General features: G+C 38.2%; 7 protein-coding genes and 1 pseudogene across 8 annotated transcripts; 4 read left to right on the forward strand and 4 right to left on the reverse strand.

Annotated features, from left to right (window-relative positions):
- The first annotated feature begins 2,753 nt into the window (after positions 1–2,753).
- LOC149014945 (large ribosomal subunit protein uL6m-like) lies at positions 2,754–5,366 on the forward strand. Its single transcript, XM_089155752.1, has 2 exons — positions 2,754–2,915; positions 3,493–5,366. Exons 1-2 carry the CDS (start codon positions 2,790–2,792, stop codon positions 3,823–3,825), a joined length of 459 nt encoding a protein of 152 aa, XP_089011878.1. The 5' UTR covers positions 2,754–2,789; the 3' UTR covers positions 3,826–5,366.
- A 1,064-nt stretch (positions 5,367–6,430) lies between these two features.
- On the forward strand, positions 6,431–28,194 carry LOC149014946 (peptidase uncH-like). Its single transcript, XM_089155045.1, has 18 exons — positions 6,431–7,165; positions 7,486–7,673; positions 8,082–8,186; positions 8,284–8,355; positions 8,482–8,629; positions 9,795–9,877; positions 10,865–10,920; positions 17,628–17,764; positions 17,897–17,987; positions 18,234–18,299; positions 18,433–18,655; positions 23,514–23,615; positions 23,903–23,988; positions 24,497–24,619; positions 26,250–26,319; positions 26,409–26,500; positions 27,549–27,653; positions 27,733–28,194. The coding sequence occupies exons 1-18, from the start codon at positions 6,999–7,001 to the stop codon at positions 27,844–27,846; spliced, it is 2,028 nt and encodes a 675-aa protein (XP_089011171.1). The 5' UTR covers positions 6,431–6,998; the 3' UTR covers positions 27,847–28,194.
- Positions 28,195–30,557: 2,363 nt separating this feature from the next.
- Positions 30,558–42,638, forward strand: LOC149014947 (CDPK-related kinase). The gene is made up of 12 exons (XM_089154958.1): positions 30,558–30,965; positions 31,010–31,446; positions 34,085–34,215; positions 35,480–35,521; positions 35,671–35,779; positions 39,459–39,537; positions 39,636–39,932; positions 40,033–40,145; positions 41,570–41,677; positions 41,766–41,828; positions 41,948–42,115; positions 42,273–42,638. The coding sequence occupies exons 1-12, from the start codon at positions 30,872–30,874 to the stop codon at positions 42,411–42,413; spliced, it is 1,782 nt and encodes a 593-aa protein (XP_089011084.1). The 5' UTR covers positions 30,558–30,871; the 3' UTR covers positions 42,414–42,638.
- On the reverse strand, positions 36,077–39,445 carry LOC149014948 (multiple organellar RNA editing factor 2, chloroplastic-like; annotated as a pseudogene).
- A 620-nt stretch (positions 42,639–43,258) lies between the features above and the next one.
- On the forward strand, positions 43,259–48,827 carry LOC149014949 (uncharacterized). Its single transcript, XM_089156892.1, has 8 exons — positions 43,259–44,016; positions 44,145–44,323; positions 45,826–45,943; positions 46,322–46,383; positions 46,470–46,521; positions 46,638–46,743; positions 47,026–47,124; positions 47,404–48,827. Exons 1-8 carry the CDS (start codon positions 43,916–43,918, stop codon positions 48,373–48,375), a joined length of 1,689 nt encoding a protein of 562 aa, XP_089013018.1. The 5' UTR covers positions 43,259–43,915; the 3' UTR covers positions 48,376–48,827.
- Positions 48,828–50,467: 1,640 nt separating this feature from the next.
- Positions 50,468–52,566, reverse strand: LOC149014950 (NAD(P)-binding Rossmann-fold superfamily protein). Of its 2 annotated transcripts, none has more exons than XM_089155661.1 (5): positions 51,885–52,566; positions 51,471–51,730; positions 51,249–51,390; positions 51,060–51,171; positions 50,468–50,947 (listed from the first exon to the last, which is right to left on the reverse strand). In XM_089155661.1, the coding sequence occupies exons 1-5, from the start codon at positions 52,018–52,020 to the stop codon at positions 50,752–50,754; spliced, it is 846 nt and encodes a 281-aa protein (XP_089011787.1). In that variant the 5' UTR covers positions 52,021–52,566; the 3' UTR covers positions 50,468–50,751. The 2 variants fall into 2 exon arrangements, with proteins under 2 accessions (XP_089011787.1, XP_089011788.1); XM_089155662.1 differs by having other exon boundaries at positions 50,471–50,947; positions 51,249–51,342; positions 51,885–52,564.
- An 8,492-nt stretch (positions 52,567–61,058) lies between these two features.
- On the reverse strand, positions 61,059–62,976 carry LOC149014951 (uncharacterized). Its single transcript, XM_089156039.1, has 2 exons — positions 62,004–62,976; positions 61,059–61,799 (listed from the first exon to the last, which is right to left on the reverse strand). The coding sequence occupies exons 1-2, from the start codon at positions 62,642–62,644 to the stop codon at positions 61,475–61,477; spliced, it is 966 nt and encodes a 321-aa protein (XP_089012165.1). The 5' UTR covers positions 62,645–62,976; the 3' UTR covers positions 61,059–61,474.
- A 2,637-nt stretch (positions 62,977–65,613) lies between these two features.
- LOC149014952 (E3 ubiquitin-protein ligase RSL1-like) lies at positions 65,614–67,758 on the reverse strand. The gene is made up of 2 exons (XM_089156201.1): positions 66,929–67,758; positions 65,614–66,724 (listed from the first exon to the last, which is right to left on the reverse strand). Exons 1-2 carry the CDS (start codon positions 67,558–67,560, stop codon positions 66,400–66,402), a joined length of 957 nt encoding a protein of 318 aa, XP_089012327.1. The 5' UTR covers positions 67,561–67,758; the 3' UTR covers positions 65,614–66,399.
- Between the last annotated feature and the right edge of the window lie 1,837 nt (positions 67,759–69,595).

Consider the following 69,595-nt stretch of genomic DNA (forward strand, 5'->3'; position numbering starts at 1 on the left):
CTTTTTTTGGATCATGAGTCCGGATCACCTCTTTGTTGGAAAAACACTCTATGCCTCCGGCTTTTTCATTACATGTTTTTCTGTGAATCCACGCGAAATTCATTGTGGTCTCACTTCTAAATTATTTCTTCAATATCAGACGTGGGCCACAGAAAATGTATAGTTAAAAAGCGTCAGTCCTCGATGGGAGACTATTGGATGATATGCTAAAAAGCTCATCTCTCTCAGAATATGGAAGAAACTAAGATCCTAAAAGGATAAAAGAATCAAATATTTTGTTGTGATGTGGCTAACATCCAATATTGTGTGGAAAACCCCTATTGGTGATCGGATAAAGTGCAATGTGGATGCTTCTCTTAATAGAAAGAAGAACTATATGCAGGTGGGGGGGTGTTTTACGGGATCAAGAGGGGTGTTCAAGGGAGGTTTTGCAAGGAAGTTTCCTTTGTGTTCAGTCCTTGAAGCAAAATTAATAGCGATTATCGAAGGCCTTAGGTTGGCTTGGAGTTTGGGGTTTTGTCAGATTCAGGTCGAATCTAATTCTAAGAAAGCTGTTGCTCTCCTCGACCCTTGTAAGCATGCACAAGAGAGTATTATTCGCCTCATTGAGGAAATAAAAACCCTTTCAGGCGTTAATGGAAGGGTGAGGTTTGTTCATCTTGGTAGAGAAGCAAACAAAGCTGCTGATTGTATGTCTAGGGTGCAACTTTGTCCCTTAGACCCATGGGCTTTCTTCCCAGATCCTCCAGCTGGGTTAGAAGGAATTCTCATGGTGGATAGAGAGTCTTGTTTAAGTTAAGTTTTCTATTTGTTCCTTTGGATTGTTTAACCCCGTCTTTGTACCGAAAAAAAAAAAAAAAAAAAAAACAAATCAGCTCCTATGATTAGATTTCTTTACCTCTTCTTTTCTCTTAATTCTTGATATACAATGGTGTAATCAAAAGAGGTATTTAGAGCATTGAGTTTGCAGAAATGCATTCTATCTTCGATGGTAATTTTTGCACAGATTATGTATGTTGAATTAACTATTTTTCTATTTTTTTATTAGGTTTTCTCCTGAACCTTGGAGACCGTAGGCCATTTAACTGAACAACTTCGTCAACCGTGTGTGTCTTCATATTTCTTGTAATCACTGGATTCATCACCATTATTGTAACAATACTATCATAGGAGAGGGGCCCATGTAGTCATATCTTCCTCTACGCCAACATTTATATGTTTGATTACATTGAAAATAAGTTATTCATGGGAGAGTTGATGTTGATATTTGAGGATGGAAGGCCCCAGTGACATGAAAGAGACCTTTTACCAGTCATTATCCATTTCCCTTTTATGTTTTTCCTATATGAAATAATTTTATTGATGTGGCAAAACTGAAGCCTCCACAACATCAAGGGTTGTGTCAAGAGGATAGCGCAGCCCACGCAAGGGGGCGGCGGCCACCCATGCCGGTGGATCGGGCCGCAAAAAAAAAAAAAAAAGAGGGGAGCACGGTGGTTGAGTTCAATCTCGACCATGACTTTTGATCCTCACCATTTACAGCTCAGTGCTGCGCATTAATTGTGCAGCACTGAAACCAACCGCCAACATCGAAGAGCCAAGAAAAAAAAATAGGCCAAATAGTTAGGTTCGCAACTGACTGGACAATCCGAACTAGGTGGTCAGTGACAGTGTTCACCTGCGTAGAAACATAAGCCACACCACAGCTCTCAATCCGGGCATTTACATTCAAAATAATATGTAAATGGGCTGCATATCCTTTAGATGATTCTGAACCTTTGTTTTCAATGTATTGCAATCTTCTAAAAAAAAAAAAAAAAAAAAAAAAAGAGGACTTATAAATTTGTTGATATTTTGAGGTCCAAACCCACCTGATGATTTTTTTTTAGTATACATAGCTAAAGATTGATAAAAAATAATAAAAAAAAAAAATAAAAATCCATAGCTAATGACCCCAAACCTAAAGAAATTAGAGATGGAGATATTACATATGTCATTGTAAGAGTTGAAGTAAGCTTTTCAATCATCCCACCAACTTTCTATTGACAATTGTATTATAGTTATGTTTAGAAATACTAACTTATTTGCAGCGGATTATAACCAAGAAAGAAAGAGCAGAAAGAAATTAAAGCAAGACACCAAGGTGTACTTGGTTCGGTCCTAAGACCTACATCTAAAGATGAGTGTAGCACTCATTAAGTTTATGCAATCATCAAATAGCCAAATCAAGGTTACAGTTCTAAATCAAGATGTGAATACTCTATACATGAATCAAGAGAGAATATACAAGACTTGGGATGACCACACCTGTAATCAGCAATCCAACTAAGCTTTTCTCCTTCCTGCGCAAGCCAAGAACACCTTTCTACAATGCCTTCAATGCAAACAATAGTTGAAGCTATTAACCACCATTAGAGCATCAATCTTGAGGAAGAACCAGTACATAACCAAGGCACTACACTCTGAAACCGAGAGCGAGAACCAGAGAGAATCAAGAGCAAGAAGATGAGAGAGAGGAGAGAAAATCGTATGAGGAGCTTGTGATCTCACGATGCCCTAACCCCCAATCTCATGTATACAAATAGAATAACTGAAAAGACAACCTTGCTCCTTAAACTAATTAATAAGACAACCTAGTCCTAAAACAAAATAAAATGACAAGACTACCCTTGCATACATTTACAACAAGTTAGTTATAAGAAATCAAGTCTAAACCAATGTCACGAATCAAAATCAAAGCAAACGCAATCCAAACCAAACCAAACCAAACTGACCCGACCCATACATCTATGCACAAATTGGACCAGGAAAGAACAAATCTTCCCCAGAAGCTCGAACAAGGTCCAGACGCCTACGCCTCTTGCTCGAGGGCGTGTTATCTCCGCCGTGAACGGCCTTCTCCGGCTTCCGTTGAGGTAATTTTCCACCTTCTTTCTATCTCAGTATCTCAGGTCTCAGGAACGCCGAATGCGTTCAGGAAACCTAATATTATTGAACTTTTCCCCCTATTGATCGATCTCTGGTTTGCATTGAGCTTCTTTTTGTTTGATTGTTTTTGAACGATGCTGTTGTATACTTGGTTAATTCCTCATTGCAACCATCGGAAACTTCATAAAATCTGTCCTTTGATTTTAACTTTGGGCATAGTTAGGTATTGGGAAGCTTTGATTTTTTTGGAGATGGAAGGGCGTTGAGTCGTAGTGCTGACTCAAACCCTAAACCCTTATATTAAGTCTCAGTTGCTGCTCTTCTGATCTCTCTTTCATTATTTATTTCTTACCTGAAAACAAGTTCTTCCTCTATATTTGGATCAGAGGGTGAGGGGTTATTTCCCTATTATTGATGTCTTTCAAAAGCCCTAATTGTCAACGATAATCGATTATGCCTTGAACATTTCCTAGATTGAATGTGCACATCCTTGCTTCTAAAGTTGTATTCTGTGCAGCTTTGAACTTCTTGACCCATTATTGTTCTTGTGTTCTCTTTGAACAGTTTGAAAGTATTTGGAAGCTGTACATGGAGGCCAAATTCTTTCGCTTTCTTAAGATTGTGGGTGTGGGTTTCAAAGCAAGGGCTGAATCAGAGGGTCGTCTCCTGTATCTGAAATTGGGTTACAGCCATGAGGTTGAACTGGTGGTTCCACCAGCTGTTCGTGCATTCTGCTTTAAGCCAAACGTAGTTTGCTGTACTGGAATTGACAAGCAAAGAGTGCACCAGTTTGCTGCTGCTGTTCGCAGTTGTAAACCTCCTGAAGTCTACAAGGGCAAAGGTATAATGTATATTGACGAAGTTATAAAGAAAAAACAAGGAAAGAAATCCAAATGATCACACTACTGAAAACAGGATTGTTTTGGTTGTTGTCTTAAGTTTCCTGTTATCTCTGTTGCTGGAACTGGTTTTCCCTCCCAGCTTTAAAGAGTTTTGATTTATTTGAAAATTTTGCAACGAAGTTTGAGCATCTTTTGATCACAGAATTGCTTTTCTTTCTGAAGCTGGGGCATTTTTGTTTTTATTCATTCCTTTTTGTAGACTTAATTCCTAGCAGGAAACATATCAGCATTAAAATTGATCATTGCTTAGGAAAATCTGAAAACACCAATGCTTCTTGGATCTTTTAGGTCTCCACAGCAATTGGAAGGTGAAACATGAGTAGAGTGTGATGCTGCATTTTTTTTTACTTCAAACTCTAGTTCTGACTTGAGATGTGCAGGACAACAAAATTGCATACAATTCAGAAGCTCCAGGTGAAGGATAACTACCATCGGAATTATCCCTGCAGGCTTAGAAGTTATACTCCATAATCCCATAAACAAACTAGATGAATTAATCTAGCTGCAAATGATACTTATGGAATCGGTGGCTTGTTTACTAATAAAGAACCAAATGGATGAGTTAAGGATTCAGCACTCCAGACATTAAGGGTGTGCCTACAAGAATGCATTCTGTAATCTAGTTCTTCTTTTATCTCACTTAGAATTCATCTTTGACCAAGAATCAGTTCCAACAATGCCCCCCGAAACACAACTGGAAGTCTCTCAAAATCAACTTCTGACCAGAAATACCAAGAATTTCAACCAAGAACTTTTTTGCAAATGTTCATCTTCAGTTTTCCATTTGAACTTGCATAAACTAGAGACTGGGGCTCTTGACTCACTTTCAGGTACTACTGTTACAGAAACTAGTGATTGAACAGGAGAATTCAAGCCTCATGATTCATTGAAGGGATATTGGGATACCCATTTACACTATCACTTGGTAGACAAATTTTGTAAGTGAACTGTTCTTGTATCATTATTTCATACAGAGTGAACAAGAGAGACCTGATAGTTTCATCACTTCACCGGGGCCTCCTAAGGAAGATACTTAGCTCTGGTTTGCTCCTGTCATCCAAGTTTATCATGTGAAATGCTTCCGAATCTTTGGACCCAGCTACCCTCTCAAACAGGGCCCTCACGTAGGTGAGTTCTCCATCCATTGATTCTTTCTCAGATGGACAAGGAAGAACACCAGCTCTCATTGAAACCCCTTGCAAGAGTTCCATCACATAAAGCTCATCATCCGGAGGCTTGCTGCTTCTTATGGGTTTTAGTTTCAGTCTCAAAGGCAATCCTGACTAGACGTGAAGATATCACCTTGTGGAACATACTAGTGTGCATAGGCAGCTCTATCATGAAAATGGGCACACGCTTGTCGTTTTACTGTATGGTCAAACATACCCTTCAAATTTGAAGACAGAATCGCAGAATGTACATAAAGATTTATGTGGTTTGATAAGATCAACTACATTCATGGTGAGATCGTTTTCCATTATCAACAAAGAACAAACTAGCAATGGTTCCTCTTTGAACTACTATCTGCTTACAAAAAGAGTATTCCTGGGTACAAATATTTCTTTGGTAATTGAAGAGAGAGAAAAACAACGTAAAAGATTAAGACCTAAAGTATTTAAAAGTAATAAAAGGTGAGAGAATTACGAAAATGAAAGATTCATGTTGAAAGGTAGAATGCTTGACCATAGAGTCTGCTGAAAATTTTTCTCCGTGATGGATATGGCTAAATTGAATTTGTGAAAAAGATGGTTGTGGTCGCCGAATATCATGAATGATATGAGAAATCTTTCAAGGTGATTGAAAATCATTATTAAGGATGTTGATCAAAGTTAGATTGTTGTGTTGAAGTTGTAATATTCTGGATAGTGGCTCTCTAGTGTGTGGCTTTACGAATTGCTACGACTACAGCCACAGTGCCATAATAACATCTTAATGTCCACAACCGTCCCTAAAAGCAAATTGAAAGCGCTCCTCTAAATTCCTTGTAATACCCCCAAATCTAGATTTTTTTCCTTTGATGGAAGTACAAATGTCAACATTTATCTTTATCCTATATACAATGAAACTAACATAGATAATATATTAAATATCCATTAATCCCAAAATCTCTCCTGGACCACAATTCAGCTTGTGTTAATGTGCCTAATGGGACCTAGTTTGATTATGAGCATTAGGTTTGGTCAGGTTAAAAGATTTGATTCAGAGTTCTCCATCAGTTCAAAATTTTTGGCGTACTAGCCAACCTAACATTTGATGTCAAACTTGTACGGAACAACCTAGAGTGAGAGCCCTTCTGCAATCTCTTCCAGTCCAGTGATCCAAATGGTTGGTTGCATCATCTGCAATCTCTTCCAGTTCAGTGATCCAAGTGGTTGGTTGCATCATCTGCAATCTCTTCCAGTTCAGTATGAAATTACACATCTGATATTGATTCTTACTGTCTTACACTCTTGGCTTTGTACAAAGAGGAGCTTCTATCAGGTTTCTCCAAGGAGCCAACCACATCCCTTCTACGTAATTATGTATGCCTTGAAGATAGTGAATCACCTTAAACAACGATTCGTATGTAACTCTAGAATAGGGTCTTGGTCTACAACAAACTTCTCTCGTCCTTCTCTTCTCTCCCTCCTTTAATTGTCCCTTTCTACAACGAGTGATTTTGTTGGTTTGGAAGATATTCGATCTGAAACAGCTCTTGATTCAGTTCAACTGGGGTTCAATTGTACCATCCGGTGCAATTCCTAACAGCCAGCACCATCTTTGAGGCAGGAGAGAATCACGATTCGTGTAGCGATGGCTCCATGCCTCCGTACATATCTGACTTGTCAGCTACAGTGTTTGTATGACTAAACAAAATGTCTTTTCTCACCACTACGGACACGATTGTCGGCTTTCCATTCAACGACTTCATTCGAATATATCATCAACTTGTGAAGGGAATATTTTAAGAATTGAAGATTTTTTTCCCCCTGCTAAGATTAAGAAATTGAAGTAGGACTCAGGGTTTAGCTTTAGTTGGGATCTCTTTAGTTGTTGTTGTCTTACCCGTTTGACGTCGTCATCTTCGGCTTTGAAGCTAAACCCTGTACTCATTAGTCAGTACCAGCTTGATCGTTACTCTATCCTTTACACAGCAAGAGCTTGCATCAAAAGCACTGATCAAAGACGATGGCTGCAACAGCGTCAGCTGAGGTTAAAATTAACGCTCCTTATGGCTCTTGGAAGTCTCCCATTACAGCAGACATCGTCTCCAGAGCAAAGAAGTGCTTGGATGGCATGGCAGTTGATGGTCGTGGTCGCCTGGTTTGGGCTGAGACTCGTCCAACTGAAGCTGGGTATGCCTCTTTCTCCATTTTTTGTTGCAGATTGAAATCTTATACTGTAGAGTTATTAGCGTTAGTCCTCAACAACCCCATCTAGCCTGAGGATCTTTCAATTTTTTTTTTCGACCCTGGTTTCCATCTTAACAAGGGCGTTTTCTAAATCTTATATTTTCACCGTTGAAGGTTAACTGTTTCAAAGATGCCCAGCTTCCTTTAATGTGTATTTATTTGATTTAGTTTGAATCTGTCGTATAAAAGGTTTGCATTCTATTCTGTTTGGGTAATTTGTAAGTACTTTTCTGATGAATATGTTCTCCCCCTAATTCATCCAGACGGGTGGTTCTGGTCAAGGAACCAGACGACTCAGGAAATGAACCTGTGGATATCATCCCTAAAGAATTTGCGGTGCGGTCACTGGCCCAGGAATATGGAGGGGGGGCATTTGCAGTTTCTGGAAATATGCTTGTTTTTTCAAATTACAATGACCAGAGACTGTATAAGCAGTTCATGGGTTCTGAAGGTATGCTTCTTTTTTGACATTTCTGGGGCGGGCTATTTTATCATTGTGTTAATACAGGGAACAAGTACCGTAATTGCCTGTATTTTTCCAGTTCCATTATTTCCTTTGGTCTTCCAGTTTGCATGTAGCCATTCTTAATAACATGCCAGCTCCTGCTGTGGTTCCCTCTAAAAGAATCCATGGGGTTGGATTTGGTAGGCCAATCAAAAGGATTGAAGCTGAAGACTAGAACATTGATTGGGAGGACTAGATCCACGGGTTTCTGTCTGTTCCATATGGGGACCGAAAAAATAGAAATATTTTGATTTAAAGTTGTGAAATTTATTTTGGAACAATATTTGTAGTTGCAGTGAACTTTTTGCTTCTCTAATAGCAGTTGGATGATTAGATACTATTTGGTGTCAGCAGATTCCTTTCCTTTACCACTTACCCCAGATTATGGCGGACCTATTGTTCGTTATGCTGATGGAGTGTTTGACTTACGTTTTAATCGTTACATTTGTGTAAGAGAAGGTATTTTCTGATTTGTGATACTTACTGTATTTTAATTAATTTTGCTGCTGGATTATGCTCCTCAAGATGCTACTCTCTTTTTTAAAAATAATTTCAGATCATCATGAAAGTAGCTCAAACCCAACTACAACAATTGTATCAATTGATCTTAATGCTCAGCATATACAAGGTGGACATTTCCCTTCTTTGGGTGTAAACTTAGTTGGCTTATTTCCTGGACAATTTTTTGCTTGTCAGTATAATTTAAATAGGTTCATTCCATTAATTGGTTCTCCTCTTTTAAACACGCTTTCAGAACCAACGGTGTTAGTTAGTGGCAGTGACTTCTATGCCTTCCCACGCACGGACCAAAATGGGAAGCGGATTGCATGGATAGAATGGAGACACCCAAACATGCTTTGGGACAAGGCCCAGCTTTGGGTTGGTCACATTTCTGAAAATGGGTAAGTAGTGTGTGTTTCTTATGTTTGTGCCCTCATTCCTTCTTCTTCAAATTATCATCCTTCTAAAGAATGTATTTGGTAGTTTTCTTTTTTCTTCTTTTGATAGGTAGGCCCCAAAGAGACACACTTGTCAGTTACTCTTGAGAACAAATTTCCTTGGGTATCTGGCTCCAGTTCTATCCATAGTAAGATATTTTGAATACACAAGAGGAATTCTTTTGAGACAAAATCCACATCAGGTTGGAGAGTTTTTCCATCTTTAATAAATCTGTGGATTATAATATAATAGAAAAATTCCTTCTGCCTCTATGGAGATATAAGCCAGTGTATCCTCTTCAACTTCGCTTATGCAATATTTAGTGTTTGGAGGTGCAATAAGCATTAAAAGCTTAAGCAGGGTCCTGATTCTGGCTAGTAATGATAGTGTGTTTTGTCTGATAAACAAGTCCAGTGTTAAATTCTTCCCCTACCCCTGTATTTTGGGAGGGTGGATATGCTACAGTTTTGTTGGTGGGAATATTGGAGAATGTAGTGACATATGGAATCATATAACAGTTCAGCCCTCTTTGAGGATTGGTAGGATAGCAAGCTATCTGATACCAATTACAGAATTATTGGGAGTTACAACCCAGAAATAGAACAAGGGTCTAACTGCCAGCTGATCTGCAACTTCATTGGCTCCTTTGGCTGATGCTGAGCTTGAATATGCAGTTGGGATATCAACTGCCTTATGGGCCTTAACAACCGAGCATAGCACCTAGTTTCTCTGTCGTTTTCTTTTCTCTATTGAGTGCTGAATCTCCCTCTGCTATTTGTTTTTCCTATCCTATATTAGTATTTCCCCTAATATCTGTAGATTTTTTAATTCTCAACTATCTTATTTCACTTCCAGTTTAATCTTCTCATTCATCCTTTCCAGTTGCTATCTACTACTTAAAGTCGTGGCAGTGTTTGCCCATGTGCGTAGAAAATTTTCCCTTGATTATATCAAGGGTAGCAATTCTACGCTTTCGATGTACCTGTTGCGCCCATGTATATGAAAATTTTGGTATAGCAGCTAGGGCTTCTTGTTTATAGATTTATGTTATTTGTGTTCCTTCAAGTTCATCCTTCTCTGAGTTTTTTTCTTCTAGCAATTGTTGGATTCATGTGCATCCGTGTGCAGGGATATCTGCAAGCGCATCTCTGTTGCTGGCGGTGATCCTGCAATGATAGAATCTCCAACTGAGCCCAAATGGTCCTCCAATGGTACTTGTTCTTTCCCATCACTAATGGAAAGAATGCTTTTCTAGGTTTAAATGCAGCGGTGAATATTATATTGTTGTTGTAAGGGCCCTAAGACATTGAATGTGGCACTCGGTCTGTGCTGTGAGCAGCATTTGCTTCACGATGAGGTAAGCTAGGTCTAGATAACAAACACCAGCAAACCTATGAAAAGCCAGAGTACCAGAAACTTAGAATATGACAAAAAACTAAATAAGACCAAACTAGCAAACCATATATTTGACGGGGGCTTAAACTTATGTACAATGGAGGTTTTAATTCTTTCATTTTTTTTTTTGGGGTGGGGGTGGGGGTTATAATATGGTTGAATATCAAAGAAAGTTGCTGGTAAGATTAAGAGAAACAAGCAAGAACAGAAATTAGAGACTAAAGAGATCAAATCAGGAACTTGAAGAAAACAACTAGAACTACAAATGGCTAATTGGATGAACAACAAACTGGGGTGAATATTGATGCATAGAGCAACACTCTAAAAGTTGACAATCATCCACGGGTTAGGGATCCATGTTTCAATTTTTATTGTACAGTACTAGGATTTGTTTGGAACCAGGCTTTGAAGATATCCTGCAGAATGTTAAAGAAAGTAAAAACTTAAGTCACAGTTTGGTGTAGTGTTACTTTGTATTGGTTGAGCTATTGCTGTTTTAGGCATTAGAGGAGTGCTCAATCTAATGTGCAGATCCAAGCAACTGATGCAAAATAATTTAAATTGAAAGGTCATCAGTTCAACCCTCCTTGGGGCCCTTCAAAAAAAGAAGGATTACTATGTTTATTATGAAGACAGCCTAAAACCCCAAGGGCGTTGTTCAGTTGGCAAAAACCCACACCTTGAAAAGAAGAGCTCATAAGTTCAACTCTCCTTGGGGCCCAACTATAAAAAGAACCCAAAAGATGTTGAATTCTTTGAAGGATTGTTTATTTAATCCAACACTTTTTATTTATGTGATGCAGGGGAACTATTTTTCATCACAGATAGGAAAACTGGATTCTGGAATATCCATAAATGGGTAAATTCAAGCATCTCAATGTTAATCTTGCTGCCTCCACTAATTTCCATTGTCGTTAATATTATGTTTAAATGATTTTTATATTATTTGTCTAGTCATTTTGGCAATTAATACTTTAGTTGGATTCCTTATATTTATTCTCAACTACTTTTTGCCACATTTTTTTTTGGCTGGGAGGTGGGGCGCTTAAGCTGATCTGGACTCATATTTGACCATATTGGGATAGTGTGCAAACTGCTGAATGCACTCCTTTGCTAGCGGGAGTTGTGAACTTTAAACCCATGATATAACTTAAGGAATTACTATTCATTTTGTATTCATGTCGTAGGCTGTAGGAATTAATAGGAAATTGCTAATCCTGAATCTTATTGTTATTTTGACGTTGTGATAAGCCCCTGATATCTTGAGTCTACACTCGACAGGGAAAGCAAATCCCTAAATTCTTGGGAAGGAAACGATTGGCAGATTGGAAGAGTCCTATTGCATTCAGGTTACTTTTTAGGATTAGATTTGAAGAGTCATATTACATTCAGGTTAGAGTCATATTACATTCAGGTTACTTTTGAAGAGTCCTATTCGAATTGGGATGATTTTGTTAATTAATACTGTAGGAATGTAATTGCTATAAATAGGGGGAAGGAAGAGTAGAAGAGACATGTTTTGGGAGTTAATTGGGAAGTTGAGTGAGAGTTCTTGCTCTGGGGTAGCCGTAGGATTCACCTACTGCTAGTAGAGTATTTTGTTTGAGATTCTTTTGATTATATTGGAGATAGCTATTATCATGGTGTGACAATTTTTCCATTACTCTTCTGTTGATATCGGGTCGTATCAATTTGCAGCCAGAGCTAATTGATTCCAAGGGAATGGCAAAAAGCAGAATGGAGCAGTGGGTAGAAGATCTGGAAACGATTGTGAAGGAGATACAAGGGCAGGTAGGAAGCTTAGCACAACAGATAGAAAAGGGAGAAAAAGCCAACGATGAATTTCGTGAAGAATTGCGATTGATGTTTTCAAAAGGGAAGTTAGTTGATAATCTAACTGCAGAAGAAATTGAAATTAAAGGCACACCAGATCACGTCACTCAAATAGGAACAACAGAAAAATCGAGAGATTTTCTTCCCAGGCAAATTGAAATGCCGATTTTTTTGGGAGAAGACCCTATAGGAGTGAGCGATACTTCGATCTGTATAGATTGAGCGAAGGAGAAAAACTACGAACTGCAACACTGTGTTGTGAAGGAGCAGCATTGGGATGGATACGTTTCCGAGAACTTCAACAACCGTTGCTATCATGGAAAGGACTGAAAGAAGCAATGATTCAGAGGTTTAGTTCAACGCAGATGAAGACCCCCCAAGAGGCGTTGATCACCCATAGACAAACCGGAACGTTTGCAGCATATGAGATGGTTTTGAGATCCTCCCGGCGGCTGCCGTAGCCGTGGACCGACGAGTGGTTAAAAAGGAGTCTTTCTCGCAGGTTTGAACGAAGATATAAGGGCTGAAATCCGTCTATTTGGACCCACTGCTTTGGGCCAAATGATGGACCTGACCCAAGCAGGAGAAGCCAAAAATCTGGTGGGAAAGTTAAATAGAAAAACTTCTTGGGCCCAGCCCATTCAAGCAGCCCAAAGCCCTACCCAACGCTATATTCAATTGGGCCCAGCCCAGAGTACCACTAAAGGAACCGGAACAGTCCACGGGTCCAACCAAGGAGTTGGATCGAACTAAGGGAGCAACTACCGTTCTCCCAAACCACAGATTTGAACCATCATCTTCCTCCTCTCATTCTCGATCTGCAGCAGCTTCAGCGTCAAGAAGCCCAAATCGTTCACGGTGGTTGTCCCAGGAGGAGATCAAGGAGAAAATGGACAAAGGCGTTTGCTTTAGATGTGACGCTCCATATACTAGAGGCCATCGGTGTACTCTAAAACAATTGAAGTTGCTGTTGTTACATGAAGACGATGAACCAGAACTACAGAGACCGACGGTGACGGTGGAGGAGTCGAAACGGAACCAGATCTCACACCTCTGGTAGGAATCGATCTCCCCACACCCGAAAGTGAAAGGGCAGATCCACGCCGCGATGTTGTATTCCGGCCGTGGAGCAACGATAAACCCACGAGCAGTGGAGGCGTAGGATTCAAGTACAAAAGAAAGACTCCAAGTGGCTTGGGAGACCACGATTAGCAGAGAGATTGGGTTGTCAAATGCCGATTAACATGGTGAGATTTGGGAATTGATGTTATTGGTGTGAATGGTTGCAAACACCGGGAGGACGAAATGGCGAGGACCAGAGCTTAGAATGGGGACGACCCGGAAACCGAATGGGATCCGACTCCGATTAGAAACAACACTAAAGAGCGTGCACCAAAGAGGGTGATGGATAAGCACCTCAAGATCACAAGACGATATAATGGTACATAAGAGTACAACAATATCAAATTTATTAACCGAATTTGTCAACTAGCGAACCCACCGAACACCCAAAAGGAAGCAAGACCACCGGATAAGCAAAGAAAAGTACCCCACCAATATTCGACCCTATGTTCCCACACTAAAACGAAGTCGAAAGGTTGCAAGAAATGTTAACAACCGAATTGGTATGGCATAGTGTGAGTCCTACTCTCCAATATTGTTGGTTCAAAAAAGATGCGGGTGGCCGTGTGGATATCGCATAAATAAACTCACAGCCCCGACAAGTTCCCCACCCGCAATTGATGAACCGTGGATGAGTTAGGCGGAGCCACGTGCACCAAGCGATCCAAAGCAGGATACCACCAGATCGAATGGCAAAGGTGATGAGGAAAAGACACCCGACCCATAATGGGCATTACGAGTTCCCGGTGATGCCATTGGCGAATGCTTCCACATTCACCACTCATGAATGAAGTATCGAGAACACTGGAAAAATTTGTGTTCTTGACGATATTTGGTGTATAGCAGACCATGGAAGAACAGTGGGCATTGCAAACCACCATACTCCTCACACAGACCACCTCACAACCAAAAAATGCATGTTGGAGTCTACCAGGAATATAAGGCACACAATCAAAGACGGAGTTGTGGCGGAACCACGAAGACAAGTGCAGGTGGAGTGGCCCCAACCCGCCAATCTAAAGCCCACGAGGGTAGGAACCAGCATTACCGTAGATTCGTCCAAGATTATGGTAAGATTGCCGCTCGCCACTAACTTATGAAGAAATATGCACGAGTGGGGGAACGAGGCAACCACGGCGAACGCCCCAAGACAGCATGACAACCGCCCAGATTGGTAATGCCAGAACAAAGGAGTGGTGGAGATGATGCAGGTTGGGCTAGGTGCCTGATGCAAGATGGCCATCCAGCCACCGAGCCAAGTGTTGCCCCGGCACAAACCAAGTCAGAAAGAACTAATGGCAATATGCAGCATCCAAAGCCGCCAACTGATGGGAGACATTTCAAACAGCGATCAAAAGTTTGAAAATCGAACAACACAGGCCGATCAAATGGTCAAGCGGATTGATGAGATAATGTATCGCCGCACAAAACAAACACCAAACTCCCGCGACCCAGGGTGACAAGTAACTCTCTATGACAACAAATCAGAAAGTGAGGGTAGATGCGGCAGCCACCCCAGCCTACCCCAAGATTATTCGGGCATTAATGAAAGGATCCCAAGACTATCTAACTATCATCTCCAACATGGAACATACCATAAAAACAGTTAGTCATCAAGGATCCCCCAACCCAAAATTGTCGAGTATCACACCCCATTGGTGGACATTCGGGGTTTGAGGACTACGGGCAACTAGCAATGGTGGTACGGGATGAATGAAGGCGTTGTCCGCGATTGGCAGTCGTGATGCTTGCAGCAGTAAATATCAAGCCAGAAACCCGGACTCCTTCAACACCAACCGGATCGAGGGAGGATATTAGCATGGAACGAGGGGTTACCCGGACTAAAGGGTGTAGATACCGTGCTGTTGTAGTTGACCGGTATCCAAGTACCTCACTCATTGCCCACACCCATCCGCCAAGGATGTGGCTACCTCATTTAGCAAGGAGGTTATTACATGGCCGAACCAGCCCGACCAACCCATCCTCGAATGGATGGAGCCAAAGGCGACACCAACCTCAAGTCAGAGGCCTACCATCCTCAAAGGATGGTAAACGAAGGTGGTAAAGACAAACCTACGATGCACCACCCACGGATTAATTGGTGGGGGCGAGTGTTGGACAATACGACATTTCACGCCACAAAATGACCCCGATTGGGGCACCCCCCTCCGGTGGGAGGATGGTCGTCAAAGTTGATGAGGTTGGTATGTCCCGAGGAGCATAATCGAGTTTAGATGACCAAAACAAATCTCGGGTGGCCTAAGATCGAATGTGCATTTCAGCAAATTCCAAGCATAAGGAGGTGCATTATCAAGTGGGGATGAAGTTTTCTAAGCTACAACCATCGCCAAACTCGCCAAACGGCCCAATGATAAACTCACCACCCATGCCATACCAATCAGAGCAAGTGGGACCAATGCCATCGCACGACGATGATTCAAGGATCCACCCGGTGTTTCACGTGCAGAAGCAGGCATTGGGCAACATAACTCCGCAGCCGCTCCAACGCGGGGAAACGGCAGTTGCAGCTCACACTGAAGCCTTCTCAACATCGCTCTCTACCAAGGGATGCTGGAGGTTTTGATTCAATGGAAAGGATTGCCTCAGTGAAAATACTTAGGAATCTATGATGAAATGCAGTCCCACTCCAGATTCACCTCGAGGACAAGGTAAACCGTGAGGGAGTATTGATAAGCCCCGGTATCACAAGTCTACACTTGACAGGAAAGCAAATCTCTAAATTCTAGGAAGGAAACGATTGGCAGATTTGAAGAGTCCTATTGCATTCGAGTTACTTAGGATTAGATTTGAAGAGTCATATTACATTCAGGTTACTTTGAAGAGTCCTATTTGAATTGGGATGATTCGTTAATTAATATTGAGGAACGAATCATAAATAGGGGAAGGAAGAGTAGAAGAAAGCATGTTTTGGGAGTTAATTGGGAAGTTGAGTGAGAGTTGCATTTGGGTAGCCGTAGGATTCACCTACTGCTAGTAGAGTGTTTTGTTTGAGATTCTTTTGATTATATTGGAGATAGCTATTATCGTGGTGTGATAATTTTTCCATTACTCTTCTGTTGATATCGAGTCGTATCACGTTGATTTAGAGAAAATGCAGCTGTCCTTTTGGTCTGCCTTGAAATAGGTTGCTTTGATGCTCTATGAAGGCAACAATTGCGAAGCATAAAAATGACTAATTTACAGTTTGCAGAGGGCACCAAAAAACTATCACTGAAAAAAAAAAATCTGATCTTCAGTAGAATAGAGGCAGGAAAGTATTAATTATTTGTACGTATACATTTTAATTTTATGATGGCAATCTCAGCCTTTTAGGTTCCTGATGAGCTTTGGTTGTGTTGTTCCTAACCATTGCTTTTGCATAATGTAGTTTTATGCTGTTGTCAATGTGAACCATTTATTTCTTCTATGTACATGTTACAAAAATGAACTGCCCTCCCTTCCCTGTTAATCCTCCAATGGTCCTTGCATGGGAGTGATATGTGGTGCCTTTGTGTTTTCCAAACATCCTTCTATCGGTGCCACCTAAGCTGTCTTTTCCTTGTGAATTTAAAATCTTCATATATTGATATTAGTTTTTGGTCACTCTAAACAAAACATGTCCTGTTCACTAGTATTTTGAATTAATGCTTAGCTTTTCATTGGTTCATAGAGAGTCTGAATGATCTGATAATCAAAATGGGAGAGTCTGTGACAGTTGGAAATGTTTGTACAGACCCCTCTGCACAGGTCAGAGATCAGATTGTTTCCCTAAAGAGGATGATGGTCCGAACTCCGAAGGATCCTCAAAAGACTGTTATCCATGGTTTATTCCCTACTTGTTTGGAGAATGTTTCTTGTTTGAGTTGTTTGAAGGACAAAGACCTGTTTGCTGACCCCATGAAGGGAGATGTTCCTGGGATGCTTCTTTGACCATTGCTTTTGACTTTTTTCCCTTCCTTATTTTCCTTTTTAATTTCTTTATCTCTTTTTACTTCTTTGGCACATCTCTTTTTCTATAATTGGCATGGTCTCTTTCGTAGGTGACCCCATTTCGTTAGGAAAAAAAGTTATGGTGGCTGTTGTTTTATTGTATTTTATGTCACATTCTGTTGAGTGTTGATAATGTTTAGGCTGCTACCACATATTGGCTGCTTGGTGATTTCAGACACCTGAAATCTTTTCTTTTATCCTGGATGTATTTTAGAATGTATAGATATAATTCATCTCAAGCTTCTTCTCTAAAAGTGAATTTTTGGGGTCTATACTTCGATGCAAAATGAACAGAAAAGGAAAGAGAATTTCATCACGTCTAACAGAGACACGTATAATTACATTTTCTAATAGTGGTATGGGGGCAATGGGAAGTTGAGAACCATCCCAACATACTCCGCCCCTGGGAAACATGCAAATATCTTGCCAATTTTCCGATGTGGATGGGATTGACAATACCTGCCCCCCAAATGTTGGTACGAGCCATGGGGCATAGGAAATCTCATTCATTAAGCCCAGGACAAGGTGGGTTGGGTTTGACCTGTATTCCTGCTTGTTTACTTTCTAATATCAGTAGAGAAGCTGACGTTTGATGTACGATCTTCTTGTTGCTCTTCACAGCTTGAACACAAAAATGAGGTGCTGACAGTTTATTCCCTGGATGCTGAGTTTACGAGACCATTATGGTGTTTTGGATTTAGCTCTTATGATTTTATTCAGAACAATGGGAATAACTGCTTGATTGCTTGCAGCTATAGGTTTGTGAAACCTATCTATAGCATGTCATTATCTGCATAAAGCCATAAAGTACCATTATAATTCGCATGAGTGGTAAATACTTTTAGTTTATTATTAAACTTCTATATGATTGTGTTCTATAATACATGCAGGAGGAATGGGCGATCATATCTTGGAATCCTTGATGATGTAAAGAGGTCATTAACTGTTCTTGATGTGCCTTTGACCAGTATAAACACCATTGTAAGTAGGGTAATTTCCCTTGGGTCATTTGCTTTTATGGTTGAGAGACTTTAGGTGGCTGCTCAAAACCATAAACTGAACTGACTGTACAACTCGCACCAGATCGATTGTTGGTTGGTGTGCATGGTGTTGTTGACTACTAGTATAGTGGTTCCTCGAATGCAATATGCTCTTTTGTTTTAGGTAGCTAATCATGTGTATTACAGGGTGCCTCTTTTCTTATATCTATGTCATTGTTTTGTGAAGGTTTCTGGGAACAAATGCCTATACATTGAGGGGGCGTCAGCAATCCATCCATTATCTGTTGCAAAGGTGTGTTTCTTAATCACCCATTTGGTATTTTGATGATTTTATTGACACTATGCCAGAGGATGTCTGATACTTCCATCTCGAAGCTTTGATAGTTTTTCATGCATGCTAGAGTTGTATCTTTCTGTGTTATCAGGTGACTTTGGATGATACTATATCAAGAACAATTGATTTCTCCATTATTTGGTCAGCGTTGCCAGATAGTACAAAGTACAGCTCATATTTTAGCCTGCCAGAATTAATTGAATTCCCAACAGAGGTTCCCGGTCAAAGTGCATATGCATACTTTTATCCTCCATCCAACCCCTGCTATCAAGCTTGTCAAGAAGAGAAGCCCCCCTTGTTGTTGGAAAGTCATGGTATTTGATGATGTTTTTCCATTTTGTAATTAATTCTTCTGTTGTTTAATCTTGTGGCTTATAGTGTCAATATAGTTTCATGGATCTGCTAGCATTCATAGTTTTATGGATCTTACTTTCTTGTGCTATAAATTTTTCTGAAAATAGAAGACCTTTTGTGTTCTAATTTTGTTATGTGGTCCCTTCTCCTATCAAATGAAACCCAAAACTCACCTATAAAGGTCTGATTACACTACTCTTCCTGGCTGATGAGATTTATTTTCTGTTGTGAATGGGAGCTGACCTAGTGCCAAAGGGTAGAGTCATGCTAACCATATATCTGCTTTCATCTGGCTGTAACACACCAGCACCGCCAGACATGGCAGTAGGTCAGGGCACTTCCGGTAAGAGGCAGGCACTGATGTTTACTCTTGATTAATACACACCCAGGATTTAAAAGAAAGGAGGCAGAGCCGTCCATTTCATGCATTGATGTTAATGATAGGGTTACAAGAAGAAGGGTAACTGGAGCATTGGTAGGGGTAGCCGGACTTACACTGGAAAGCTTGGGTTACACCGGAATTGTTGCAATGATACTATTTGGACATACCCAAAATGGATGTAATTGTATTGTTTTTTAAGATTGTTTATTGTTTGCTTGTTTAGAAAAGGAATTTCTTCCAATTCAGAAGACACAAGAATTGTTTGTTCAATAGTCTTAATGGTTTCCCTAAAACCGAAGATTGATTGTTGTTAAATTTCTTTTTGGGGGACTTTGGGCATACTCCATTATGCCAAAGATTGGTCAAAGTCATTGTTCATTTCTTCTTGGTTTAGGATATTGGTAGCCATATTGGTCTCCTGCTGGCTCACAGTTGTTGAAGACATGCTTCGGGAATACACACTCATTGTTTTACAAACTCTCTCTCCCTCACCTAAAAGAAAGGGATCCACTTAGAGAAGTCTTAACCCGTCACTGAGAACTAGCACAAAAGAGGACTTACACACCTTCTGCCTCACGTCTAGGAATCATACCATGACGGTCTTTTTTACTCCTCGGATACCCTAGCCAAACTATTAGGAAGAAAATTAAAAGAAATAAAACAAAAGTATGGATTTCAAAAGCATATAAACAAAAACAATAAGCTAACAGGCGGCAAAGCCAGCCATCAATATACCAAAACTAAAAAGAAAGAAACAAAACATGAACAGAATTTTGTAGAAAGAATATATGCATAAAGAAAATTAAAGAACAAAAGGAAAAGAAGTGATAAAAACAAAATGCATAATTGAATTGAAAGAAAGAAATTTAGGCGGCAAACCGACCATATGCAAATGATGCAAGAAAAATAAAAGAAAGGAAGCAGAGCTGTCCATTTCATGCATTGATGTTAATGATAAGGTTACAAGAAGAAGGGTAACCGGAGCATTGGTAGGGGTAATCGGACTTACACTGGAAAGCTTGGGTTACACCGGAATTGTTGCAATGATACACCACGCCTTCATGGCTCTTATACTAGGGGGATAATAGGATCTTTTCTGAGACATTGCTTCAATTTCTCAGAAAACATTATTGGTAATCCTGTGATGAATTTTTCTTTCTAGAAAGATGAATTTGCATCATCTTTGGTTAAGACTTTGGAGATGAAAGTGTTTTTGTACCATTTGAATTGGTGAAGACCTTTGCATTTCAGATTTGATAATTGTTCAAAAGATTTATCTTTTAATCGAGATGGATCTCCAATAAAATGAATGGTGATGGTGTAAATCAAAGTATTTACAGCATCAAATATTGGTTGATTATGTTCAAGTATTGGTTCACCAGTGTACGCATTGGTTTGGGTAGCATTTAGGATTTCTAAGTGCTGCGTTGGAGTGAGGATGTGGTCCCACCAACCTTTTAATTGTCCAGTAAAACGTGCTACCAGAAGCATGGCTACTGACTAGTCATTGGTTTCATGGAGCTAATAAGCATTGGCAACCATGGTCATCTCTTGGAGTTTATTGTTAATTTGATAATTAGTCAAACCATCAATGTTCCATTCATAGATGATTCCCAATGGATATTGGGCTTGGGTCCTACCTTGTTGCTCAATAAGGAAGTCAGGGAAAGTGGGTCTGTGGTAATAATGGGCTAATTGATGGCTATGATTGTTATTGATATTGATTTCACGGACTAACTTGGTGATGGACTCACTTGAATTAGACTTGTAATCAAACTTATCCTAAATCATTTCGATTCGGTGAGTGGTGTTGGAAGCAGATGCTTTTGCAGATTTTGCAAGAGTATTAGGAATGATTAGGTTGCTTAAACGGGATTCAATCTCGTTAAGCATTTCAGATTTGCTTAATTGTTTTGCATTGATTTTGGGGATTTGATAAGGTTTAAACATTGGAGTGTTAAAAGTTTGTTTAGGTTCAGAAACAGATTTGGAAGTTTCTTTTGGTATTTGTTGGACAAGGTTTTCAACCCTTGTTAATTGTTTACCTATTGTTTGGAGATTTGAGTTGGCAAAGTTTAATTGTTCAACAGTTTTAAGACTTCCACCTTTAAGACCTTCTTTGTTCTTAAAAGGGGCAGCTAAAACATCTTCACCTTCAATGTTTAATTTGATTTGGTCCATTGGAGGATGGACAGAGGTTATTGTTTATTTGGTTCGGTTGACTAATTATTGTTCCATTGTTCCACGGATAATCTATTTGATGTTCCTCAGCATAAGAGGCAAACCAGACAAAGAATCTCATGTTAATTTTGTGTTGTTCCATATCATGATTCCAAGCATCACGAATTTGGATTTTTTCAAGAAGATTAAATTTATTATTAAACCAATCTTTCCTAAGGGTATTGTCAGGGCTGCTAAAGTCTTGCCGGAGCAACTCTTTATCGATCGAGAAAGGTCGATCGGACATAATCATCATTAATGATGAATTCCTAGGGGGAACTTCCATAGCCGAAGGAGTCGGTGACTCGGGATCAACTTGGCTTTCCTCAGATTGTTCAGATTGTTCTTCCTTGGTGTAAACACCATGGGCAATTTGGTTATTGGTAACTAGCTTGCTAAGCCTGATAGTTGGTTCTGACATTAAACTACTAGAGTCAGAGGGAATGCTTGAGCGAGAAGCTCTGGATGGTTGGTATTTGATTGATTGTGAGGATTCACCTCGTAGTTTGCTAGAGAGGTTCATCCGGTCAAAAGACATTGTTACTAGCCTAGCTTGGTCTTGGGTTATTGATGCAATGGTGGAGGCAGGTCTAATCTGAGGCTGCACAGCCTGAAAGGTCCATTGTGAGGGAAAACTAACCTCTTCCCAACGAACGTACTTGGGTTGTATTGTTCTTGATTGGCAATCAAAGCCTTCAAAGAACTCCGTTTGTCCTCTGGTGGATTTTTTGAGGGCCTTAGGGGTTATAGATTTCATAACCTTGTATTGAATTTTGTAAACTAAGGATATTGGTATGGATCTAGGCTTCATGTTATAACCACTGGTTTGGAGGTTAATAACCAAAGACTCCAAAATGTTTTTGTCATCAAGGGATACTGTTAAATTTGGGAAATGGTTAAAGAAGATTGGTCCACGACAAAGACTTGTCTCAACCGCTTCTGATAGAGAATCCTGAAATTGGGTAAACCTTTGGTCTCTTAAGGGCCAAAATAAGGGCAATGTTTAATCCTTCTCGGTGGAGAGGTTTAATTGCTATTTGGACACACTCAAAATGGATGTAATTGTATTGTTGTTTAAGGTTGAGTGTTGTTTGCCTTTGTAGAAGAGGAATTTCTTCCAATTCAGAAGACACACGAATTGTTTGTTCAATGGTCTTAATGGTTTTCCTAAAACCGAAGATTGATTGTTGGTAAATTTCTTTTTTGGGGACTTTGAGCATACTCCATTTTGCCAAAGATTGGTCAAAATCATTGTTTATTTCTTCTTGGTTTAGGATATTGGTAGCCATATTGGTCTCTTGCTAGCTCATAGTTTTTGAAGACATGCTTCGGGAATACATACTCATTGTTTTACGAACTCTCTCTCTCTTTCCCTCCTAAAAGAAAGGGGCCCACTTAAAGAAGTCTTCACCCATCACTAAGACCTAGCACAAAAGAGGACTTACACACCTTCTGCCTCACCTCTAGGAATCATACCATGACGGTCTTTGTTACTCCTCGGATACCCTAGCCAAACTATTAGGAAGAAAATTAAAAGAAAGAAAACACAAGTATGGATTTCAAAAGCATATAAACAAAAATAGTAATCTAACAGGCAGCAAAGCAAGCCATCAATATACCAAAACTAAAAAGAAAGAAACAAAACATGAACAAAATTTTGCAGAAAGAATATATGCATAAAGAAAATTAAAGAACAAAAGGAAAATAATTTAAAGAAGTGATAAAAATGAAATGCATAACTGAATTGAAAGAAAGAAATTTAGGCGGCAAACCGACCATATGCAAATGATGCAAGAAAAATAAAAGAAAGGAGGCGGAGCCGTCCATTTCATGGATTGATGTTAATGATAGGGTTACAAGAAGAAGGGTAACCGGAGCATTGGTAGGGGTAACCGGACTTACATTGGAAAGCTTGGGTTACACCGGAATTGTTGTATTTATATATATATATGACAGGAACAAACTTATAGTATTATAGAATAAAGGTTGAAATAACACAGGAAGACTTCTTAACAGCCTTTTGCTGATCCAGAAAGCAAATGAATGATGGGAATGCAAAGGCAAATTTCTTCTAGATAGCAAGCTACAAACATTCTAGACAAATAATAATAACTTGATGTTTAGTTTCTCTATTTATGAATTAAAATTGGAATGTTACTGTTCTGTATATTTTTCATCTGAATTATCAATTTTCTAATGGAAGATACACGTTACAGGAGGTCCTACATTGGAATCACGTGGGGTCTTAGATCTTAATATCCAGTACTGGACTAGCCGAGGTTGGGCATATGTGGATGTTAACTATGGAGGGAGCTCTGGTTTGTCCTCTGATATTTATATTTGATTTACATTGTCACTTCTGGACTTAGGTTTGATTATTGATACTAGAGATAGGTTGATAGGGACTTATGATTCTTATTATTCTTAGAGCTTGGGTTGGTATGACTGACTCCTGTTGATAATTTATCTAATTCTCAAATTTTCCTGGCTCAAAGTTTTCATTGTATACTTACAGCTATAGGCCTTATGAGTTTGATTACTATCCTTGGCAATATCATGAATATTAATTCTGGTCTGCAGTTGACTGTAAATGTGGATGTTGCAGGTTATGGACGGGAATATCGAGAACGACTTTTGGGTAATTGGGGTATTGTTGATGTCAATGATTGTTGCTGCTGTGCAAGATTTCTGGTAACTGTGGTTGACATATTTTTCTTTATATATAGAATGAACCAAAATGGAAGTAAAATCAAATTGTCATTGGTAATATAAAACGAAATGAAAAGGAAGTTTCCTTTTTGGTGTTTGGTTGGAGGTAAGGTTGATGTAACGTGGTGTAGTATAAATGTAGGGATAATAAACAGAGGAAAGATAGGAGTTGAAATTTTTTGAGTTGTATTGTTTTCAAAAATGGAAATATTCTTTTTAAATGAAATATTACAATAAAAAGCATGTTTGCCCACAAATATATGCATTACAACCTAACGCATAGAAATTGATTTTTCATGTAGATGTACTGATTTAATTCCACTTCAGGCTATCTTAGCCAATTCTTTTCATTCATCTGCCCCTTTTGCTTTACCAATGAAAAGTTTATATTCCTAATGGACCTAGCTGCCAGACATGAGTGCACAATAGAGTGCATGGTAACACATTTGTTCAAGATATTGTAATTGAAAAGAGTTGATGTGGTTCCCAGGTAGACAGTGGAAAGGTGGATGGTGAGCGACTTTGTATTACTGGGGAGTCAGCTGGTGGTTTCACAACATTATCTGCTCTTGCTTTCAGAAATGTGTTCAAGGCTGGTGCTTCCTTGTATGGTGTAAGCAATATACTCCTTGTGTAGGTTTATCTTCTTATTCTTCTTTTTCTTATGTAATTTTGGCACATTACTAAGATTCCGGACCTTCAAGATGATGACTTAGACATCTTCATCATGCTTCTTGTACCATACCTGCTAGACCTATAACTCTTCCAATGCTATTCAACTGAGCCATTTCAGGAGTCACTTAGCCTAATTTTAAATATCTAGGATCAGCCACACTGGTCTGGTACTGCTATTTCACTCTATATAAGACCATATCTAGATATTACTGATTTGTTTGTGTACTTTTGGATTTTATGTTAAATCTTGTTGACAGTCGAATTAATTAAGAAGAAATGCCCTCTAGCTGTATCTTAGTGCTCACTATAAATTCAAGATCTTGATATGCCTTCTTCACAATTTGTGGCATGCATAAAATATTGAACACCTAAGCTTTTGGTCGCAAAGGAAAGTGAAGGAAGGGAAGTGAAAATTTCAGACCTAATAATTGTAAGGGTTTCTTGATTTTCTCCCTATTTACTGCTGGTATTTTTTTTAGTTGTATTTCTGTTTTATTTTTCAAAATCAAGGGGTTTGAATGCAAAGTAACTGGAAATTAATAACCATGGGTGGGATGATTTGGAGTTCATGAACCATATTTAGTTCTGAAGCCTTTAAGATATAATTTTATTTTACTTGAATCCAAGGTATTTGGATTCAAAGTAAAGTGGAATTAATAAACAAAAATGGAACGATTTGGGGCTAATTAAGTAATCATGTGATGTAACCATTACGAAAGCTTCGTTTTTAGGTTTGGAAAATTCACTTCCCTTCCCTTGACTTTCCTTTGCAACCAAAGGACCCTAATGATTTTGTTTTGATTGTTAATGTAGAGGTAACCAAGAGCAGTTTAGCTCCCAAAGACCCACAAAAACTCCAATTAGATACAGGGACAAAATTAGAAGCTTAAGGTTCTAAACCAATCAATTCTGCAATGCTTGATCAAGCTAGGATTGATTGGAGCTTGTAACTAGATGACACACTGCTCTGAATTTCATAGGATTCAATGACTTGATTATGAGATGTGGCCCGGACACCGAATAGTAACTAGGTGGCAGTGGGCCAAAATACCTAGTAGAATGAGCCCTATTTGGAGGGGTTGATGATCTATAGTAGACAAGATGGTGCTGCAAATTTGAGATGATTTTGATGTCTGGAACTTCAGTTATGGAGGTGGACTGAAATTGGAAACTTAGTGATTTATTGGAATACTCTAGAGAATGAATTGGATGGTGATATGGGATGGAGTCTAGTAAATCCAGAAGGGAACAAATATAAAACTGGAAGGGCAATGAAGGTGGTTCAGCTCTCTCATCAAGGTTTCTCAATCCTAAATGTTTAACTCACACAACTAGGTCCTAGCCCTTTCTTTTTCACAAGGCAAAATAAGGGCGGTGGCACTTTTCCCGTGAAAGGTGTTTCGACATTGAATTCATTTTGTTCAAGTCCTATTTATGCTTGCCCAACAAAAAGGCAAAATGCCCTTTTTGTTTCCTGTCCTGTTTGTTGGGAATTGATAAGATACCCATTTGACAGGATATTTTTAAAAGATCAACGAACCATCATTTTCTTTTTGTCTGATGAACAGATAGCTGACTTGGCTGCTTTGGAAGCGGGAATGCACAAACTTGAATCTCACTACATCAGTAATCTTGTTGGTAAATACTACAACACAATTGTATATTTACCTACAATTAATTTGATCAGTTTATATGAATGGTAATGGATTCTTATCCATTTATTGCAGGGAGTGAAAAGGCTTTCTATGAGAGATCACCTATTAACTTTGTTGACAATTTTTCTTGCCCTGTGATTCTGTTCCAGGGATTGGATGATAAGGTATTCAGCTTGACAACCTTACCTTTTCTTTCTACAGCCACTTGTTGTTTTGGGGAAAGGAGATTTTGTGTATCAAAACAAGGAAACACACCCCCCAGCGACAAAACACACACCCCCAGGGAAAACACACCCCCCCACCAGCAAAAACAAACACCCCCCGAACCCGTAAATAACACCGAAAACAAACCCAAACACCCGGCAAAATATATTATAACCAAAACGAACACCAACGAAACACAAAACCCTCAATAAAATAAATTAAAAACCAAAACCAAGAAACCAAACTAATAAAAGCCCAACATACCTTTTTTTAAATACAAACAAAAAAAAAGAACACAAGAAAAAAAGCAATTAAAAAAAGGAGTTGATAAAAAAACAAGACACCGGGTTTTAATGTTTATATAAAAATTAAAAAAGGGAGTTGGGCTTAGTAATAATATAATTGGAATTTAACAGGGTTTTGGTTTTAATAATTATTTTAATGAGGGTAATAGTAGGTTAAGGTTAGGGGATACGATAATTTATGATTTAAAAAAAAAATATTTTAGTAAGGGTAATTGGGGTTAGAAAATATTTAACAAAGTAAAAACGAAAGACAGAGGGGAGGTATTGATATATTGCAGGTAGAGGGAGGAAGATTTATCCAACAAGGGGGGTGTAGTGCCAGCTAGGGGAGAGTGATATTTACCCAAACTTAAATGAGAGGGTCTGAATTTGATTCCTAGAAAGAAATGAACGACTGGAAACTCAAAAGGGAATCTAACAAAATATGGGAGGGAATTTAGTGGAGTCTAGTGAGATACCCTCTAAACTAGACGACCTAAAACATCTTGCAATTTGTTTTCTTAGTTTCCATTGATAACAAATAACTAGTGAACTAATAATTAAAGTTTGTTTACGCCTCTGGTTCAATTTTGAGCTTTTTAAAGTTAGGAAAGGGTTGTATCTTGAATGGCACATCATGTAAGTTGCACCCTTTTGGGTGATATTGTAATTGTAGCTGGTTATGGATTAACTAAACTGTTAATTGTTTCATTTGATGTTTCAGGTTGTTTCACCAGATCAAGCACGTAAAATTTATCAGGCACTGAACAAGAAGGGGGTTCCTGTTGCTCTCATTGAGTACGAAGGAGAGCAACATGGATTTCGGAAGGTATATACCATACCATATTTGGCTTAGTATTCTGTGCATCAGTTAGAAAAGCAGTACTAATCAAAATTGTTATACACAGGCTGAGAACCTAATCTTCACCCTAGAGCAACAGATGGCATTCTTTGCACGATTAGTGGGTCACTTCCAGGTGGCTGATGAAATTTCTCCAGTCAAAGTTGATAACTTCGACTAATCTGGTTCTTGGTTCTGAACCTGTGTAGCCATGCAAGCATCATGGCATAGGTTGAAGTTTAATGTTTTTGTTTTTTATTTCGCTGAAGTTTTATAGATATGTACCGCCAGTCAGGTGGTGGAGAAACACAATAATATCAAATGGTTATGCTTGGTCATGGTCCTTCATGGGTTTGAATCTCAGGAAATAAATGTTATGGTCTTCCTTATATTATGGCATATCTGAAGTGTACAGTTGGTGCAGACCGGGTTATTGGAATATGTGAGATCTCATTATCTTCTCCAAAAGGGAAGTAGTTATCTTCCATTGCTCAATCTTCTTCAAGCTCTTGCTTTTTTAGGTCTGCATTTTTATGCAACTAACCGACCTGTTAGGTAGCCATTACTACTTTCAGTTAATTTCTCTCTCTTTCTCTCTGTCAACTGGTTGGTTAAGAGTGAGACGTGAAGCTTCATTGCGTAGGGTGACTTCAGGGGTTCTCAATAAGTGAGATGTTGATATCATAGTTTGTTGCAGAAATACTGTGAAGGTGATTTATTCCTAGCTTTTGAAGTAAGAGTGCAGTTTCAGGTAATGTTGGAGTGTCACCATACATGCATGTATCGTGCACTTGAAAGGAGTCCCCACCAGCAATTTATTGTCATAGAAAAAGGGTGTGTAGTTGTTTTCAAGTAGTTGTCTTTCACCTTCAACTTTCTCTTATGACTACTTACCTTTACTTTACATCCAGTGAATACTTTTCACCATCTGTTTCTGTTATAGACAACATCTTGATTAACCTCACAAATGCCCATCCATAGTGGTCGTCTTCTAGTCAAGAAATTATCATGTGAGTGATCATAATATCACATTTGGTGGCAAACCCACTCATAAATCATAATGTCAGTGATCAAAGTGGGTGGGAAGAAATTAATTAGAAGCCTTTTATTGATGGGAATATGGGATTAATGATTCTGGAGACTTTTTCTTTCTTGGGAAATTTACTACTACACCATCTTTTCTAGTCTAAAGAGCACACCATCTTGTTTGGAAAACTTTGTATCTGCTCCATCTGGGAGTCTCTCTCCAGATGGGTTTCTATGAATGAAAGTCATCTGTTTGCTTGTTTGTTGAAAAGAAGAGCACAAGTTAACCTTAACCTTTTATCAGCAAGATGGCTTTGTTACAGTGAAGAATAAAGATCCTTGTTCCTCTCTGGTTGTTCCATTTGAACAGTATGATCAATGAGAGGACATTGATATAAATTATTTATGTTGTGGTCTGGTCACCAGCCCATTAATTTAGTGTGTGGAGGCAGTTCTGGACCACACTGTTCACCAAAAAGGGTGAAAGAAAAAGTACATGTAACAGCGCAACATGGGGACCCAATTCACTTGTCTTTATCTTTCTTCTTGTTTTGTTCAAACATCTCAGGTGTTTCATTTTTTAAGGAAGAACAAAGGGCACTTGATCTTGCATCTGGCAGTTATCTTTTGGTAGAAATGGAAAAGGATTCTATGCGTGGGAGTAAAATGATTATAAGAAAAACATATATACCAATTATATTGACGCTTTCATCTACACTTCTATTGGTTTTGGTTTTGTTTGAAACTATAATTGTGATCTTTTCACACTTTTTAGCCACATATTTAGGAAGAGAGTCTTCGTCTGAGCATTATAAAGTGTACCATAACAGACTTTGCTTTAGTATTGCGCATTAAATGCGCAGGACCGAAGCAGTTTCAGTACCATAACCGCTCATAGGTAGATATCTCTTAAATGTATAGTAGGGAACACAATCCTCTACCTCTTGTGCTAGAAGATCTAATTCTTAAAGAATTACTCTTCCCCTTTAAAACAATAATCCGAGGTTACACAAAGACAAGATCACATGAAGTCTATGTTCGTTGTCATTTGAGTATCCTTTATGCAACTATATGTAACATTATTGAGATTCAATGAATCTGATTGCGAGCACGAGAGATCATAGTAAATCTCAAAAGTGTCACGTATCACGTTCGAGAGCCGTACAAGAGATACCAACGCAACAACAAAACAACAACCTCTCAACCCATCTTCTTTGATGTCTGTTGTCTGGTCCATACTAACTCGGGTCTAACCCGGCCAAACCATCTGACTTTAACGTCCCCACTACCACCCACCAATCACCATCAAGGTCCACATGCACTAAAGACAACCAAGATCACTAGTTAACATCAGACAACACATATATATCCATTTTGTATCTCTTTTTTTATATTATTTATATAATAAAAAAAAACGGATATTCTCTTTTCAACGGTTCACGTACACGTAACCCATGCATATATGCATTTTAAAAGACGATAATAATATATTTTCTAGAAAAACTGCTTCACTCGATCTGGTTGGACCGCATGGAATCCATGATACGAGTGAACCAAAACCAATTCTTATTATATTATCAGGTTTTAGTGTTGGTTCGGCTTCGAGTTTGAACTGATAAACCGGACCAAACCAAGTTTGAATGGATAACTATGGCTCGCTATTCTACGCGCGCGTGAGAGTAAGTAGCACCGAATCACCGATATCATATATATCCCGATGTATCAGTCAGATAAGTATCGCCCTAGAAATCCGTCTACTCCGTCACCAGAATTTATTGCACATGAAAGCTCACCGGTTCTTGTGACGAAGGTATTAAATTCCGCGCGTAATGAGGCAATTAATAAATACAGATTATATTTTTTGAAAAAATACTGCTAACGGAATAGATGAACACCACGTGGCAGAAAGATATTCAGGCTGGATAATCTGCCCGTTGATGTGTAAACACTGTATCAGAAAAAAGCGAAAGCACCGTTAGTTTCCTTCTTTCTACTCTCAGATCTCTTGTTCCGATCAAAATTCTCTTACCTTCTGTTCTTCTAGCTTTATCAATCTTTTTTCTTTTCTTGGGTTTTGAAGTAGAAGTAGAAAGAGAGAGCACAACGAGAGAGAGAGGTGATTAACCAGATATGCAGTAGTATATGGTGAATTTGTTCTTGCATTGTGGTTTTAGTGATCAATGGGCCTCTGCAATTCCACACCTTCCACGAAACCTAATCCTTACGCAAGAAAAGAGGAGCTGGTCTTGCATGGAGAACCTCCCAAGACTTCTCCTCCCCTCCTCCTCCTCCAACTGAAACAGTTAATGGAGGAGCCGAAAATCATCAGCAGCAGCAGCAGAAAGAGGATCTGGAGGTGGTGAAGAAGTCTCCTTTCTTCCCTTTTTACAGTCCAAGTCCTGCACATTACTTATTTTCTAAGAAATCTCCAGCAAATTCGAGCTCAAACTCTACACCGAGGAGGTTTTTCAAGCGTCCCTTCCCACCACCGTCTCCGGCCAAGCACATTCGGGCGCTGTTGGCGCGGCGCCATGGATCAGTGAAGCCAAACGAGACTGCTATACCAGAAGGAGGTGAGACGGAGGCCGTAGCTGGGCTTGATAAGAGCTTTGGATTCTCCAAGCACTTCGCAAACAAGTATGAGCTTGGGGATGAGGTCGGGCGTGGTCATTTTGGGTATACTTGTGCCGCTAAGTTTAAGAAAGGGGAGCTCAAGGGTCAACAAGTTGCCGTTAAAGTCATCCCAAAAGCAAAGGTATCGAATCTCTTTCTTCATGCATCAGTAGATTGACAGAACAAGTTTTTCCTTTTTTGTTGGTTTATTTGAGTGACTGGTGAATCCCGGAGCTTCCACCTTTCGGAGACTACTTTAAATGGCGCCAATTGTTCAGATATTATCTTGCGAGCTCCGTAATCTTTTGAATCTGATGTATGCTTCTCTCTTTAAAATACATTTTCTCCTTGAAATGCAACTTTCAAGTGTTAACTCACTGTCACTTGAAACTTAAAAACTGAAAGTGGACGTTGCTTCACGGGATCAGAGACTGCTTCTGATGGATCTGCGTAGTGACTTTAGGGAACTGCGGTTGACATAGAGAGCATTAGTGAAACTCACTTGATAGATTTGGCCATTTGACAGAACTGACGATTATGTTGATTGGAGCCGAAATAACGTCAGCCCTCTATCTGTTCTTCAAATTCGCAATATGCTTCCAGGTTTTCTAAAATCCGTTAAAATCTTTGATTTGAGATTTCATTCTGGTTTCAAGTGTGTATCTTGATGGAATAAAATACAGATTAATTTCTAAATACAAAACTGCAATGTAAATGAGGAAGAGAAGCAACAGGAAAGATCAATCAGAAAAGCCTGAGAGAAAGAAAAAAAAACACTGTAATAGTTTTGTTTGAATGGTTTCCTACTAATTTTTTTTAAACCTTTGCATACATGGATGCTGTTAACTACCTTCTTTTTTAACAACACATGCAGATAAGTTCTAAGGAGTGTAGTTCTAGATCTTGGTAAATATCTTGGTATTTGAGGCTACCAAAGCAAAACCAGCCATGAAACAAAAGAAGCAGAGACTTGACCGAAATTTTGATTTTGTATCAGGTTAAATAATTGCAATTGATTTCAGATAAATACCAGTAACTTAACATTTATTGGTCTCAATTCTGACCAACTCTTGGTGGACTTAACAGTTTCAGTCAGATCTTGAAGGACTGCTCTCTCCCCCCCCCCCCACAAAAAAAAAAGAAAAATAAAAAAAGATAGTGAACTTGTAGTTAAGACATTTGAAGGAAACTTGTGGTGATATGTGATATCGATCAATTTATGTGCAGTGTACACCACAAACCTAGGGCCCTAAGTCATACTACATCTTTTGGGTGTGATCTTTTAAAAGCCAATGGTTTCACTTGTTTATAAATAGTTGTAGTGGTGGCAAGCTTACCATGGTGCTGGGACATAGAGAAAAAGCAAGGTGACCCGAGGCACCCAAGGAGTTTGGACGTTATGGCACTATTTGTAGGGCCTAAAAAAAGTTTTCCAACAAGTGTCATGACCTAACTAGGCCATATGGCCACCAAAACCAGGGGCTGAAGTTGAAAAGGAAAATTTATGTGCAGTGTACACCACAAACCTAGGGCCCTAAGTCATACTACATCTTTTGGGTGTGATCTTTTAAAAGCCAATGGTTTCACTTGTTTATAAATAGTTTTTTCCCCAAAAAAAAAAAAAAATTATATTAAAAAAATGAAAAGAAGGAAAAAAAAGGACAAAAACAAAGGGGAACCCACAAGAACAGAGCAACAAGAAAATCGAAGAAAGTTTATAAATAGGGGGGCGGGCTGGGTGTGAAGGTGAGAGGACAAATTATCTTGGCTTGGAAAAGATCTCCACGGTCATGACCTGGCAATGAGACAAAAAGGGCTAAGTTGAAAAGGAAAATTTTTGGTACACCACAAACCTAGGCTGTCATACTAAACTTTTGGGTTGATAAAAGCCATCACTTGTAAAAAGTTGTAGTGGTGGCAAGCTTACCAGGCTGGCATGGAGGAAGCAGCAGGGAGGAGGACAAAGGGGGTTGGGGGGGGACATTTGAGAGCCTAAAAAGCCAAAAGTGTCATGAACCTAAAGGGAACCAAAAGGGCTGAAGTTAAAAGGAAAATATCTTGGCTGAGTTGGTATCCAGAGACAACGGTGGACCACTGGATGAGATTTGAGAACCTAGATTCTGAACCTAAGAATATTCTGTTGGGACATGGAACTGGTGCCTCGGCTGAGAATGTTTTGACATTTTGCATGGACGGTCTTTGACAACTTATGATGTAGAGGTGCAGCTTGGTTGGACAGTAAAACAATAACTGAAAAAAGAAGTCTCTCATAATCTCGTATTTTATACTAATCAAGTGGCTGTCTTCTTCGAGTGAGAGATCGGATTGAGAAACCATCAAAGGGGTACTGCTTCAGTCACTGGTGGTGTTCCAAACCGGCACTAGCTCCATAAGTCTTCAAAACTTCCCACTGGATTTTGTACTTCGTAAGGGGAGGAAGATGAGGCTAAACCAAGAACAGTTTTCCAACCACTAGAAGAGAGTAGTAATTGATTAGGAACTGAATAAAATCTTCTTAAATGTGATTTGTTATGTCTGTTAACAAGGAGCTTGCGCAGTATGGTAGTCAAATTGATTTATTTCGAATGATCATTAAATGGCAATATTTAATTAATCCTTGTAACTATCTGACTCAATATTTGATGAAAACCAACAAAATTTTATTTCTTAAAGAGATCTGTGCGCTTTCTGTGGATTTATGATGTGTACAGGCATTGCATGGTTCTAGATGCTATTCCATGTGTCTTATTAATAATGTTGGTCTAAACCCTTGTTGGCAGATGACTACAGCCATTGCCATTGAGGATGTGAGGCGAGAGGTGAAAATCTTGAGAGCTTTGACAGGATGTGGCAATCTAGTGCAGTTTTATGATGCGTATGAAGACCATGACAACGTCTATATAGTGATGGAGTAAGCTTAGAACTTAGAATAGCTATTTAAAATTCAATCTCACAAGATAGATTGCTTGATTCTTTGTAGTTGTTCTTGGAATTTGTTTTATAGAATCTGTAGTGCTGAAGTGAAGATCAAAATCCCAAATGATCATATGCTATTCTGATAAATTTTGGAGTCCTAGTCCCAGCTAGTGCTGGACAGAAGGATCTTGTACCACTAGAAAAAAAAATTGATGGGCACTAGTAACATTTGGCCAATGAGTCATTGAATCTGAGCTAAGTTGCATCAACCATAACTAAGATATGATCTGATGATTATTCTGCTACTGAAATGACATAATTTAAGCTTAAGATGGAGTGAGTGGACCTGAAGAACTCTGCCAGTGCTTTGCACTACTTCTCCCAAGTTTGGATGAAGAAGTCCAAACAACTTCTGTTTTTATATGTACCTTTAGTCAAACCATTTAACACAATCCCTAAGTTAGTTCTGGTTTCTATTAGAAAACGTAGAGGTGATGTCTTGTTACCTGAAAATTCAGCAAGCCGGGTTCTTACAAAGAAAAATAGATATATCCAAGAACAGGTTTAAAAACCATATTAGAATGAAAACCACCAAATATTTTTTGGGGGGTAAATTTATTATATGTTGCATGTATATGCCTTATGTTACTTTTTTATTCTTCCAAATATCTATATTGCTCTTTAATCTTTTAATTACATCGTAAAAATTGTGAACACACATCGATAGCAGGGGAAAAAAATCAAGAATTTTAAAATGATAGCAACTAGTTATTTTTAATTTTGCAGAAGTCATACTTGACATGTTCATTATGTAGGCCTACTTTCTGTAAGCTACCTTAATGGTGCAACATCTGACATCACTTGGAATTTGGGGTGGTTCTTGAGCTTACATGATTTTCCCGATGCATGTAACGGTGCTTGTTCTATCGTTTCAAACAAATTCCTGCAATTTCCATTTTATTTTCTTTATCTCCTTAATATCTCCCATTTTTACTTGTCACCTTATTTTCACGAACCAAAAAACTGGTGAAATGAACATGTAAAACCTCTGTCATTTTTCAACCTGATAAATACTTCACTGTTCTGCTTCCAAAGTCCATTTGCGAGTCTATATTCCCCCCCCCCTCTGTTGCTTGTCTTCTCTTGATGTGTATAAGACCTATCTACTTGGCATGTATGAATTGGATATCAAATGGTGCTGTTTATTGCTTGCTTGAACCATATTTTAACTTCTGTTGATTTGTTTATGTACATTTCAGGCTGTGTGAAGGAGGAGAGCTCTTAGATCGGATTCTTTCAAGGTATTAGTTTACTAGTGCATTTCAACTTGCTTGAAGTTAAAATTGCTATACTTTTGCTATTTTCTGGCTTTAAAAATGTGGGTGACTATGCAAATCAATTTGATTTGTTAGTAGTTTGTAGCTCTTAAGAACTCTTGCTACTTCCATAGGGGTGGAAAGTACTCAGAAGATGATGCAAGGGCAGTTATGGTGCAGATATTGAATGTTGTTGCATTTTGCCATCTCCAAGGTGTGGTCCATCGGGATCTTAAACCAGAGGTATAGACATCCCTATCATTTTGGTGCCTGTTACGCTATGAGGTAACTCAGAATTGTTTTTGATATCCGTGCATAGAAGGAAGGGGAAAGCTGTTCTATTCCTTAAGTTCCTTTGGAAAGATCTCTGACCCAAAAATTGACAGGATGATTTGGATAATCTTGGTTTTCTAAGTTATTTACTTCTGGCTTTGCAGAGTACAAAACTTGAACAGTTTGGGACATCCTGTTGACTGTTCCTGTTAAGTTGCTCTATGAGAGCTAATCAAAATGATATACAAACCTTTTGAGCTATGGCCTTCACTTTTCCTTTTTCTTTATCTGTTGTTGTGGAGGAGCTCTAGGTTCCCTGCTTTGTAAACATTCTTCCTTCTTTTTGTTAATAAAATCACTCTTTACCTGTAAGAAAAACAGAACAGTGTTCATGTAGAACAGCTAGGTTTGCAGTAATTTTAAGCATCTAGGATTATCTTTTTGAAATTATGGAGGAATCTAAGTAGATATCAACTGGCCATGTAAGACTATGATATATATAGCAGAGAATTAGGAGGATTAGTTGGATAAGAATGTCAAAAATTTTGTCATAAACAGATATAACTAATTAGAAATTTCTCTGGTGATTAAGAAGTGAGTTTCTTGAATGAATAAATTGTGACAAAATGTGCAGTTGGTTGGGTTGGCATTTCTGTACTAGAAAGAAGAATAATAACAGAAACAAATAAAAAGGAACAGGTGAAGAGAACTGTCGGGCAGTATATCCTGGACAGCTTGTGGCAGAGCAGCTTCCACCTAGCAAATAGATATATAGATATAGTAGTTAAATGCATGTAGAAACTTCTTGAATATGGTATTCAATGACTTGCATGGAGAGATTGATTGCTTAGTGCCAAAGAGTGACTTGAACTATAAGAGCAAATGGCAATGACACCCCAAAACAGAAACCTTAATATACTGACGCCCACTTTAAATTTCATATAGACACGCCCTTTTTCGGTTAGACCTGTTAGTACTAGAAGCAAAAAGACCATTATACCCCTCTATAGGGGTGAGGACTAAAGTTGAAAAGTCCAGTATATTCCTGAGCACCTTATTTTGCAGTTTGTAAAGAAAGCAAACCCAGAAAAGAGATTCAGTAACCTGTCTATGGTATTGTTAGCTCTTCTGTCTTAAGGTTTTCTACATGGGTGATTTTCAAAATTCTTTGGAAGCTTGAAGAATATGGTACAATAAGAAATCAGAATCTCAGGAATTGATTTTGTAGATCAGCCATGAACAACAGACCTAGTGATAGGAGCATCAACTGTATCAGTCTTCCTTCAGTTTCTCTTGGTAGAATCCTCAGGTGGACTTACCCTCCGTGTGCGCCCTAAATCTTTTTTTCCCCAAGATGGCCCATCAAACCCCATCCATCTTCTTAAGTTCCATTGATTCAACCCCCTGCCAAACCCTCGCTAGTTAACCCTTCCTTGTTCTGCATCCACATATGAATCTGGAAGCATAAAGAGGACTTCAGGAAGACATGCGAACAAAAAACGACCATTCATAAGACAGAAAGACAAAAACAGTGAAATATGAGCTGATCCTGACAAACCTTCCAGCTTAGTTGATGTTTCCTAATCAATTTCATTTCAAAACCAAAGTACGTCTCTTGTGAAACATTGTAAATTTTCCTCTTCGATTCCTCTTCACTAAATTTGGTAGATATATAATGAACAAAATGATCAAAGGGAAAAGGACCCATAAAATTTGGAACCCAACAACTCAACACATAAAAGTGAACTTCACCTTCCAAGGACCTTCGCTAGAGTCTGAACATAGCAATTGATCATCTGCTGCTTGGTAGCACCCTCACCACCAGGCTTATCGATGACAATGAGCCAATGCTCGAAATCACAATCCAGAAATAGAGGAGCCATTTCGGTAGGAGGCCTGTCGCTGAAGCTCAACAACAGAGTTAATGGCGAGTACACAGAATCTCCACCCAAGTGCTGCACTCTGCATCTAATAGCGTTCAAGCGACTTGCTCCAGGCACCAGTGCTTGATCAGAGTGGAAAAGTAATACTGATGGATGCCTTGTTCAGATGAACCTAGTGCTCTTTTTTTCTTTGGGGGGGGGGGGGTGAGCTACAAGAACTGAAAAGATGCCTGGTAAGGAAGAGAGTGGGTTGAGAAAAGTGAGAGCAGGATGGATCAACTGATGGCTTTCAATGGCAGATTAGTTTTTAGGGGATTAACCAAGGGGAAGAAGACAACCCAAATTAGGGTAGGGGTATTATGGTCATCTCATATATAATTAGGGGTAGTTTTGGAATTTTTTACCTTGAACGGTGATTTAATGGAAAACATTAATGGGCTGGACTAATGTGTCTAATGCAAGTCCAACTCCGAGATACCTATGCTTATGAAACATAAAAGGGGGGGGTGTCAGTGTATTAAGATTTCTGTGTTGGGGCATCAGAACAATTACTCTAATTATAAAGGCAATGTTTTGTTTTCCGATATTACCTTATTCTGTGGTCTGATTTCTATAAAATGACTGGAGTTTTCAACAGATTGTATGTTGATATGGTCAAGTATTTAGTGTGGGTTTATCCTGTAACGAGTTTGTCAGGTGCACCATATTATTTTAATTCCTGCTGGGATTCATTGGTGTATGAATGGCATTCTATATCTCATCTATGGTTGGTTAATTTTTGTTTAGAGGATGCATGGCTACAACATCAGTCATTTTATCTCCTTTTTGTTCAATGAAATGATAAATTACTTGGCTCTGGTCAGCAGAATTTTTTTTTTTTTTTTTTTTGGGGGGGGGGGGGGGAAGAAGAATGAATTTCATCTCAGGGATTTCATTGGGTTTCAGATTTTGCTTTCTTGAATCCTCTGTAAGTGTTATTGCCATAGAACAATTAAAGTGTTTCATATAAGACTAACTCGTCTTGGGGATAAAAGGAAATGGAAAGTCTTATGTTGGTCTTATTAGGGAATGCTGGTCTATGATATTAATCATAGTTGGAAATCTTGATGTCTGGACAAGATTGGATGTAGGATTTTAGAATGTTGGGGGGGGGGGGGGGGGGGAAGAAGAATGAATGTCATCTCAGGGATTTCATTGGGTTTCAGATTTTGCTTTCTTGAATCCTCTGTAAGTGTTATTGCCATAGAACAATTAAAGTGTTTCATATAAGACTAACTCTTCTTGGGGATAAAAGGAAATGGAAAGTCTTATGTTGGACTTATTAGGGAATGCTGGTCTATGACATTAATCATAGTTGGAAATCCCGATGTCTGGACGAGATTGGATGTAGGATTTTAGAATGTAACCAAGATGGTTCCTCTCTTTTTGCTTTTGATTTCAGAAGAGGCTAATCTTTTTCTCCCTTTCGTTGTCCGGAAAGTGAGTATTAAAAGTATATAGGTACTTGAGTGAGAGAAGATGCTAGTCCCTTATATAGGCATCCAAGAATGTTCAACATTTTGATGGTCCACTGTAATCAATTTTTTGGAAGTCTATTATTGCTGAAGATCTCGTTGAATTTATCCTGTCAATCGTATTCATTTTAGACAATTGTATTTAGTTTATTCTTTACCGACTTCCTGCCTCTTCTACTAAATAAGATTGTGTTTCTATCTTGTTTAATTTGATGTATTCTTACTCTGGAATCTACCATTTATCTGGCTCAGAATTTCCTTTTCACTTCTAAGGATGAAAACTCAGAGTTGAAGGCCATAGACTTTGGTTTGTCAGATTTTGTCAAACCAGGTTGGTCCTTACTCCTCATATGACCTCTCTGTTGGTCTTTTAGGTTTCCTGTGTGTGACTGTTCATAAACAGTTTCCAGTGATTTGACTGCTTTGCAGACGAAAGACTTAATGACATTGTAGGAAGTGCATATTATGTTGCACCAGAAGTCCTTCATAGATCTTATGGTACAGAAGCTGATGTGTGGAGCATTGGTGTTATTGCTTATATTCTTCTATGTGGGAGTCGTCCATTTTGGGCCAGGACTGAATCTGGAATCTTTCGAGCAGTCCTAAAAGCTGATCCAAGTTTTGATGAGCCACCTTGGCCTACCTTGTCTTTGGAAGCAAAGGACTTCGTCAAGCGCTTATTGAACAAAGATCCACGCAAAAGATTAACTGCTGCTCAAGCCCTATGTGAGTGTCTCCCTTCCCCCTCCCCCACCCGAAAGTGTCCAATGTTATCTTCCTTAAAATACTGTTCTTAGTTGTCTTCTTCTTTCCCCCTCCTCTTCAGGCCATCCTTGGATTAGAAAGTACAATGATATAAAAGTTCCCCTTGATATTCTAGTATTCAAACTTATGAAAGCATACATGCGCTCATCATCTCTGCGGAAGGCAGCTCTGCTGGTATGGTAACTGTCGATTTGTTTACTTCACTGAAGAATAATATGCTTCTCTACTTGCTTCTATATTCCACTACATGAAAGGAGTGAAGTCTTAGAACAGTCTTAATTGTTGCAGTTTTTTGTTTTGTTATTTTTGATTCCTTCTAATTGATATCATGGATGGTCACACATGGATATGTACGGTATAATTGCCCAGTAATTTAATGTTTATACCTTTTGCTTGTTTCCTAAATGCTGTTTATATGGCTTAACCCTAATAACTTGGGTAATACTTCACCACAAATTTTCTAAACTAAGGCAACTTGAGTCACCTTAAAACAAACAATAACACTTGTATCCGAACATGTTATCCTGCAAGATGAGGACTTCTGGGGCGCTGTTTTTCTCTAGTGATCACTAGTTGTTTAAGTTCAACCTATAGTTTAACCTGATTTTCTGCTATACAATCAGAAATTTCACAGGTACAATCAGAGTCACATAAATCATACATAGGCTGCATGGTATTGGTGATGGAGTGACTGAGTGACATACACTTATAGAAGACAAAGAATGGAATGATGCTTTTACTTTGATTTCTCTACTTCTTGCAGTATAGGATTGGAAGTAATCTTGTAACGTGTATCTGAATACCTAAATGGTCCAGATCCACAGACCTACATCTGCAAGTCCAAAGCAGCTGTCCAAGTAAGAGTAGTAGTAGAATGATAGCTATACTTAGTGTTGAACCGTGGTTCAGCACTTAGTGTTGAACTGTGGTTCAGCTGGTTTGATTTTGATTCTTTAGATGGTCCAACTAAAACTAGTTACATGGTATGTTGTCAGTAGGCTGCTCATACCTCCAGAAAAGAGGATGGCCCAGTGCTTCCTAATTATAGGAAGTGAGTTAGGGTCAGTCAGCTACCTAGTTAGCTATTAGTCAGGAAGTGTGAAGCTGAGCTTTAAAGTCTGATAAGCCTTTTTAACTACCCCCATCATGGGAAATGGAAGACAGATTTGATTGCTGAATTGCATGCTGATTGCTAAGAGCTTTAATGCTATCTTGCCTTGTCGATCATGGGAACTAGATCTGGTGGGTAATATCCAAGAGGGTTTCTAGGTGAGTCGTATCCTAGTTGCTATAACTAGGATCTGGTAAATAATATTAAGATTTCCTTCTTTCCATCATCTTCTTTCCCCAACTTTTTGTTTATTTTCTGGTCTATGGTTACCTACACACATTCAGACCCTATTCCTCCATCTACTTTTTGTCAAATTCTTCCCATTGTCATGCAACATGAAATGATTCCATGCCCCAATTCATCCCCATGTATGCTTTAATAGTTATTTGAGGCTGTATTATTGCATGTTTAAAACCATCAGATTTATGTACACATCCAAAAAGAAAGAAAAGTTTCATTTTCTCCTCTTACTTGTTTTTTGTGGCAGGCACTGTCTAAAACTTTGACTGTGGATGAACTATCTTACTTGAAAGAGCAGTTTGTACTATTAGAGCCAAATAAAAATAACAGCATAAACTTGGAAAGTATTAAGGCAGTAAGTATCCTTTTTATTTTCCTACAGAATGTTTAAATTTCTTTTCTAGATACTTCTCAAGCATGTTCAAGCTGTTTTCTCTTGCCAGGCATTGATAAAAAATGGAACAGATGCAATGAAAGAGTCACGTGCCCATGATTTCCTTGCATCGGTATTTTTCTCCTTGACCATTTATGGCAGATGAACTTTTTCCCCTGAAAAGACTTTGGTGTTATCATTATATGATTTACAGAGTTAAAGAACTTTAACATTGCTGCCTTAATTTAACAGCTACTTGCACTTCAGTACAGAAGGATGGATTTTGAAGAATTTTGTGCTGCAGCCTTAAGTGTACATCAACTTGAGGCACTTGACCGTTGGGAGCAACATGCTCGTTGTGCATATGAAATCTTTGAGAAGGATGGGAACAGGGCAATTGTCATTGATGAACTTGCTTCGGTATGTATACTTGTTGATCACAACATTTATTCCCAGACAGATTCAATTCATGGATCTCTATGATTAGCCTAGTGGAAGAATTGCTGTTAGCATATATGCGCTGTACCATGCATACAGGAGCCTGGATTAATCTTTAATTTTGAAAATGCTGTTTCAGGAACTTGGGCTTGGTCCTTCCGTCCCAGTCCATGCTGTTCTGCATGATTGGATAAGGCATACCGACGGGAAATTGAGCTTCCTTGGGTTTGTCAAATTGTTGCATGGGGTATCAAGTCGAACACTAGCAAAGGCTCAATAAGTTTAAAATAAGAAATATATATACACCTGTGCATTTGAACCCTTGGAAGTACAGTTCTGCCACAATGGCTGGCTGATGGAGCTGAACAAGTGGTAGTTTACCAGTGCCGACACGAAACCACAACCCCACTTGGTGCAAATAGTAGATGTTCAAAAGCTTGGGTATACGGTATACGATGAATTGTTGCAGGGGGGAAGGAGGGGAGCTTGGCTTTTTTTTTTTGAGGGGGGGGGGTGTCCTTCCTGAGACAGAATCGGTAGTTTGTGTAATCTTTTAGTTAGGTGTGATTTGTAGCAGAGAGTATTTGTAAGCGATCTCTGTAGCAGAAAGCACACAATATATGTTCTGTTTTAGCCCCACCTTAAAGAGAAAAGGTTTTGTCCGATTGGATCATCCTGCCCTAACTTCGGTCCATTTCAGTCTCTGTGTCTCCATTCCCTATTCAATTAATCTGTCTGGAACTGCTAAATTTCCTTTCAGAGTGAAAATGAGAAATCTCTAATAGTTTTGGCTTTGTGATACTTTTCTCCCTTATTCTTCTTTCTCTTTCTCAGTGGTTGACAATTTCCATCCATGACCAGGTCTGATGTTTTAGCTTTGCATTCAAAATTGTTTTGAAAACTCAGAGAACAAGGGAGATATCACTGTGCAGGTGGAAATGAGAAATCTCCTTGTCTTCACTTTCTCCTGTTGGCGATTTGTATCGATGGCCAGAATGCCAGATTCAATATTTACCTTTGCGTTTAAAAATCTAATGCACTTTTTTTTTTTTGGGGGGGGGGGAGGGGCCCCGGATGGATGACTTTTGGAGCTCCCTTTCTGAATTCCATTCTGTTTTTGTTATGTATGAACCTGCAAACTCTGTACAATTCATTAATTTGGAGCTTCGTTCCTTTTGAGTAATAGAAGGATACGCGGAGGGTGTGGTTTTTTTTTTCTTTCTTTTCGGTTTGTCAACCCCGGTTTATAAACCGGTGTTCGACCCGCGTCGCACACCTGGCTGTGGTGGGTGAGTTTTCCAGCGGAATTTTTTGCATCCACAAAGATTCGATATCGGAATTTTGCTTAAGCAAACCAAGCTGCTTACCACTTGGACCAATATGAGACTTTAAACCTTGCTCTGTTGAGCTAAACCGATAACTACCATGACGAGAAAAACTGGTAAGTTCGCCCAATTTTGAATGTTCTCGGGCCCCAAAGGTACGTACCAATTTGAATCAAAAGTCTCCGATACGTGTCAGTATCGTGTCATTGCTATATCGTCTATCAAAACTGAGATACATACTCATTAGTCATTAGTGATTAATCAAATCCATCACGATTAAATGTAGGTCGTGATAGACGGCTCGACACGTATCCTCGATTTACATAAAACTTACCGTTGGCCTGCTCAAACAAATTTGAAAATCGACCGTTGATCTCGATCAATGCGGTCACAAAATGACGCTCGCCTGGTTCTTTTGCCTTTCCCCTGAATCACAGAGTATACTGAAGTGGACGACATGGCTGAGAAGAAAGAAAAGCAAGAAGTCGTTTACCTCTCCTCTGAACCAGAAGAAGATATTGAAGTAGACGACGAAGAGACGAGTAGTGAATCCGGCAGGTATTATTTCCCTATTCCTTGCCTGATCTTTTGTTAAGTGTGAAAATTTTGGATGATGATAGTCTTCCGCGCACGCCTTTGATTTCTTGTGTTGAATTTGTGTTTCCTACGTGCGGTGGCGGCATCAGGGACGATGGGAGCGACTGGAACGAGGAGGAAGAAGCAGATCTTGAGTCTTCTGAAGATAGTGATGATGACGAATGCGGTTTAAAGTCGACCGAGGTGTTCGACAATGAAGATAGTTTAAAGTCGACCAAGGTGTTTGACGGTGAAGATAGCTGCAACAGAGTCATCGACCTTCTCAAAGGTAAGGCGAATTCCTGAAGCTTTTTCGATGGAATCCTAGATCCTCCGTTAAGTGTCAGAAATTTATTAAATCATGAATTTTGTCACGAAAATTTTCAATTTCCATCCATCTGATTCAGCTGCACTAAACTTATATTATCTTATATTATCGTTTGCTTAAATTCATCTATGTGTACTGAACAGAGTTGATCTCGTACATTTTAATGATTTGTACCTTTCACGCAAGAGAAGTATCATCCAAGATCTTTTAGGCTCTACAATCCATAAATACATCCATAATCTCTATTAATGTTAAGCATGTCAGAAAATCTAGGATGTGAGAATGCTGAGTTAACATTTGTCATGTTTGTAACTCAGTTTTTCTTGTTCTGTGCCTCATAAGACTGGAGTGTTTATGCCTGATGTTTGAGAACCAAGAAATATATCCGTTAAAAATGTTGATCTTTTAATCATATCTCTAGAGAGAATCGGTTAGCGTATTGGCAAAGAAAGTCTTTTGTGGAATGACCAAAGTCTCGACGTACTGATAAGCTAGAGCTAGAACATATGATATGTGCAGTCATGGAAAGCAAGGCATAGATGGAACTTGTCTTAGGCTCTTGTAGACCAATTTGAGAAAATGCCGAGATGAATGTAGTTTAGACGGAGTGCAAGACTTAAATAGGGGAATGCATTTCAGTAACATTTCACAACCCTGATTAACAATAAGATGATGGAAAATAAGCTATGGTGATGTGTTCTTGTCAGATGAACTTCAATTAATGCAAATGAAATAAAAAAAACCCAAAAAAATAAAGAAAGAGTATTCATGGACTCTAAAGACTTACAATATTAATAATTTCAAATGTATTAGATTTTTCTAACAACAAGATTAGTGTGGTAACCTAAAAAAGGTAGATAAGGCTCTGTTGATTCTGTTGGTTTATGTAAAATATGAAGATATTGGTTTTAATTCTTTAGCCATCAGTGATACATTTTTTGTGAGTCACTTTTGTTTATCAATTCAAAAGAGTCTCTGCACTTTGGAAAGTTTCATGTTGTCTGTATTAAATTTTTCTAACAACAAGATTAGTGTGGTAACTTAAAAAAGGTAGATAAGGCTTTGTTGATTCTGTTGGTTTATGTAAAATACGAAGATATTGGTTTTAATTCTTTAGCCATCAGTGATACATTTTTTGTGAGTCACTTTTGTTTATCAATTCAAAATAGTCTCTGCGCTTGGAAAGTTTCATGCTGTCTAAAATTGTGGATAAATGAAATGATCAACTCAAATACCGAAATGTATTAATATGAATCCATCCGGTGGGAATCCTAGTTTTCTCTTTCATCATTATCAGTTTCCATGTCTTTTGACTATATTCGACTAATGTGTCTTGATCAGCCAATCTGTTGCAATTTTGTTGCGGTTATGGTCTTCAAGTTCCTTGCAAACGAAAGGTGCTTTTCCTGGACTTCTGGTTGAACATCTGAGGTTACTGATAATTTGTTTATAATGCTCTGTAGGAGGGAGTGATATAAAAGAATTTAAACTGGCAGACTGCAAAGCATATTTGCGGAAGCATGGATTGAGATTAACAGGGAAGAAAGCAGTTTGTATACAACGAATAAAAGAGCATTGGAGGTTTGCTTTTTCATGCAGAGAGATACAGTTTTACACATTATTTATCATGATATCTCATACTCCAATTAGATATGTTGAGCTCTGATTATCTCATGGCCTATAATTGGCCTGGAAGATCAACTTGTGTCAAGTTTTATTTTGTTTCATACCTCTTCAATTATTGTCACTTAATGGTTTATGTTCTGCTGTTAGTGGTGAGATTTTATTGTTTCAGTTTAATAATATAACTATGTTTTTGTACACCTTTTTCCTGCTTGTATCTAGTATTGTCTTTATTTATTGGATGAAAATTTTGTCATCCTTCAATCATATTTGCAGCTTGTACCTTTCCTTTTAAAATACTCAGGAAGTCAATCATTGTAATTTTTCATTTCTTAGGGTCCAAGAAGGAATGGGTGAAAAACTATATCCAAGATCCTCATTCTCCATTAACTGTACAGGTAGAGTGCTTTTTATTTTTTATTTTATTTAATCTTATATGTTTTAGTGGTATCATTATTTAGGGAAATACATTCTACCTTTTCAGGTGATGTCTGTACTGGTGACGTTGTTTTGTTTACACAGAGGGTTCATGAGAGGTATTTGAAAATTTTCAAATCTTTCTTGTTCTCTCACCATTTCATAATCTGTGTTGTTTTCCATCTGGAACCAAAGTTTTCTTACTTGATTGTACTTGAGCTTCTGATTTACATAGATATGACAAAGTAACAAGAAATAAGGATTCTCTGCAAAAACGGACTATTGCAGGAAGGGTTGTAAAGGAAAGCTACGGTGCAGCAAAACAACAACATACCTTCACGGTAAGATTGCAGTAAGTGGGAGGAATTTTGGAAGATATAAGGTTGACTATTGGGTGGGATATTGCAATTTACCTAGTGCAGTTCAATGGGCTTATGAAGGATACCTGTTTTACCAAACATCAATCATCCCTTTTTTCCTTGCTTTGATCCATTTAGTTGTGGTCCCTTAAAACTATAGATTTATACCCTGATTCCACCTACTAATCGGTTTCTGAAGGATGAACTTGTTAAGTATCCCCATGTTTCAACATGCTAGTGATTACAACTTTTGTGTGTCACAAGGTGGAAGTACTCTGGAGTAAGGGCTTCAAGACATTGCCTCCACTTTTTCCATTGCTTGTGAAGGGCCGTAATCTATACAGATTCAGGACTGTTCGACAGGTAAATCAACTATCCATATGTAATGCTTTCTTATTTCTATAATTGGAACATTTTCTTTCTTTTCTGCCTGAAATCTATGTTGCATCATATCACTCCTCACTGGTGCACAAATTGGTGTTTATTGCACAACGACTGGATCATTCCTGTCAATATTCCCTAATCTTATCTCTTATTGCTTTTCCTTTTAATCATCCATTATAACTATATCTGTAATCACTCCACTTGACATCCTTGATAAAGAGTACAAACCATCTTATCTATAATGTTTCTTTCATTTAGTGCTGGGATAATGAAGAGGAGAGATGCATAGTACTTGCTGAAAAGCACAAAAGAGGTGGGGAAGCACGGCGTCTTAAAGCCACAAGAACAACAAGGCCTGCGAGCAAGCATAGGAATAAATTTGACCATAAAGGATCTCCAAATAGGAAGAGAAACAAGGAGTTTGCAGAAAGACAGAGCATTGATTTGCAAGGAAAACTAAAGAGTAGAGGGCCACACAATGGAAACAAACAGCTTGTAGAAGCAAAGAACATTGATCCCCAAGGACTAGCCCCATCACGGGGAAATCCAAATAGAGGGCCATACAATGGAAACAAACAGTTTGCAAAAGCACAGAATATTGATTCCCAAGGGAAAGCCCCATTACAGGGAGAACCAAATAGAGGGCCATGCAATGGAAACAAACAGTTTGCAAAAGCACAGAACATTGATTCCCAAGGAAAAGCCCCATTACAGGGAGAACCATATAGAGGACCATGCCATGTTTACAACTACAAAGCAGGTTCTACTTCAGATGCAATGAGATTGGCACCTTTCAGGGATTCTACAAATCAAATGCTGGTGCCTGCACATCGAAATTACAGTCAGAAAATTGATTCCCACGGAAAAGCCCCATTACAGGGAGAACCAAATAGAGGACCATGCCATGTTTACAACTATAAAGCAGTTTCAGATGCAATGCGACCGGCACCTTTCTTGCCTGCACATCAAAAGTACAATCAGAGAAGCTATGGCTTCCATGCATACCAGTATGATGAGAGGAATGTAAAGAGTTTTGTGGATCAAGGTGGTAATTTACATGAATGGTACAATCAGAGCAACTACGGTTTCCATGCATACCAGTATGGTGAAAGGAACGTAATGAAGTGTGTGAATCAATTTGGTAATTTACACCAACGGCCCAGTCAGAGCAACTACCGTTTCCAGTCTGGTGAGAGAAATGAATATAAACAGTTTCATGGACCAAGGTAGTTTACATCCAATGTATATGGAAGCTGAAATGCATGGACGACGACAGAGTGCTCTCCTTCCATGACAAGAACTGGGACTTTTGGTTGTGGTGGCTTGTAAGGAAGAAAAAGTATTGGACAGCAAAATTTTCGGTCATTGTAATTCCAATTTGATTTTGGTTGGATGGTTGGATAAGCTTATCCAAATCTTCCACAAGTTCATGAGGCATGGTTTTGGCTGACTATTGGCTTCAAATTTCAGGTCAAAATTCAATTATCAACTTTTATTTCCCCAAACTCTCAGGCTTGTGATGGTCTTCGCAGTCCGGATCCTCTCCACCTTGCCTGTCCCTCCACCCACACAGTCACACTCATCCAGCATACGCCATACGGGGCAGGCTAAGTGGAGAGGATCCAGATTACTTCGAAATATCTATTGTAATAGAAACATTTCACAGATCTATCATATCTAATAAATCTGTCCTTATTTATCTTAAAGATTTTTTTTTTTATTGTTGTACCTAGGGTTGTCACATATTCAAGCTTTTAAGTCTTGGAAAATTACATGATTTGGAATTTTAGGTTTCTTTTTACAAAAGTAGTCACTCAACCCAGAAGGGTGCTCATTTGATAAAAAACTACCACCTCTAAATTGGAGGTTAGAGTTCAAATTCCCTTGGGGCTAGGGGTGAAACTCTGTCTTAAGTTTAAATTATATGTAATAGCTATCCCCTTAAAGAGGTAATCAAGGTGCGCATAAAGTCACTGTTATGGTTAGTTTTATAAACGCAAAGTTGATTTAGCTTTTTTTTGTTAATACAAACATTAAGTGGCTATTTTCACAAAAGGAAACCTGAAAGTTGCTAATCGTTATGTTCCCTAAAGTCTTGATTGACAATGACTGAAAACCCTAGCTCGCACTAATCTTGTCCACAATATCTTATGGGACCAAGTTAAATTAGATACTTAAACGTGACTTCAATTCTAACCTTAATCCTTTTCTAAACTGATAATTTTTCATATATAATTTTTGGGGTGAAAAACTATTACATATGCACGTGCAAATCTTCTCCACCTAACTTCCTATTCTCTCCATCCCGATTTTCTTCACCCAACTACCTATTCTCCCTATCTCTCTCCTCTTTCATATCTGAACTTGCCTGTGTAGTCGTGTACCACAGGCAAGCTTGTGTCAGGCTCTTCTGTAAAGAATCTAAGGATGGAGGCATTGAGAGACAACGAGCCCGAACAGAGAAGATCTAGATCTTCCATATACTACTAGGGAATGCCAGAAACCTAGCCTATTCGTTAGAGGCATTGGTCAATCCCAAATTATTCAAGGTATTCTTTTCTATAAAAAAAAATTACATAAAACCAAAAAACAATACATAATTCTGGAACTCATGTAACCTATTCACTTGGAGACAGGGGTCAATCTCAAATTAGTCAAACCTTTGGTGGTAATTTTTTTTTTTTTATAAAACAAAAGATACATGAAACCAAAAAGCAATACATAATTCTAGAACTTGTGTTTTTTCTTTTGTTTGGTAGAACTTATTCTGACATTTATCTTACCCATAAAACCATATAAAACAATACATAATTCTAGAACTGAGTTGGATGACCCAACCCTGGCCCTAATGACAGCCACATGCTAGTGTCTTTTTCTTCTGATGATGGTTTTCTAAATTGCTGGCTGATTCTTACCCAATAAAACAGAAAAAAAATTGCTGGCTGATTAGACCCTAGAAGAGTCCCCTGTCACCCCCAGGGCTCATGATGAGAATAATGAGATGCCTATGCCCCCCCCAGGTTCTCTCCCATTTGCCTATCCTTGTCTGTGGCTAAGATATTCTGCAGCACAAGACTGTAAAGCACCAAAGTCCTTGTGTCCTCAGTGACGACACGAAGTAGCCTTAATATCCATTCAACTCAACTCCTTTTCTCTCTCTCTCTCTCTCTCTCTCTCTCTCTCTCCCTCTCCCACTTTGCCTTCATCTCCTCTGTTGGGTGGGCTACCACTGATCGTTGTTCTTTCCATCTTTCTACCGAGTAGGAGTGTGAAATAGGGACACAGAAAGATTCCAAATGTTATGATTCTGGAATCCTCAATGATGCAACTTGCATTTCTTTTCCACAGACAACAACCAAGCACTGTACACCTCTCGAACCATCTTTTTCTTTATTTAGGTAAAATAATTCACAATGAAACTGATCATCATCGACCTGAATACAATAGATATTTAATTTGAACACAAAGCCCATCTGGGTTCTGAGACATAACAGGAATTGCTTCACTGGGATATTTTGTAGAACAACTGATAGACATATTATACAACTTGTATTGCAGAATATATATATATATATAGGGATATAAATAGAAGAAGAAAGTGAAATTTCAGAAAAATCTCTGGTAAGAAGATCGTAGATCAATCTCTAGAGTCCAACCAGCTCGATCCTGCACATGCAAATTCCAGTATGTCTGAGCCAATGCATCGGGATCCATAGAACCATCCTCTCTTCCGCTTTGCAGCTGCTGATCTACAACACCCACAGACGACGATCTCTGCGATGTCGAGGCTGACGCTCCCGATCTGTTTCCATTTTTTTAAACACTGTGAGTGATGTTTCCATCTACCATATCAACGACCCATTTGTAAAAATTTCATTTTGAAAGGAAGAACGAAAGAGATGTCAAAAACTAACTTAGGAGCGCCGACGATGCCGTCGATGATAATATGAGCAACGTGGATACCCAAAGGCTGGAACTCTCTAGCCAGGCATTGCGATAATCCCCTCAGTGCGAACTTCCCACAGCCTGCAAAAGAGAAATTCTCTCTTTTAAAATCATTTTTCAGCTCAGAATGAAAGAAAGAAGATGGAATAGTTACTTACTTAAATCAGCGAATCCACCAATGCCATTGAGAGAAGCAGCACAGCCAGTGAAGAGGATAGTTCCCTTTCCTCTTTCCACCATGCCAGGAAGAACCTTTTTCGGAAGAACCCAAAAGGGAAAGATGGGTAGAAACAGAACAAGCTTCATTTTAGGAAAACATTAAAACTGGGCAAATCTTCTGAGGATTGATCGATGATGTGAATAAAAAAATATAAAAAAACCTGTTGGGCGCAATGGAAAGCACCGACAGTGGAGACAGCAAGGGATTTCTGGAAAGAATCGATTGGAATGTTGACAATACTTGTAGGTTGCCATGAAGCCGGTTGATATGCGTTGTAGACCAGAACTTCCACGAACCCAAGTGAGAGAACCCCTTCGAATGCTTCTGTCACGCTTCGAGAATCCGAGCAGTCAATGCGAATCGCAAATACCTGCGCTTTTTCTTCTCTTGCTATCTCATCTGCAAATCTTGAGAGTCTCCCTACCCATATCATCATAGATTGAAGGCAAGAAGAAGAAGAAGAAGAAGAAGAAGAAGAAGAAGAAGAAGAAGAAGAAGAAGAAGAAGACGTAAGAGTATATTTAATAATAAAAAATAATGAAGAAATCAGTAGCTAACAGATGAAAACCCACACCAAGGTCTCGGGAGAGAATGGCGACGGTGTAGCCTTCATGGGCAAACTTGCGGGCGATGGAACGGCCAAGCTTTGGTCCTACGCCAACTATGGCAGCTATGCCTCTTGAAGATGGGGCAATCCCCATGTTGCGCATCGTTGCACGGAAGGTACTTGGAGAAAGGTGCAGCAGAAGAAGAAATTAAAGAAGATAGATAGATGAAGAGGAATTCAACCTAGCTTTCCTTTTTATGTCTCTGTCTTCCCAGTCTTCCTCCAACGAATTAGAGTAGACAGAGGAGTTAATCTTCCTTCTGGGTTTCTTCTCAAGAGAGCCAAGCCAAGCTGATACTTCCGGTGAGCTTCTCCCCGTCGGCTGGCGTTTCTTCTTCTTCTACGACCAGGAGGAGCTCTTGCACTGCATTGTGTTTCTTGGGTAGAGCTTGGGTTGTTGATTTGAGTAGAGAATTCAGTCACAACTCGTCTTGAGTGCCATGTTGTCTGTGTTGTGTGTTTCAGTTTCTTGGTCTAAAAAGTGATGCTGTCTCATCATTCATCAAATCAGCAGTCAGGGCTGTAGTACATCCACATGTCCGTAAGTTCTTATAGCATTATAGCAGTGTGCCTTAACTGCTTAGCTTCCTTTTGCATTCAGATACCACAAAAAGCAATAGAAAAGGGAATTTGCCAGTTAGACACTTTATCCTACTCATCCTCCTAATCATCCTCTCTAGGAAAGGGGTCCGGCCATAAAAAAATCACCATTTCCCAAGTCTAGTCCTGCTCACCTTGGCTTGGGACCAATATCAGGTCAATTTCCTTGTCCTTGGCTTGAGGGTAGTGTGTAAGTCATTTCCTCTTTTCATTATCATACATCATACCATCAAAGATGATCAATTTAAACACTTAAACCTTCGGAGTGCCAATTCAATCTTATGCTAGAAGAGGAGTCTTAATGCAGACAGTATTTCAATCTATGACACTCTATCAAACACAATGTCTAAGATTCTTGAAGACAATTTGCACAAAAATAGATACGATATCTCAAGAATTCTGGAATGGACAAACAACTGAATCTCATTTCATGGGGGAACTTTTGTCAACCTAAAAAAAATGGTGGAATGGGCTTCGAGAAGATAAAATATTATAACTCAGCTTTGTTATTGAAATAAGGATGGAGAATCATCACTCAACCTGAAGCATTGTGGGTATAGGTTTTGAGAGCAAGATCTTTTTTGAATTGTTCAATATTTGATTTAAAAGTGTGTACAAAAAAAAATGATCCTGGATTTGGAATAGTATCTCTAGTACCCTTCCTCAACTAAGGACAATGGTGATACGCAAACTGGGGAGTGGAACTCAACTTCTTTCTGGTTTGATCCATGGCTACCTCCACAAGGGAAAATGTTGACAAATTTACAAGATTTCTCTCTTTGGCAACAACAGGCCATGATAACCGAAGTCTTCAATGATCTGCAAGTGCTTGATAGAGAGATCTCTTCAACCCCGCCCCCATGATAAATTTACCATTCACCCTGACGGACCAAAATGACTCGTGGTCCTCTCTAATTTCCCGAATTGGGGAAAGCTCGGTTAAGTTGGTTTTCCGCGCAATAGTTAATGTGCGGTCTTCACCTAATGCAGATCACTTTGTAGCATGGTGGAAGTTTATGTGTAAATTACAAATTCATCTAAAATTTAAAGTTTTTTCCGGCGTGTCTTGAATGCAGGGTTACCCGTCAGAGCAAAACTTGCTCAATGGACAAACATCCAACCCTAATGTGCATTGTGCGGAAAGGAAAAATGAAATACTCTAGCATATTTTTATCTCATGTGATTGGGCGAAAAGAATTTATGCTATTGGATCATTAGGTTTATGAACGGAAAATTGGAATGATACATCTCTTCTGAGCGTGTGTTAGAATTTCCGTTCTCAAATGGATAAGTCAAATGCCACTTGGCTTCTCTCAATTTTTATAATACTTGTTACTTCATATGGCAAGAACAAAACTCTTGGGTATTTACACAAAAGATACTCAATCCATTGATGGTACTTTCTCGAGTAAATCAGTGGATTATAGCATTGCAGCTACAAGAAAACAAAAACAATGCTCTCAATACACAACCAATTTTAACACAAAATGATATTATGTTACCTAAACATTTTGAAAATTATATTTGCCTCTATATACCACAGACTATTAATACTGTATTAATGTGTCCAGGGATATTTAACCAACAGATATGAGTTGCAAGATGGAGCTTGGGGGTCTATATAGATGGACATATGAGGTTCGTCAATTTTGGCAAACTAAAAACAGAAGATGAATTGGAGGCGACACTTTTTAGCATACAAGCAAGCATCGATGATGCAAATGATCAAAGGCTAGAATTAAGAGAAATTCGGAGCAATCATGTAGCACTACCAACTCTCTTACCAAAGCCAACAGCAAGATTTTGGCATCTTAATGTAATATCTAAATTTATGCATATTGCTAAGACAACACAAACACTCAAATATGATGCATTCCCATCCCCGATGCTCCAAAATTGGTTTGTTAATTTAGCTACACTAGCATCTCATCATATAGTAGAAATTAGTGGATCTCAAGCTAATATCTATAAGTGTTTTCAGTAAGAAAATGAATCTTTTTCTTTTACCCCAAAAAAAAAAAAAAAAAAAAAAAAAACCTTTAGCGAGGTGAATGCTTCTCCAAACTTATCATCTTTTCTATCATACCTCCTTCATGTAGAGAGGAAAAAGGTTTTTAATTGGAGATACCTCATTATAACTATTTATAAGAGTAATCATAAACTTTAGTCCACTTCCATAATAAAGCAATTTGGCCTATTTCAAACTGAATAGCCGAATAAAATAGTTTGGCCCACTTCAAACTGAATGGCAATCTATGTGCCCACTATTTTATTAATTATTAACCCTAGTAAATAATCTAAGTCAATATATTTGTCCAGGATAAATCCTAATAGTTATAAATAATATTATATATTACCATAAAACACCTCGAGACGGACGGTCGAGATCGAAATTTTGGTCGAGATTTCGATCTCGACCGTTCGCTGCATATAATGCGCACCATACAAGTCACAGCGCAATTCGTGACAACAACATAAAAAAACCCCATCACACCTCCTTTAATCCAGCTCCTCTACTTCTATTTAATTTAGTAGTTTACAATCAACCACCATTTTCAAGTGTAAAAGTCTGAATTTTGAATTTCAAGCTCGTAAATTTTTAAACATCATTTGGCAAAATTGTTTTATTTCAAGTGATTTTTAAACATAACTTAAAATCTGTAAAAATTTCTACTTCAAGAAACAGTTTTGATGCAACAATTGTTACTTTGTTGAGTGTATTTCTTGAAGCAAAAATTGGTGCAGTCAAATTTAAGTGAAAGAGTTAGCAGATGGGGTATTCATTGAATTCAAAATTCTAAACATAATAACTTTACTAGAGCTCGTTGATAATATTTTCACTTCTAAAAAACAAGTTTTATCATACACCTAAAAAAAATGTTTCTACTTCTAGAAACAACTAAATCTGTTTATAATATTTTCTGAAACATAAACACTTGGTGAATTATCAAATGTGCCTCAATTGTGGAATAGTATTTGTCAAGAAAAAAGGGAAAACAATAAAAAGCTGATGGATTGTAAATGACCCCATTCTGTTTGGATATAACCAGAAAAGGGAAGGGAATTAACCATTATCCAGGGATCTCAAACCTCAACCCTGACAAAGAAGGGGAAAGAATTCATAGATGGCACAACAGTCCTAGGTTTTTGTTGACTTCTAGTTCTCTGTAAAAATTGTGTTGCCGAGTGTTGGTGTGAAAAATATGGTCTTAGCTTCAGGGATTGTATTTGATCCAAATCTGATTCTTGCGACCAAAAGAAGGTGAAAGTGGGCCGCCTCTGAGGACAAGAAGCCACCTCCGACGATCGAGTTAGTGCAGGCCAACCAACCAAAGACTCCATTGAAGAGTTGAGATTCAAGGGGATGAAGAAAATCAGGCTTTTCTAGAGTTAGAGAGCAAAAGAGTGGTGGTTCGAGTGTTCAGATCTTACCCCGTTCGAGCTTTATGAGGAATCTTATAGCTGATCCATACCTCAAGAAGTAGCGGAGGCTTCTTAACCCTTGGATGCTTATTTGATGAGATGGAAGGTGGAGATGGGTTCATGCATCTATGAAGATCGACAAGCTAAATGATTTGACCGCCTGTCCACCGTACCGTCCTATCATGGAATGGGCCGCCTAGACAGAGGGGCTAACAGCACTAGGCTCGAGAGAAACTCTGTATTGGACAAAAGCTTCCATATCCGCTGCGGGATATGTGGGATCCTTCCTACGCACGGAGCGTGGGAAAGGACAGTTGTAGGGTCCTTCATTTTCACCGAGAAGTTCTCTGCGAGTACAAGTACTGCGCTACCCCCCGGCTTATCCCTTTCAGAGGGTCTTCCCAAGAAGTGCTATGTCCTGAAAAGTCTTTTAATATGTGATTCTGGCCTCGCACGTGGATCTTTGATTAACTCCACATGACCATTCCCGGCCAGTATGATTTTAGTGGATAACACCGACTTGCCGTGAAGAAGTAGTTGAATCCAACAGTGGGTGCCAGTGCATGCATGTAGATGCAGGGCGCTCACGATCAAACAATTAATGTGTTGTCTTAATCATAACTCTGTTTGTTAAAATGTCAATTTCAGTTGATGGAGTTCTTCAGTTCTTCTAGTCAGGAATGCAAATTAATCAAATTTATGATTTCTTTGGAAATTAATTAAGATTCTTGTAAGTTTATGTTACTCATTTACATCCAAACTTAGTCCCATTTGAATTTCTTAATCATCCAGAAATGGGCAGCCCAGAGAAGAAAGACACACAAATTACGTTTACAAAATCCAGATTCTGGGTAAGTTAATGTTGGGCAGATTAAATTTTCAACAATAATTAATGCATTGTCTACTCATAGAGCTGTTCTGTAGTGGGTGTGTGATAGTGCCAGAAAACTTTTCAAACAGTAGACTGATGCAGTCCAGAGTGCATGATTGGACCCAGTATCCTTTTTGTGATTTTTCATTCTTGTCTCTCTGTTTATGATACTTCTAAGGTGGTGTCTTTTCAATGTTCTATTCTCATTGAACTTACATATACCTACAACCATGTTCTTGATTGTGAAATTCCAGAGATAATTGTTCAGAAAAGAGAAAAGGCAAAAAAAAAAAACAAACTTTCAGAAGCCAATTCCAACCATGTTCTTGATTGTGAAATTATCCTCAGAAATAGTTGCTCTTATGGGGAATCTGAAACCACTACATTAACAATAATCAGCAAGATGGATAGGCATAGCTGAGTTTAAGAATGTATATCCCTCAAAAATATGAAGTTTAGGTTGGGAAGAAAGATAGAAGGGTGTATGGTCATTTTCACTACATTCTTATTATTCTACTTCTCTCTCAAGCGGAGCCAAAATCCTGGGGCATTTTCAGAAACTAAAATCACTGTATGAGAGATAAGTAGACAAAGACAGGAGGATTGTGCCTTGAACACTATTTGTCAAGTTGCAATAGCAGCTCCAGTGGGCAAAGTTTTGGATGGAACGAAGATGGTGGATTCCAGTCTTTAATGACTTCACATATGTGGTGGTGATGGTGGTAATGGCTCTATCTATGTGGACTTTCAAGTGCTCTAGTAAAGATGAAATAGCTATCACTGTCAAGTGCTCTTAATGCCTGGTGAAGAATGATTGGAGTAAAAGCATTCTCTCTTTGTGAGGATTTTAGTTAAAATGAAAAATATTTGCAGAACCAAAACTTTTCTCTTCAGGGAATGTCAACTCTATCAATGGGCATACACATATGAAAGAGCCAAGCTTCTTCATTATCATTGAAAAGTCAAGCAGTTGCTGCTATATCTTTCATTCTTTCCTCAAGATGAAGAACTCAGCCAATAATTATGAATTTTTCAGTCGGAAACTGTTTGTCTTTGTAGGTAAATCCTATGGAGCATACCCTTTACGCACTATTTAACTTAAAAAATGAGAAATTTCAAGCATAGATACTCCAAAACTATGCCAAATTGACAATTACTCCAACATCATAACTTAAGTAGATGATTATTAGATTAAGTATATTTTGTGTTCAATTTGATTCATATAATTTATTTATTTTTTGAATTAATTAATTTGACAAAAAAAATTATCATTTGAGAAAACAAAATCTCCCTAGAATGCATATCAAAATTTAGTCTACAGCTACACTTTTCTAGTGGCATTCCAATAATCATTTCTTTTCTTTTTCTTTTTTTTTTTTTTTATTTTTGGTGGGTGGGGGGGGGGGGTTGGAGTTGGCTTGGTAATAGGATTATCAATTCATATTTGACAATTTCAATCTTTGGGTTCGTGTCTTTTACTAAAAAAAGAAAGAGAAAAAAACACTTTCAATGCTAACAAGTTGCCAAGTTGATGAGTAGATGGGCCAAGAGGCTTGTTTTTTCTCCTTTCAAACATATATAAGCATGACGTTAAAAAAGGAAAGACAAGGAGGATTCTAGCCATAAAAGGAAAATAGATGACGATGGCGAATACTCAATGATTGTCAAATTTATAACAAGTTGTCAAGTTGCCAAATATTTTTGGGAAATGATAATAGAATTTTATTGAAGTGAAGACTAAAAGAGTAATCTCCAGTTAGATACAAAGACTAGAGCCACAAAGGGGAGAAGAACCCCCTCCCCCCGGAGCTTCTGAAATACTAAGAGACAAGGCCCCTTTGTGCTCAATTAGATGTTCGGTGAAGCCAACTAGAGAAATAAGACAAGGTGATCCCCTTTCACCAGCTCTTTTTGTTATAAGTGCACAAGCTCTAAGCACTCTACTCAAGAAGGGAGAAGTGGATGGACAAATTAAGGGAATTAAAATTAAAAATAGAGGAGAGGCTATTTCTCATCTCTTTTTTGCGGATAACTACTTGATTTTCTCGGAAGTGGAAGTATACATAATGTCAAAGCTCTATTGGAGGAATACTACAAAGCATCTGGGCAATCTATGAACAACAAAAAATCATCCATTTGTTTCAGCCCCAACACCCTCTCAAAAGTGAAGAGATGGTTCTCACGTGTTCTCAAGTTTCCATATGGAGATGGACCATTGAAGTATCTTGGTCTACCCGCTATCATAGGAGGGAAGAAAACTAAAGTTTTTCGTGATTTGAATGATAGAACAGCAGGTAAGATTGGTGGATGGGCCAAAAGTTTACTTTCTTTTGCTAGAAATGAAATTTTATTAAAAGCTTCAGCTTTACCACCATCAAACTACGTTGCCCAATACTTCGAACTTCCTCAAACACACCATAAAAAGACCAAAAGAATGGCAGCAGAATTTGATTGGAGAGGTAATGAAGAGAAAAAATTCATCCATTGGTTGTCATGGAGAAAATTAAACCATTATAAGGAAAATGGTGGCTTTGGACTAATGGACCCTACACTTCACAATAGAGCTTTACTCTCCAAAGTTGCTTGGAGATTACTACAAGAGCCCCAATCTTTGTTTGGAAGAGTGATGAAGGCGATTTATTATCCTCATACATCATTCTTGGAAGCAAGGTTGGGAAATAATCCTTCTTGGGGTGACAAAGCATTCTTGAAGGGAGGAAGGTGCTTGAGAAGGGATTATAATGGAAAATAGGGAAATGAGACAAAGTGAAGTTTCGGAATAGAGTGGATACCCGGAATTCAACGAACTCAAACCTTAAGGCCCATTAATGTTGTTGGTTATCAAATTCAAAAGGTGGAACATCTCATACACCCAATTGATAGAACTTGGAAAAGAGACATAGTTGAGAGCACATTTGAACTGGATGTCACTACAGCTATATTGTGCACTGATCGTCCAATTTTCCCAAGTGAAGACAAGCTAGTTTGGGCAGAAGGAAAAATAGGTATGTTTTTTTAGTTAAGTTTGCTTATCACCTTCTAATGAATGAACAAGACAGGGAGGAAAGGCTACAACCAACTTCATCACAACAGGATGCTTGGTCAAAGGTTCCGAAAGAGGTGTGGAAGACGATCTGGGACTGTCATACACTTCCCAAAATAAAAAGCTTTCTTTGGAGAGCTATGGCAAATGGAATTTCTTGTGGAAAAGGTTTGCATTATTGTCACATTCCTGTTAATCCTAGTTGCACCTGTTGTGGAAAGGAGGTAGAATATGTGGACCACATTTTTCTTCACTCTCACTTTACACAAGCTGTATGGTTTGGACATCCTTTATTAGCCTATTTGGCCACAATCCAAGTATGACACTAGCTGAATGGATAGGCCAATGGAAATTTTTTCTTGGGAATGACAAGAAGGAAGGACAAAAGCTAAAATGTTTAGCTTCCTTTACACTGTGGCACATCTGGTTGGCTTGTAATGACAAACATTTTGGCACAGTGCTAATCCATATGATGTTATTGTCAAAGCAAATCAGTTTTCTTGATAGCAAAAACATTACACACCAGCAACATAGAGCAACAACTTGGAGTCCTCCACAAAACGGTTTCTTTAAGGTGAACACCGATGCAGCCACGAATAGAAGCAATGGTAAATTGGGTCTTGGGATTATTATAAGAGATGAGAAAGGCACTCCCCTACGGTTAAATCGATTCCTCTACAGTTTGCAGAAATTTTTTACGGTGAAGCCTTGGCTGTAAGAGAAGGGGTCAAATCTGCTTTTGAATTGGGACTAAATCAGGTGGTGATAGAATCTAATAATTTGGAGTTGGTGTCGGTTCTCAAATCACCCTCCAAGCCGGCCCCTTAGAGTTCTCAACTGGTGGTCTCAAATATTCGGCTCTTTGTAGCCAATTTCTCTTTGTGTTTTTCTCTTTTGTTCCTAGAGATGCCACTGTAAAGGCCGATAGTCTAGCAAAGGTGGCCCTGTCTATTTCAGAAGAGACATGTTGGCCTATTACCACTCTATGGTTGGGAAACCCTACTTGTGTCCCCAAATGTTTTTCCTCCGACTGAATGGATTAGTTTCATACCCAAAAACAAAAACAAAAACAAAAAAAAAAAGAGAGAAGGCCCTTAGTTAATAGGGGGTGCACAAAAGGCGACCCGGCCGGCCCCCCGGGGGCGGGGAAGGGACCGGCGCCCCCCGCTTTGCGAGAGCGTTCAGCAAAACAGTGGGTGTCATCATTACAATTGCAAAAAATATAAAAGAAAGAAACTGATCTAAACCAGAAATATCCAGTGCACAAGACTCCTACAAGTCTAGGGTTTGAATCGTAAAGATCACAATGCACCTAGAATTGAACCAATGGTATGAAGAGAATAATCTTATTGTAGCTTAAAAGCTCAACCCATGGATGCTATTGTCATTTATTTTTGAAATTCACATAAAAGAGATGGTTTCTAAGCAAGTAGGTCGGTAAGAGTACGTATCAATCAAAAGCAACAGTTGTGAGCAAAGTAAATAAAACAAGGTTGAGTTCAATGAAAGATTATGATTATATTCTTGTTTCTTTATCAATTTTCAACTGGAAGAGAACAAACACAGTAAGAAAAAGGGGCCCAAAAGAGTTAACTTTATCTTGAGGCAGAAGAAAGGAATCTATCTTCTATTTGGACAACAACAACTTTTGCCGACACTATACAGAGTGCAAGGTAACACAAATATATTGTATACATAAACAAGTATGGTGGAAATGATGTTGGCAGCTTTGCTTCCTTTAATATAACCTAATCCAACAATTAATCCTATGAAAAGTGCATTAACCAATAAATTAAATATGAAGTTGCAGAAGCAGGAATTCATACAACCATTATGTCTTCTATTATGATCAACATAAGCTTCAACCCTCCCACCAGCTGTTGCTCTGTAACACACACATTCATTCTTGATTTTCCCACATGTATAGCAGAAAAGAACCTTACATCTGCACAAGTGCACCAGAAAAATCAATTTCCACAAAGAAACTCTCTTACAGGGGAGCAGGGGATTTAATTAGGTGCAAGTAATAGGAAGAAATTAAGTCTTTTTTTCTCTGGACTTGGATCTGTTGAGTGTTGGGCAGCTTTTATTGTTGAAAAATTGTCTCTCCTTAAAAGTAAATGATAAAGAGAATGAAGAGGAAACAAACCTGCAAGTTATGTTGGGGCAGCCCTCAATTTTCTCCACACGAAAATTGCAGCCTGGACATTTCATCCACTTGTTTCTTGCAGCAAGCTCACCAAATAGGATATCATTTTCATCTCTCAACTGCTCTGTCTCATTACAGTCAAAACCCGCATGCCATGGAATCTTGCACTGGAAGCAAAAGAGTTTCTTGCAGTTGAGACACTCTGTTCTTGTTACAATATCTCCCTCACACTCATTCAGGACTAACGTCGAACACTCGGTGAACGGGCAGTAAGCATACAAGCTCTGATCACGAGACCTAACAACAGAAAACTCACACAACACATCACACCATTTCTCGAACAATCCGGCTGAGATAATTGATCGGCATGAGAGGGGTTCCAGGAGCTTATCACAGTTAGTGGCAGGGCATGGCAAATCTGCTATGTGCTCTTCCATCTTAGCTTCTATATACTTGGCAATACAATCAAAGCAGAACGGATGAGAACATCCATCTCCGTTGTTGAATTTGTTGTTCTCCCTCATGGGCTCTATACAAATTTCACAAGTAAAAAGTACAACCTCTTCTTCTTCATCTATTGACTCATCGATGGATAAGTAACAAGATTCTTCCGCAGAACTTAGATCATCATCGTCATCCATGGCGGTTCTTGCAGTTGATGAAGGATTGGAAACACCAGAGAATGAAATCCTTGATGACTTCTACATGGATAAAAATACACTATAATTATTATTGTTATTCTTTTGAGGGAATATTTTCATTCTTTTTTTCTAATAATCAATTCAATGATTAATCCTGAAGCGTACATAACCATACAAACGCACCCCTTAGTTGAGATTTGAGAATTTTGATGGTTTTGGATGAAATTTGCAAGAAAAGATCTCTAATTAATTCTAGGGTTTTAATCTAGGGAAAAAAATCTCAATTTGTTCTAGGGTAGGTTACTTCAAATGAGAAATTTCAAGAATTGATCCAACTTGCAAAAGACTTTCGTTTCATAATATAAAGTCAAAAGTTCAGAAGGAAAGTCTGTTATGAATTTAAATTATATATAAAAAGATATGCGTAAGCAGACACTCATGTACCTTATCTCTAAGAATTTATACTTAAATTTTAAGATATAAAATCAGAGAAAGTTCCCTCATATGGGCCCACACGGCTTGCATCCTTTTGTATTTGAATCGAATAAGATGAACTAGCTGAATTAATTGGAATTAATGGTAACCAATCTCAATTGTAGAATTTCCATGAGAACTGATTTTCTATAGTTTCTTTGACCAAGCATTACGTATTTAGATTTGACAAGTGATTTTTAAGATTTTAGGGTTCATTGAATCTGTTTCAATATAAGAAACTCAACCCTGATTTCGAGTTTGAAATTGATGAAATCAGATGATTTTACAAATGAATGATTGATCATTTGCAACTTACTTTTACTATATATTAACTTGTAGATGGGTTCATAAGGTTTTTTAATTTCTTTCTTTCTTCCGTTCTCTTGAGTAGAATTAGTACATATGAGAAAACAATTTTCTGTAGGAGATATGATGAAAATGCACTTGTTAGTGTTTGATACTTTTATCACTACGAGGGAAGGTAAGTGATAGGAGTCTGGATCCTCACCCCATCGGCGACTTCCCGACCACCCAAACATGTGGGGCCCAAAGGTAAAAACACTTTTTGAAAAAAATTTTAAAAAAATACTTCAAATTTTCACCTGTGGGCCCAACATGTTTGTGTGGTCGGAAAGGCGTCGGGGAGCACTCTGTGCTCTCCCGACGGGGTGAGGATCCCGACTCAAGTGATAGTATCCAATTAAGAAAGGGTTCAAACAAGTTTTAGGATATCCCACCATATGGTGCGATACTAGCCCATACTTAACTAAAAAGAAAGTAACCCTTTATTTATTTATTTATAAAGAAAGAATAAAGTTCTTTTTTTTCTTTGAAGCGGAGAGTTTTTATATATGGTGGATGGGGATATTACATATCCTGCCAGTAGGGATCAAACTCATAATCTCTTCACTACTAAGCAAAGAAAGTAAGTGCTCACCCCCATCCAAAGCCTTGATGAGATTGAACCGTAGATTGGCCGCTTCTGTTGCTGTAGAAGGCTCCAGTCACTCTAGTTGCAATAGCTGCTTTAGTATAAGTGGGTTGACCTTCACCAAGCTGGCCCTCAATATGGATGAAGCCGCTCTATTAGGTATTCCAAGGGGACTTTTACGGGAAAACATCCTCTACTGTGCATGGCTCTTTGTTGTGAGTGCACATAGATACCAAATAATAAGTTGAAAAAGCAAAAAAATCACAAGTCTATTTTGGACTTTTTAAATTTGAAATAATTCTTTAAATTTCAGCTAATTGTTTGGCATCTATGTGCACTGTTGTGCACAGCATTTTAACAGAGGATTTTTTTCTTCCAATTTTTACCACTCTACCAACCTTGCATATATCGTTCAATTCTTGTTAATTAGATTGTTAACTCTCCAATTAGATTGGTAACTCTCTTTTCGTTGATGGGAATTAATCATTTAATGGATAATTATTTGTTGAAAAAATACTTAAAACTTGAGCTATGTATTATCATTTTAGTAAAATTATATATCTTTGTCACAAGAATTTTAGTCCCACATCAAATGGTAAGGAGATTTTTATTTGGTCTATATATAGAAAGAACACATTATTTACCTTCGGAGTTAAAAATCGCACTCATGCAATACAGCACAAACTTGTGTGATGCAAAACCAATTTGAACCCTAGTTTAACCAAGCCATGAATATATAACTTATATATTAATTAATACTAATATTAATATTTCTATATATAACGTGAGTTGTGGATCATGGTCATAAGCCGCCGGGCCGTCTACACTTCGGGGTCTAAGTACCTTAAAGAAAGTACCAATGATATGTTTTAGCTACATCAAATTCATGATTGCAACAGTCTTCAAATGATCGTGCAGAATTTAATAAATTCTTAAGATTATTGTAATAGAAATGGTTCTGACATCACTTTTAACGTAAGATTGATCCACCAAATTTCATTTTGTTCTACCAAAAAAGACTTCCGAAATATTCGTATATCTAAAGTCACTTATTGTAATCAATATCCCATACAATCTCTTTATGAAGAAATGAAAAAATAATCACCCATTACGATACCATGAGACTGATTGGATAACTTTTTTTTTGCATATTCTTTTTATAAATCACACTTTGTTGATTTGATTTTGAATTCACAAACCAATTAAATACTCACACATCAACATTCCACATTTAGGGTTATATAAATATAATTAAGAAAGTGTTAAGAAGGTGCATCATGCTGGTGTTGGTAATTAACTAAACAAGGTATCATTTCATTTGCTTGTTCCTCACAATTGAAGCTCGCCGAATAGGCGAATTGCTTTAGTCCTACACATTAAATGTGCAGGACCATCATGCAGAATTTTGACCGACCGATCAGAAATTTCGATCGAGATTGAAGTATTGGCCGAGATTTCAATCTGACGGCTCAAATTATTTCACATGACAGTCGTGCACATTAAACCCACAAGCCATGGGATATCATTTTCATCTCTCAGATGTTACTGTCTCATCACACTTGAAACCCACAAGCCATGGGATCTTGCACTGGAAACAGAAGAGTTTCTTACAGTTCAAGCACCCTCTTTGTGTCGCGATGTCTTCTTCACACTCATTCACGACTAACGTCGAACACTTGGTGAACGGCCAGTACGCATTCCAAGCTCTGATCACGCAACCTAACAACTGAAAACACATCACACCATTTTTCAAATACTTCGGCTGAGAGAATCAATTGGCATGAGAAAGGATCTAAAAGCTTGTCACCGTTTGTGGCAGGGCATGACAAATCTGCCGTGTTTCATCTTCCATCTTAGCTTCTATTCGCTTAGCTATACAATCTAAACAAAATGGATGAGAACACCTATTTCCCTTGTTGAATTTTTTGTTGTCCCTCATGGGTCCTATACAAATCTCACAACTAAGATTACTTGAACCAAAAACTGCTTTTTTCATGGACCCATCGACAGAGACTGTGTCATCATCCACTGGGTATCTTGCAGCTTGGCTCTGTTTCAGGGGTTTCTAACAAATCAATTACACATGATGGGTTTTTTTATTTAAAATTCAAAAGAGTCCAACAAATATGAGACACATGAGATGGTTTCAAAGCAAGTAGGTCGATAAGGGTACACATCAATCAAATGCAACAGTTGTGAGCACAGTAAATAAACGAAGATTGAGTCCCATGAAAGATTATGATTCTATTCTCTGTTTCTTTATCAGTTTCCAACTGGAAGAGAACAAACTGAGATTAAGAAAAGGTGGGGCAAAAAATTCAAACTTTATTTTGAGACAGAAAAAAGGAATCTATCTTCCATCTGGACAACAACAACTTTTGCCCATATTGTACAGAGTGCAAGGGAACACAAATATATTGTATACATACATAATTACAGTAGAACTGGTGTTGGCAGCTTTGCTTCCTTTAATATAAGCTAATCCAACAAGTAATCCTATGAAAAGTGCATTAATCAATAAGTTAAATATGAAGTTGCAGATGCGGGAATTCATACGACCATTTTGTCTTCTATTGTGACCAACATAAGCTTCAACCCGCCCAGCAGCGTTTGCTCTGTAACAGACACAATCATTCTTGATTTTCCCACATGTATAGCAGAAAAGTACCTTACATCTGCACAAGTGCACCAGAAAAAATCAATTTCCACAAAGAAATTATCTCTTACAGGATTTATTAATTAGGTGTAATAGGAAGAAATTAAGTCTTTTTTCTCTGGACTTGCATCTGTTGAGTGTTGGGCAGCTTTTATTGTTGAAAAATAGTCTCTCCTTAAAGTAATATGATAAAGAGAATGAAGAGGAAATGAAGGAAACAAACCTGCAAGTTATGTTGGGGCAGCCCTCAATTTTCTCCACACGAAAATTGCAGCCTGGACATTTCATCCACTTGTTTCTTGCAACAAGCTCACCAAATAGGACATCATTTTCATCTCTCAACTGCTCTGTCTCATTACAATCGAAACCCGCATGCCATGGAATCTTGCACCGGAAGCAAAAGAGTTTCTTGCAGTTCAGGCACTCTGTTCTTGTTACAATATCCTCACACTCATTCAGGACTAACGTCGAACACTCGGTGAACGGGCAGTAAGCATACAAGCTCTGATCACGAGACCTGACAACACAAAACTCACATAACACATCACACCATTTCTCGAACAATCCAGCTGAGATAATTGATCGGCATGAGAGAGGGTCCAAGAGCTTATCACAGTTAGTGGCAGGGCAGGGCAACTCTGCTATGTTTTCTTCCATCTTAACTTCTATATACTTGGCAACACAATCTAAGCAGAACGGATGAGAACATCCATCTCCGTTGTTGAATTTGTTGTTCTCCCTCATGGGCTCTATACAAATTTCACAAGTGAAAATTACAAAATCATCTTCATCTATTGACTCATCGACGGATAAGTAACATGACTCACCGGCAGAACTTTGATCATCGTCATCCATGGTGGTTCTTGCAGCGTGGCTGATGGTATCTACATTAGATAAATATATACTAACCAATCAATGATTAATCCTGAAGCATACCCAGAAGCATCCACTCGCCCCTTGGTTGAGATTTGAGACTTTTGATGATGGTTTTGACCAAATTTGCATGAAAAAGTCCTGGAAGTTTACATGAAGGTTCTTTGCAAATTGTAGTTGCTGGAGTCAACACTCGCTCGTTCTTTGGGGCCAAGGGAAGGGAATATCAAGCAAAATTTTGGTTCATTGGATTTGAAATCTCACCATTACTTTCAATGGTCAAGATCGAAATCCAACGGACTAGAGTGAATTGACGGTTTTGTATATTTAATGTGCAGGACTGAAGCAGAATCAGAAGAAAAGAGAAAATTTATCTCAAGTTGACTATCAATCGATCTACCAATAATTTAGATTCAATGATTCAAAATATGAAATGAATTTGTCCATGCTAGCTTTAATCTAAAAAAAATTCAGCTTGTTCTAAAATCATAATCTAGAAAAATATTCAATTAGTTCTAGGATTTTAAGCTAGAAAAAACAAAATTAATTCTAAGGTGAGTACTCCATATGGTGCTGGAAAGATAAGCTAGAAAAAACAAAATTAATTCTAAAAAACCCAGGTGCTGGAAGAGCAGAAAAAAAAAATGAGTACTCATATGGTGCTGGAAAGGAAAAAAAAAATAATATATAATATAATATATATATATATATATATATATATATATATATATATATATATAATATATATATATAAAAAATATATATATATATTTTTTTTTTATTTATTTATTTATTGAGTTAGCCATGCACCCTATTATAATTGGATCAAATAAGTTGAATTAGCTGAGTTAATTGGAATTGATGGTCACCATTCTCAATTATAGAATTTAAAAAGAAAAAAAGGAATTTTAGACCAATTATTAACTATTTAATTTGAAATTTGATTTTAAGATTTTAGGGTTCAATTCAATATATTTCAATATAAAAAAGTTCGGCCCAAATTTTGAATTTGAAATTCATGGACCTACATCACTATAGATTTTACAAATGGATGATTACAACCTAGTAAAAGTGGATTATGTGTTGAATAGATTTTAATTTTTGAGGTTTAATTTAATCTTGTCTTTTTTTCTTCTTCTTTTTTCTGGTCAAGCATACTATACTTAATAAGAAAAGAACTCTTTATTTATTTATTAATAAAAAATAATTTTTTGTCTAAATTAAAAAAATAAAGTTAAGACCTTTTCACTACGAGAAGTTGGTTTTACCAACCGAGCAAACCTCTAACGATGGCATCCTCTAACGATAGTATCAAAAAGATAATCATTATTATAAAAGAAGATTCTGATCCCTTAACATCTCTACATCTGGGTTGATATACAACCGTGCAACGATGTCTTAAGGGGGTGCATCATGCTAGTATTGATATTTATTTATTTTGATGCAAAAAATATATACGAGTTGAGATCCTCTACTTTATCAACTCTGACCAACACTATACACATTACTGATAGTAAATACAAATAGAAAATATAGAGAGAGAAGTATTGTGGAAATGATGGAGGCCACATTGCTTCCTTTGATCTTCTATAATCCAATTATTAATCCCAACGGGTGGCTCAGTTAGCAAAAAGACCAACGCTTCCACACAGGAGATTAGAGTTCGAATCCTTAGGGCCAGAGGCGAAGCCCCGCCTATATTAATTATATAAAGGTCCCCTGAGGATTAGTCGAGGTGCGCGTAAGTTGGCCCAGATGAACCTCAGATCAAAAAAAAATTATTAATCCCAATAAAAATGCACGAACCAATAAAGGGTGGATAATCTAATGACACATGTCATGATTTATGCCTACGTAGACACTATCTGTGAAGGAAGCCTACAAAATTCCATAGAGGAGAACCTTAATTGTTAACGAAATTTAAAAGGTAAACTAAATTGAATTTATTCTCTCATTAGGTTTTGCAATTCCATTCTATTTCACTATGACTTTGATAAAGATGCTAAAATTTGGTTTT

The sequence above is a fragment of the Hakea prostrata genome, chromosome 5, assembly GCF_041222555.1.
Source record: "Hakea prostrata isolate BN-2017 chromosome 5, UWA_Hpros_2, whole genome shotgun sequence".
Lineage (NCBI taxonomy): Eukaryota > Viridiplantae > Streptophyta > Magnoliopsida > Proteales > Proteaceae > Hakea > Hakea prostrata.

What these genes read in the sequence shown, in the direction of transcription:
- LOC149014946 (XM_089155045.1), top strand. Translation starts at nt 6,999, where the DNA reads ATGGCTGCAACAGCGTCAGCTGAGGTTAAAATTAACGCTCCTTATGGC. An exon ending in GGTCACATTTCTGAAAATGG is followed by an intron (nt 8,630 to 9,794) that starts GTAAGTAGTGTG and finishes ATCCGTGTGCAG; the next exon opens with GGATATCTGCAAGCGCATCT. An exon ending in TGACCAGTATAAACACCATT is followed by an intron (nt 17,988 to 18,233) that starts GTAAGTAGGGTA and finishes TGTTTTGTGAAG; the next exon opens with GTTTCTGGGAACAAATGCCT.
- LOC149014952 (XM_089156201.1), bottom strand. Translation starts at nt 67,560, where the DNA reads ATGGATGACGATGATCAAAGTTCTGCCGGTGAGTCATGTTACTTATCC. An exon ending in TGCCCCAACATAACTTGCAG is followed by an intron (nt 66,725 to 66,928) that starts GTTTGTTTCCTT and finishes GCACTTGTGCAG; the next exon opens with ATGTAAGGTACTTTTCTGCT.
- LOC149014945 (XM_089155752.1), top strand. Translation starts at nt 2,790, where the DNA reads ATGCACAAATTGGACCAGGAAAGAACAAATCTTCCCCAGAAGCTCGAA. An exon ending in CTTCTCCGGCTTCCGTTGAG is followed by an intron (nt 2,916 to 3,492) that starts GTAATTTTCCAC and finishes CTCTTTGAACAG; the next exon opens with TTTGAAAGTATTTGGAAGCT.
- LOC149014949 (XM_089156892.1), top strand. Translation starts at nt 43,916, where the DNA reads ATGGCTGAGAAGAAAGAAAAGCAAGAAGTCGTTTACCTCTCCTCTGAA. An exon ending in AGTCATCGACCTTCTCAAAG is followed by an intron (nt 44,324 to 45,825) that starts GTAAGGCGAATT and finishes AATGCTCTGTAG; the next exon opens with GAGGGAGTGATATAAAAGAA. An exon ending in ACACAGAGGGTTCATGAGAG is followed by an intron (nt 46,522 to 46,637) that starts GTATTTGAAAAT and finishes TGATTTACATAG; the next exon opens with ATATGACAAAGTAACAAGAA.
- LOC149014947 (XM_089154958.1), top strand. Translation starts at nt 30,872, where the DNA reads ATGGGCCTCTGCAATTCCACACCTTCCACGAAACCTAATCCTTACGCA. An exon ending in GTCAGATTTTGTCAAACCAG is followed by an intron (nt 39,538 to 39,635) that starts GTTGGTCCTTAC and finishes ACTGCTTTGCAG; the next exon opens with ACGAAAGACTTAATGACATT. An exon ending in CCCATGATTTCCTTGCATCG is followed by an intron (nt 41,829 to 41,947) that starts GTATTTTTCTCC and finishes TTAATTTAACAG; the next exon opens with CTACTTGCACTTCAGTACAG.
- LOC149014951 (XM_089156039.1), bottom strand. Translation starts at nt 62,644, where the DNA reads ATGGATGACGATGATGATCTAAGTTCTGCGGAAGAATCTTGTTACTTA. An exon ending in TGCCCCAACATAACTTGCAG is followed by an intron (nt 61,800 to 62,003) that starts GTTTGTTTCCTC and finishes GCACTTGTGCAG; the next exon opens with ATGTAAGGTTCTTTTCTGCT.
- LOC149014950 (XM_089155661.1), bottom strand. Translation starts at nt 52,020, where the DNA reads ATGCGCAACATGGGGATTGCCCCATCTTCAAGAGGCATAGCTGCCATA. An exon ending in CATTCTCTCCCGAGACCTTG is followed by an intron (nt 51,731 to 51,884) that starts GTGTGGGTTTTC and finishes TGATATGGGTAG; the next exon opens with GGAGACTCTCAAGATTTGCA. An exon ending in GGCATCGTCGGCGCTCCTAA is followed by an intron (nt 50,948 to 51,059) that starts GTTAGTTTTTGA and finishes AAATGGAAACAG; the next exon opens with ATCGGGAGCGTCAGCCTCGA.